This window comes from Plecotus auritus, assembly GCF_963455305.1.
Source record: "Plecotus auritus genome assembly, chromosome: 4".
NCBI lineage: Eukaryota > Metazoa > Chordata > Mammalia > Chiroptera > Vespertilionidae > Plecotus > Plecotus auritus.
The window spans coordinates 105,282,343-105,354,431 of NC_137775.1; the positions used below are offsets into that span (position 1 = coordinate 105,282,343).

The window sequence follows — 72,089 nt, forward strand, 5'->3', positions numbered from 1 at the left end:
ATGTTCTCCATTCATAGTATGCATTACATAATTCTCAGCAATGTTTAGAGGAATTCCTCCCCACATACTGCAAAGGAGCCATGTGCTATGAAGTAGAAATTTCATAGTCTTGTGACATTTTTTGTAAGACTCTGAGGTTAACCTACTATTGAGACAGAAACACTGTATTCATAGTGATAGGAGAGACTGCAGTAAATTAAATGGAAAGTGCCTCTTCTGAACGTAAATGCAGAAATGTTCCTGGGTCTGTGGCTTGTGTAACCTTTGTGTACAGACATTCTCAGTCCTCCAAAACTTTTTCCTGTAGCTGAAGTCATTGGCAGAGAAAATAATTTAATGGTTGTGTGGATTCCCGTGGTCTCTATACAGTGTTCACCACAAGGTCATTTCTCAATATGTAGGAACTGAAGCCTATGGGAAAAATAATACTGTAATCAGTCCCAGGATGTGTCTTTTGTTTTTTTTTTTTTTTTTTTTTTTTTTTAATATATTTTATTGGTTTTTTACAGAGAGGAAGGGAGAGGGATAGAGAGCTAGAAACATCGATGAGAGAGAAACATCGATCAGCTGCCTCCTGCACACCTCCCACTGGGGATGTGCCCACAACCAAGGTACATGCCCTTGACCGGAATCGAACCCGGGACCCTTCAGTCCGCAGGCCAACGCTCTATCCACTGAGCCAAACCGGTTTCGGCAGGATGTGTCTTTTGTAACCAGTCAGAATTCCTGTTGTTTCTGATGGCATTAATCTTCACTGCTTGTCAATATTTGCTGCCACTGAGGCAATGCTTTCCTCCCAGGAAATGAGAACTGACATGCAAGAATGTGCACTTTTCTAATGTGTACTATTGTTGAGCCTTGACACAGAGATAAAGCTGTGAAACCGTCACATATCTAATAATCTTATCTGACACTCATAAACAAGGTGTGGCAAAAGTAGACTTATAGTTGTGAGTACATAAATCACAGAATTTGTTCTTTTTAAATATATTTTTAAAATACTTTTATTTATTTTTTTAGGAAGAGAGGAAGGCGGGAGGAGGGAGAGAGATAAACATCCATCAACTCCCTCCTGCACACACTCTACTAAGGAACCAGGCAGGACTGTGCACTGACCTGGAATTGAACCAGGACATTTCAATGCACTAGATGACACCCACCAAAGTAAGGCACACTTGTGGGAGCAGATTGCCGCAACCTTCGAGGCAGGGTTCAAGATCTGATGGAGGGCCAATGCACAAATGAGGATACTAAACAAGAACTATGAATTTAGAAGGCATTGAGGGACAGATGTAGCCTCTTCCTTGAAGAGACACATCGACTTCTGGCCTGGTCTGTTATTTATTTACTTGAATACACATTTGCCCTTTAGCAATGCATACAGGCATATCGAAGGTAAAGTTTGGAAAACAGTAAGAGGATTATCAGGTTATGGAATTGCCTTGAGCCACCACTATCTCAACATGAACAATCAGTGCTTAGCGTCAGCCCTGTTAACACTCTAGATGCTTCAGCCATCTGTGTTCCTTGGTGCACTCTCGTGACAGCATGGCAAGTAGTGTCTTCCCGCATATCTCCCTTTTGGTTTTCTTTAAAAAATTATTTTTTATTTTATTTTATTGTTTAAAGTATTACAAATAGTAGTACATATGTCTCCTTTTTTTCCCCATTGACCTTCCCCCGCCTCCCCTGCCCCCCGGCACATGCCCTCACCCCACCCCCCAGGGTCTTGAGTCCATTGGTTATGCTTATATGCATGCATACAAGTCCTTTGGTTGATCTCACCTCTCCCCTCCCACCCATCCACAGCCTTCCTGCTGTAAGCTGACAGTCTGTTCGATGCTTCTGTGCCTCTGTACCTATCTTTTTGTTCATTCTATCTAATAAAAGAATAATATGCAAATTGACCATCACTCCAACACACAAGATGGCTACCCCCATGTGCTCAAAGATGGCTGCCCCCATGTGGACACATGATGGCCGCCACAAGATGGCCAGGAGGGAAGGGCAGTTGGGAGGGACCAGGCCTGCAAGGGAGGGCAGTTGGGGGCGATCAAGCCTGCAGGGGAGGGCAGTTAGGGGCAAAGAGGCTGGCAGGGGAGCAGTTAGGCATCAATCAGGCTGGCAGGGGAGTGGTTAGGGGGTGATAAGGCTGGCAGGCAGAAGCGGTTAGGGGCAATCAGGAAGGCAGGCAGGCGAGCAGTTGGGAGCCAGCCGTCCTGGATTGTGAGAGGGATGTCTGACTGCCCATTTAAGCCCAATCCTACCGGGATTGGGCCTAAACGGGCAGTCGGACATCCCTTGAGGGGTCCCAGATTGGAGAGGGTGCAGGCTGGGCTGAGGGACACACCCCCAGTGCACGAATTTCATGCACCGGGCCTCTAGTTAGGTTATAATGTTCTTTACTATCCATAAATGAGTGAGATCATGTGGTATTTTTCTTTCACTGACTGGCTTATTTCACTTAGCATAATGCTCTCCAGTTTCATCTATGCTGCTGCAAATGGTAAGAATTCCTTCTTTTTTTATAGCAGCATAGTATTCCATTGTGTAGATGTACCATAGTTTTCTAATCCACTCATCTGCTGATGGGCATTTAGGCTGTTTCCAAATCTTAGCTATTGTAAATTGTGCTGCTATGAATATAGAGGGGCATATATCCTTTCCGATTGGTGTTTCTAGCTTCTTGCGATATATTCCTAGAAGTGGTATTACTGGGTCAAATGGCAGTTCCATTTTAAAATTTTTGTGGAAATGCCATACTGTTTTCCACAATGGCTGCACCAGTCTGCATTCCTACCAGCAGGGAAGGAGGGTTCCTTTTTCTCCGCATCCTCTCCAGCACTTTTCATTTGTTGATTTGTTGATGATAGCCAATCTGACAGGAGTGAGGAGGTACCTCATTGTCATTTTGATTTGCATCTCTCCGATGATTAGTGACTTTGAGCATGTTTTCATGTGTCTCTTGGCTTTCTGAGAGTCCTCTTTCGAAAAGTGTCTATTTAGGTCCTTTGCCCATTTTTTGATTGGATTGTTTATCTTCCTTTTGTTAAGTTGTATGAGTTCCCTGTAAATGTTGGAGATTAAACCCTTATCGGAGATAACATTGGCAAATATGTTCTCCCATGCAGTGGGCTTTCTTGTTGTTTTGTTGATGGTTTCTTTTGCTGTGCAGAAGCTTTTTATTTTGAGGTAGTCCCATCTGTTTATTTCTGTGAGAAGGTGTAGAGCTCATTCGAGTCCACGTATTTGTGCTGCTTGTAATCTGGTGTCCTGGGTTCGCAGCTGTTCCCTGGCTGTTGTGGTTGTGGAGTCCCGGGATGTATAGGCTTCCGATAACAGCCACTCTCCCCTGTGGTAAAGAACTGGATTTCTGAGGATTGGAGTCAGGACTTGGATTTTCTGCAAACTCTTCTTAATAAATCTTGAAAAGTGTATGCCATCTATAGGGCTTGAGTCCTTTTAAGACACTTTATTCCACATGTGCATACTAGAAATATATAAGCATGAGACAGACAATAGTGGTTATGCTAAGAGGCAGATGTAAGGAGATCCAGTGAAAAGGATTGAGTTCTTTCATGTCCTTTTAAAATTGTTGTCAGGCATCTAAGGAATTAGTCCATAAGTGTGCTTGGGGCTTCTGCTATTTGGGGCCAGAGTAGTCATCTGTCTGCAGCCACAGGTACAGGATGAGGCTTCAGGTGTAAGGTCCTCATTAGTTTGGTCACCTTCTTCCGCAGCTCTATATTGGAGTTTGATGTTCCTTGCAGGAATCCACCCAGGCTTGAAGGAGTTTTCTGGAAATACATAAGCATATTCTCGACCAAAGCTTAATAAAGGGTTGGGACCTTTCCATAAGCCAGACTCGGGATCCTTCCATTTGATCAAGCCTTTTTTATTTGGGGTTATTATGACACCAGTATAATTTTATTGGTGTCTTGCCATCAGCATTACAAGTGAAAAAATTTAGATAATTAAGCTTTGGTGTAGTCTACCTACAGGAGATTTTTTCCAGCATCTCTATTCCCCCTTTTTGTTTTTCAAGTTGGGATTTGAGCTGCTGATGTTGGCGTTCTATAATTGCCTGTTCTTGGAAATTGTATGGTATTCCCGTAATGTGTTGAATTTTCCATTCTGTACAAAAAATGCTGGAAATGACAGCTTGTATATGTATGCAGGTCCATTATCAGTTTTAATAATTTTTGGAATTCACATGATGGCAAAAGCAGCTAGGCAATGATTAATGACCTATTTCACCATTTCTCCTGTAGATACAGTGGGCCATAGAACCTTTGAAAAGGTATCTACAGAGACATGCAATGCCCCAAGGTGACAAAAAGGAGTATAATGTGTTACATCCACTTGCCAGATATGGTCCCTTATCAATTCTTGAGGGTTAATTCCTGTATTAGGCCCTTGAGACAGATGTAACATGCAAGTAGGACATTCCTTGATAATCTGTTTTGCCTGCTGTCGAGTGATTGAGAATTGTTTAGACAACATTTTGGCAGGCTGATGTAAAAGCTGATGAAATTCTGTGCCCTGTTTTAATAAAGCAATCAATTGATTGGCATATCTATTTCCTTTTGTTAAAGGATCAGGCAGGGTGGTATGAGCCCTAACATGAGTAATATAAAAGGAATATTGTCTTTATTGTACAATTTGCTGTACCTGTTTAAATAGTATAAATAAACTTTGGTCACTGAGCTATTTTAATCGAGCAGTCTCAATTCTGTTTACCAGGCCAGCAGCATAGGTAGAATCAGAAATAATATTAAGAAGCTCTTGGAAATTCTGCAGTGCAGCCTTAATAGCTTCTAATTCAATTCTTGGCACAGGAGTATGACTAGTCTGGATGACTTGTTCTGAATCTATTGCACAATAAGTAGTTTTATCATTAGATGAACCATCAGTAAAAACAGTTAATGCTCGAGGAATCGGTTCCTGTCTAGTATTTGATACTAGAGGCCCGGTGCACGAAATTCATGCACGGGTAGGGTCCGTAGGCCTGGCCGATGATCAGGGCTGATTGGGGCCTTGTGGCTGCCAGCCGGGGCCTTCCTTCCCCAGCTTCCAGTTGCCAGCTGCCGGCTGTTGGCCAGGGACAGGGCCTCCCTTCCTCAGCTGCCAGCTGCCAGCTGGGACCTCCCTTCCTTGGCTGCCAGCCGGGCCCTCCCTTCCTCAGCTGCTGGCTGCCAGCCAGGGCCTTTCTTCATTCCGCACCGCCCCCTGGTGGTCAGCGCATGTCATAGTGAGCAATCGAACTCCCGGTCTCCTGGTCGAACTCCCAAGAGGACACTTTGCACAGTACCTTTTATATATATAGATAGTGTCCCAATTATGCCCCAATTAATTGATTACCTGTTTAGACTTAGTGGGACAAACACAGGTGACCAGGAGTCAGCAATAACGGCCTATCCCCTGGTACTTCAACGTCTAGACAGCTGAGCCGAACCGGAACACATGACACACAAGACAGAATTAGTATGCAATCACACGGGGTTTATTTACCTATTCCTAGTGGGTCCTAGGCTCCAGCAAAGGCCACCCGGCGATGCACACTGAAGGACAGACGACGAAAACAGAGACAGGCAGGCGGCCGCAGTTGGTTCAGGCTCACACAGCAGAGCAATCAGGGGCTTGTCACTCAGAGCGACATGGAGTCCTCCTCTTATCAGGCAGGAGACCTCAACTGAAGACAGTCTCAGGGTTATATAGACCGTGGTAAACAACTTGTGTCCTTATCAGTGTGGGCCAGATGGTGTGCCTTATGCAGGGAGCAGGGCGTTTACACTTTAAGGGCTCAGAGCTTTTATATCAAGATAGTGGGGTGTTCATTAGTTTTGGAAGTTACAGAGTATTGGGGGTTTCCATACAGCAAACATTTCATACAATAATTATTTCATACATTAGAGGGGTTACATTATTATAACAGATAGTAATAGGGGTGTAATATAAAAATTGTAGTAACTGTTTTTATAGTAGGTGACAACTAAGTTTCCTTGAATATCCACTTATTTTAATTTGCCAATTTAAATGAGTCTGAAATAAGGTTTATTTTCTAACTTCATTTGTCCTTGGGTGTGGACAATAAATGACACTAATTGGATTTCTGCTATCAGTCTTTTTTTTTTAGTATATTGACAAAAGCTTTGTTTAGGGAGGCAAAATGCAAATTATTTACTCTTAAGTGTCCTTGGTTTAGGGAAGATAGCATTTACTAGATGGTCCCAAACTGCTTTTATATTTTTTAGATGGTTGCAAACTGCTGTTACATGCTGTATTTGCCATCTCACTGCTTGAGTGAGGCGAGCCTCAGAATTAGAAAATTATTTGGTAGGTCTTTACATACACTTAATAAAAGCTTTCTTAGGATTTCCTAAGTATATTGAATAAATTTTTAGATAAGGTCTTAACTAATTAATGTCCTCTAATAATTTCTAAAAGTCATTTAAGGTCTGAAGGCAACTCTTTCGTATTTCTATCTTTTGAGGCCTAATACATGGATTTTCAATTATGATTCTGATACGGAATTTTTGGACTGGAACCCAGATTCTTTGTCCTCTGGAGTCGAAGAATGAATCCATGGACAGAGGGTAGTATAGCAAAGGTGGAGATTTATTGAAGAACAAGTATAGACTCCCACGTGGGGAGAGGGAAACAGTTCCACAGAATGGGCTCCCACATGGGGAGGGGGAAAGGTTCCCACCAACTTCTTGTTTCCATGGTTTATAAAGGCTGTAGTTCCTGTGTCCTGATATCTCCTCTGATTGGTCAATATTCCCTTTAGAATTGGTAACTATAGTGACTCCCAAGGCCTTCCTGCCTCATTGTGCTCCTATTTTTTCTGGGCTTTCTTCAGTCTTTACTTTGTAAATATAGACCTTTCTTGGCTACTTCCAGTTTCCTTGTCTTATGGAAATACACCTGTTGCTGCTCCCTTGTCTTATGGAAATGTATCTGTACCTGGCTTCCTTGTGTTATGGAAATGTACCTTCTCCCTGTCTGTAGCCCTGTGTTTTTTTCATGGACCCCAATTCTAAAAATTCCCTAAACCTGCCAATGTTCCCCTAAAATTCCTGTTTCAGTCCCCCCTCTGATTAGGAAACTCCAACTGCCCTTGGGGTTAGGCAGTGCCATATCTTTCTGGCTGCTTCCTGCTGGCAAAGGGATCATAGTTTGGGGCAGCAGTCAGGGTGCCATCAGAAGTGGGTGGTCTAAGGGGCCACGGAAGATGGATGTAGCAGCCTCCATTTGCTGTTCCATGCGGAGGATCAGGAGTAGCTTTAGGGCATCTAAATGGGAGGATATGAAACATACCAAAGGTTAAACAGGCAATGGTTAAAGATGAGTAATAAAAACACAATGTAAACCAAGGTCTGGGAAAGGGAGTTAGCTAATATATCTTTAGTTGGTTCCCAGACTTCAGGGAAAGAGGCTAAAAACATTTTTTTTAATTTTTTTATTGATTAAGGTATTACATATGTGTCCTCATCCCCCCCATTAACCCCCCAGTCCCCCCCCTACTCATGCCCTCACCCCCCCCTGATGTCCGTGTCCATTGGTTAGGCTTATATGCATGCACAAAAGTACTTTGGTTGATCTCTCCCCCTTAGCCCCACCCTCCCCTACCTTCCCTCTGAGGTTTGACAGTGTTGTTACAGAAAACCGAAGAAGAACAAAGCAATACTTAGAGAGATGGAGTTACTTTTCTTACACACAGGTCCAGAGGAAAATGTCTCTCAAATTCTGGGCCCCAACATGCAGGAATTTTCCCTATTTATATGTTTTTACTTTCTTTGTCTCCCAAATATGGGGTGTTTCCAGCCCCTTTTGCAAGTTCTTAAAGAGCCCGTATGTACTGGGGCCTTGAGACCTCAACCAGAGGCCTGGCCTGGTGCCAGCACTGATAACCTTGTCTGGGGGAGGCTTAATGGCCTCTCTGAAGTGGGAGTAGTCTTAGCAAGCAAGAATTTACAGAAGCCAAATAGCAGGGTTAAACTTTCAAACAGCAGTTTTTATATAAGATGGATGCTTCATTCCCCACTGGTTTTATGTGCATGAGTCAAATCATTGACTCTTAGTCATTGCAGTTATATTTACCCCTGAGGACTATAATCTTAATTTTCTGCCTAATAAAGTTAGTGGGCCTGCTTATAAGATAAGGGACTGGAATGAGGGTCAGGAGTAATCTTTAGAGAGTCTGAAGAGTTCTGGACTCTCAATTTTCCCTGGGCTGTCTTAAGCCGGGTGTGATGAAGGCATGTTGGGATTCCGTTGACCTTGACTGCCGTGAAGGTGGTCCTTTCAGGTAGGAGTCAGTCCTTGGTTGGCAAATTTCTTTACCCAAACAGAGTCACCAGGGTGGAAGGGATGAACCAGACCAGGAGTTGGTACAGGCAGAGAGTCTCAGATGTGCTTCTGGATTGCTTCCTGGGTAGATTGTAAAGCCTGTAAGAACTTGAATAAAGACTGGTTATGGATTTTAGCTTTTCTAGATTGGGTAGGTCAGGATCTGGAAGAGTCACTAGAATCTGTAGAGGCCCCACTGGTTTTAGAGCAGCCTCCCGGGCAGCTTCATCTATGGCCTGGTTCCTTATTGCTTCTGTGGAGAACTCTTACCTTGTTGTAAATGCGTACCTGCTATCAGTATAAATTGTTACTGATTTTTCTTTTGTCTACCAGAGAGCCTGAAACTGGGTGACTCAAGTGTTTGACATCCAGTGCTCTAGTGTGTTCTGGAGTAAAACCTCGACCTCATGTGGGGCAGTTAGGATTAGTTACTGCCCTAGGGTTAACTTATTTGCTTTTTCAATAAGCATAGCTGTGGCTGCTACCGCCCAGAGGCAAGCAGGTCACTCAAATGCAAAGGGGTCAAGTGTTTTGGACAAATAGGCTACCAGCCTTTTCTAGGGGCTGAGACTTTGGTGAGTACCTCTTTGCCTATGCCCCTTGTCTCACATACATAGAGGTGGAAAGACTTAGTTACATCCTGTAGCGCTAGTTGGCCCATCGTCCCTGCTCTGCTCATGTCTGTCTAACTGCCTAATATATTACTTCAAGGATCCTGGCTCTGAATTCTTTTAGGGAAAATGGACGTTGAATTTCTTCTGTAGCTGCTTTGTGCTGAGGAGGGACGGAGTTTTCTTTTCAGAGCCAAGAGATCCTTGCTGTCTGTCACAGGGACAATGAGGCCTGGGCCCAGAAGGAGGTGGGCTTGTGACCTGGCAGAGACAAACTGTAACAAATGGTCCAGTGGAAGGGAAAGAAAACATGTCAGTTTTAATGACCTCTATTGAAATAGAATTTTTCTCCTCAAAATTACCTCTATGTTTATCTAAGAGCCAGATAAAGACTAATTTACCTATTGTATTTAATTTGGCCTAATTGTTTGCATAAACACAAGAATGGTAACTGACTACCTTTGCCAGAATTTCATGATTGAATCTTAGTGGGGCCAGGAAGTCAAGCCATTCAGCTGCTGTCAGGCCTTCCTGTAGTATCTGCTGAGTTAGGTGAATCCTTCACCTGCAGCGACTCCACCTGGGCCCACGCCCTAGGTTTTAAGGCCCATCTCAGTAGCCCTCCTACTTGTCACAGCCTAGAGTGTGTGGGGTTCCGCAGGGACACAGAGTCGTCCTTATTGCTCCCCTCTACTCTGACCAACCACCAGTGATGGTAGGGCATGGGCCTGACGCTCCAGCGCCAGCCATTTTCAGGGCTCCCAAGCAGGATACCAGGCTTTTCCTTGGCACTCTTATTGGCTTTAAGTCTTCAGAGTTCAGACGGGGCTCTTTAAAACATGACACTCCAGTCAAAGTTTCCGGTCAATAAAACCACTATTAGAAACCGGTCTTATTGAATTTATGCAGAGAAATGTATTGCCATGATTTATTAAGCATTGCCAAATTTTAGAGGCATTACATAAGGAGAAAAATATACTGACCTGCTTTAAGATCTTCTGATTTTCCTTGTTAGTCCTTTCTATGGATTCTTCAGAGTAATATAACTGTCTTCAAATGACAAGGATAAATTCAAAATGTGTCTATATTCAAGTAGACAATTATAGCTGTCCTTGTAGTAGGGTTCCCCCTACTTAACTTGTCCTTAAAATTTCATATGGTCTCTGGGAGGGGTGACATGCCCTCTGAGAAAGGACTAAGGGAGCTTTATTGCTTTACAGGGTCTCATATGTCACAGGACCTCACGGGGTCTGTAATTCCTATAACAAAGGGCTGGTACTCACTACCTCCCTCTGTTCCAAACAGGCCTTCCCCAGTTTCCTAAAGTTGAGGTTTGTGCCACCCCTGACATGGGCATGGTCACACAGGCCTGAAAGACAGTAACATTGGCACTGTGGCCACCTTAGGTAGCCAAATCTTCTGCTATCATATATGACATATGGTAGGGCTATACAAATATCTTAGGGTGGTGACTAAAGTCTATTCTTGACCTTCCTACACAAAGCAAAATTGTCCTTGTCTTTCTGGAGTCATGTCCATGAAGTCGCAGGTATCATATAAATCTATTATACAGCTTTCTGCAGGTCACTGTCAGGGCTGTGCATGGTGGCCAGTTCTTCTTTCTAGCCACAAACACAGCCTGTCTAATTTCCCTAAATTTTATTCTGGCACGGGAGAAAGTTGTTTTGCTGTAAATAGGCAGCTTCACCCCTACATATCTGGGCTTGGACATCTGCCTAGAAAGCCGTAATTTATAAGTTTAACATGTGGCCTTAGGTCCTTCTAACCCAACAGGGTCTCTGCCATCCCTCAGTCAGACTCCTCCTCTCTTGGAGAATCTCAAAGTCCTGAAGGCTCCCCGGTCCAGGGAGAGTGCCTTTCCTTTGCTCTTTGACTTTAAGCTGCCAGTCCAAAACAGCCAGAGTTGCAGTTAGAAACAGCTTTGCATACTGCAAAGCGCTTCTGTGGCAGTGGCTTGGGTTTTAGGCCCCTTGTCTTCCCACCAGTCCCCTTTGTGGCAGAGCAGGGACCAGGCCTCTCCCAAGGGAGTGCACTGGAAGGGGATCTCAGCCCCTCCTCTTCCAGCAGCAACAGGTACTGAACCCTTTCAGTACATTTGCAAACAGGGAGCTTTCACTAGCTCTATTTGCTGCTTTTACAGATCCCGGGCCTGCTGCTCTATTTCTGGGGCTGCAGGAAGGCTAGTAGCAGTCACTGGCTTCTGGTTTAACTGCTGCAGCAAATGAGCCAAAGGCCTAAGCCTTGTATTGCTTGTTGTAAAATGCTCATTACTCACTGGGCAGCAGCGGGGCAGCTCTAGTGTCAGGTAAATGTCTGCTGTCCCCCGCTTTTCTCGCTGCTGAGGCTTCTTCCAGGGCCACTGTAAGCAGCTCGGGCATCCAGCCCCCCTCACCCCCTTCTTTCACCTGGCTCTCGGGGGTTGAGTCTGCCTAGCAACCAGTTTTAAATCACCAGGGCAGCTAGATTAATTATGCTTGCAGAAAACTTGCGACCTTGAATCTAGTGAAGTTCTGATAAGACACCTGGACCATACCCCTACGCCAGCAGAAAGGGTCTGCAGCCAGTAAAATCAACAAAAACCTCTATCTCCCTGCTTCATAATTAACTGCCGACAACCCTCCCCCCGCCCCCCCCCCTCCCCGCTCCTCTGTCCCATCCCCCAGTCCAGTTGCTTGTCTCTTTTCCCGATTGTGAGTCAGAGGAAGACAATTCCTACAGAGGGGAGAAATAGAAACAGTGGGAGCTTCAGAGAAAACTACAGACTACCGCTCTAGTTGTCCTCCCTTTCGAAGGCTGAGGTCCGACCTGTGGAGAAAAATGACTCTTAGCCTGGAAAGATAGGGAGGAGGAAGATAAGGGTGTGTAGGGAGATTTCTTGGGAACTGAAAGCCTGGAAGGCCTCCTGAAAGAAAAGATCTTTAATCCAGTTACAGATGCTATTAGAATGGGGGTCCATAGATAGTTAATAATAACTTCAGCCTTTGTCCTCACATTGGATTATGATGTCACAGGCAGGGACAGGGCCTGTAAATCTCTCCGCCCTGCGGAGCTGTAAGCCCTGCCCCTGGAAGTCTCCGATCACCAAAAGAGATAAGAAAGCCATAAATAAAAGTTCTTTGTTCTTTGAAATGTCATAAATTTATACCTTTAAATTGACCCTAGGACTTTAAAATTTCAATTTAATACAGCAAATTCACAAATCAGAGCAAACTGAAACCCTTACTTATACAAAATTAGAGAGAAATTTTTATTAGCTAAGGGGGCTGATTCCCTCCCACTGTGATAGAGAGCAAACATCTCTGAGAAAAATAACTCAGCAGCGCTGCTTAAGACCTTTGTAGACCATTACAGGTTCAGCCTTTAATAAAACATTTTAGCCAGATGAATCAATAGAAATGCAGAATAAATCAAAGTAGCTTTCGCTTCACACAGACCAGTTAATGAGCAGATAATTATGCCAAGACAGACAAACATCTATACTCACACTCTCTCAGTAGACTAGCCCAAACTGGAGCTGAGCAGATAAATGAAACAATGCCCAACTCCCCAGATGGGCATGGGGGCACTCCCGGCACCCATGCCCCAGAACAGAATTGTCAACCAACGTCTTGGTGAGAACCTACCGGAGGAGTTAAGACTGCGTTCAGTTCCCCTTCTCGGTAGCAAATTGGCTAGTCCCACACAAACAAACAGCAGAGTGAACTCATAATTCCTTAATCGAATCTGAATTCATTCACCTCCAGAGTCCCACATTTATATACTAGCTAGTCTGAGTTTTTGACTTCTACCAGATATTTACCCAAAGTTTAAACAGTCACCTGATTCCTGACTCCTGATTAATTTGCCTGAGGAAGCTGTATGGCTTCCGGAGAGGTGATCAAGCTCCCCCTTCCACTCACTTGGAGTGGGCTGAACTGACGGGGCCCCTACCTTACAGATTCTGTCGACAGGTCCAGAAGTGTCCGTCCACTCTCTCCAGATGCTGGCCGGGTCCTGGGCTGAGGTCTGGGAGCACCCGGAGTCCCCTGGTTCAATTCTTCTAAATCAGCAGAGTGGCACCTCCCGGAGGCCTATCTGGCTCCCCGGGTCCCAAACCCGGCCCATTCACCGGAGGCCAAAAAGGCCAAGCACAGTTGTTCCCGGACAGGGAACCAATAATGTTACAGAAAACCGGAGAAGAACAAAGCAGTACTTAGAGAGATGGAGTTACTTTTCTTACACACAGGTCCAGAGGAAAATGTCTCTCAAATTCTGGGCCCCAACATGCAGGAATTTTCCCTATTTATATGTTTTTACTTTCTTTGTCTCCCAAATATGGGGTGTTTCCAGCCCCTTTTGCAAGTTCTTAAAGAGCCCGTATGTACTGGGGCCTTGAGACCTCAACCAGAGGCCTGGCCTGGTGCCAGCACTGATAACCTTGTCTGGGGAAGGTTTAATGGCCTCTCTGAAGTGGGAGTAGTCTTAGCAAGCAAGAATTTACAGAAGCCAAATAGCAGGGTTAAACTTTCAAACAGCAGTTTTTATATAAGATGGATGCTTCAGTCTGATCGATGCTTTTCTGTCTCTGCATCTGTCCCTGTTCATCAGTTTATGTTGTTCATTATATTCCATAAATGAGTGAGATCATGTGATATTTATCTTTCTCTGACTGGTTTATTTCACTTAGCATAATGCTCTCCAATTCCAACCATGCTGTTGCAAATGGTAAGAATTCCTACTTTTTTAACACAGCATAGTATTCCATTGTGTAGATGTACCATACTTTTCTAATCCACTCATCTGCTGATGGCACTTAGGCTGTTTCCAAAACTTAGCTATTGTAAATTGTGCTGCTATGAACATAGGGGTGCATATATCCTTTCTGACTGGTGTTTCTAGCTTCTTGGGATATATTCCTAGTGAAGCAGGAATTTTAGGGGAACATAGGTAGGCTTAGGGATTTTTTTTAGAATTGGGGTCCATGGGAAAAAGCACAGGGCTGCAGACTGGGAGAAGGTACATTTCCATAACACAAGGAAGCCAGGTGCAGTTACATTTCCATAAGACAAAGAAATCGGAAGTAGCCAAGAAAGGTCATATTTACAAAATAAAGAGAAGGAAGCCCTTCATTCAGAAGGAGGAGAAGAAAGCCCAAAGGGAATAAGAGAACAATAAGGAAGGAGGCGGGGAGAACTTCACACGTCCCATGTGAGGTTCAACCTTTGAGCCCAGGAGTTGCTATAGTAACCAGTCTAAGGGAATAGTGACCAATCAGAGGGGATATCAAGGTACCAAGTTCTGCAGCCTATATAAGCCTTTTGGAAAAAAAACCCAGTGGGACTCTTCCCCATCTCCTTGTGGGAGTCAGTTCAGGGAATTTTCCCCTTCCCTACTTGGGAGTCCATTCTGTGGGACTCTTCCCTCTCCCCACGTGGGAGCCTATACTAATTCTTCAATAAATCTCCATCTTTGCTATACCACTTTTCTGTCCGTGAATTCATTTTTCGATTCAGGCGGACAAAGAATCCAGGTTCCAGTCCAAAAATCGATATAACTAGAAGTGGGATCGCAGGGTCAAATGGGAGTTCCATTTTTAGTTTTTTGAGGAAATTCCATACTATTCTCCAGAGTGGCTGCACCAGTCTGCATTCCCACCAGCAGTTACTTTTTCTGCGCATCCTCGCCAACACTTGTCGTTTGTTGATTTGTTGATGATAGCCATTCTGACAGGTGTGCGATGATACTGTATTGTCATTTTGATTTGCATCTCTTGGATAATTAGTGATTTTGAGCATGTTTTCATATGTCTCTTGGCCTTCCTTCTGTCTTCTTTCGAAAAGTATCTATTTAGGTCCACTGCCCATTTTTTTTGATTGGATTGTTTATCTTCCTTTTGTTAAGTTGCATGAGATCCCTGTAAATGTTGGAGATTAAACCCTTATCAGTGATAATATTGGCAAATATGTTCTCCCATGCAGTGTGCTTTCTTCTTGTTTTGTTGATGGTTTCCTTTGCTGTGCAAAAGCTTTTTATTTTGATGTAGTCCTGTTTGTTTATTTTCTCTTTAGTTTCCATTGCCCTAGAAGCAGTATCAGTGAAGAAATTGCTTCCCGGCATATGTCTGAGATTTCGCTGCCTGTGGATTCCTATGAGGCGTTTTTTAGCTAAGCTGATTGCAGCAAGAAGTGCTATTCATGGCAAAGAACTTTGCCCTGCTGATTCAAGGGCTTCTCTGTGAATAAAAATCTGTAGTGGCTTGAGAAGTGTTTCTGGCCTGTTTGGTGGTAGTGGCAGTATAAGTTGTCCTATAGACTAAGATTTAATACATTTTACTCTGAAAGACTGGGAGATATACATCTAATTGAGATTATTCAATCCTGAATTGGGCTGCTTATAATATACTTAGTACTTAGGGATTTGGGGAGCGAGTATGGTTGAAAAATTTGCTACATTAGGTGTTGTATGACGAATCAGTGAGCTGGACAACATGTCTTAATGAGCCAGTTAGTTAGGAGTCATCCTTATTGCCCGCAGGTTCAGAGCAGATTACCTCTGTCAAATTCTGAACAAACATAGGAGGGAGTATTTCCTTTTTATATCCTTCTAGTTCTTTGTATAAGTTATTTTTGTAGACAGCTTGTAACCTTGAGTACATATCATATCTAGCAAACACCTGTCATATCTATACAGACAACTTGTAACCTTGAGTATCTTATCATATCTATACAGACACCTGTAACCTTGAGTATCATATCATATCTTTACAGGCACCTGGCATCAATATCAGCAAATCAGTTAGATGTCTAGCTTGCAAGGTCAGACAATGAAGTTTATCTTTTCTATTCAAGCTAAACAAAAAGTTATTTTACAGTCTAAAAATAACAGAGTTGACCTACAGAATATGAGATTAAGAATAACAGAGTAGTTCAAAGAGCAGCTTTAAACAGCAGTTTTTCCAAAAGAGGGATCACTATGCTTCATAGAGATACAAAAAAGGGAACCATAAGTGGGAGAATCTCATGGGGTCCCAGGAAGGGCAGAGAAGATCTACTCCAGGTACCAGTCTAGGATTTCCATGACACTTATAAAAAGACAGAATAAGAATTATTTAAAAAAAGGAAAACATTGTTTATCTAGAAATACCAGAGTATGCTACTAATCTGCCACTCATTGATATCCCAGGATCCCTTTGAAGGAGAAGTTTCAGGTCCTTCAGAGGCTCACATGAGTAGCAATTTGGTGATCTAGTTGATGGCAATGCAGCTTTGTCTGATGGGGAAAATAAGACATTTTTGGGGGGCTAGCAATCTGAATCTGTGCCAGTAACCTAATGTACATTCTTGATAGCCTATAATTAAGTCACTGCCCCTTTCTCCACAATCTGGTCTCCCAAGACCTGTTTTCTTAATTATTCCCAATTTACAAAGGGACCATAAACAAAGAATGTAGAAGCTTAGCTACAGGGGAGGTCACTGACACCACCCAGACCAAGCATTTAGATACAACCTAACTTCCCCTTCTAACTGCCTCAGGAGGGTCTATGGAAACCCACCACAAAAGCCTGGTAGTTAGGAAACAGATAGAAAATAAAGAAACCGAAGGGTATAAAGAGAAAGCTTCCTCCATATTGGCTTACTCAGGATTTGGAGAACTGACCCCCTGAATCACTGTACTAGTACATGTGAAACATCTGAAAATAAATGGGGTTATCCTGGACCTCCAAGTGCTCCTGTGTATTTTTTGGTCACCTGGTAAATTCTGTAACATGTCCTCCTCCTTTGCTGGCGTTCAAGGCTCACTGGAGACAGATGGATCTAGGAATCGATGCTGCCGACCTGTTGGGAGACTTAAAGACTTAAAGCCCTGTAAAAGGGCTTTTTGCATTGTTTAAAGGCCTGCCCAAATAAATGAGGGTTATTTCCGAAAGCTCTGGGGCAATACTGTCCATGTTAGCTGATGGCTTTGATTATTGGGATCTTTGAAAGGCAAACAGGGACTGAGAGTTAAGAGACAGGAGTATATATTGAAAAAGGCATCCTTGAGATTTAGTACTATAAACCACTTTGTGTTTTCCAGAATTTGGGCAAGTAAATCATAAGGGTTAGGGACAATTGGCTGGATAGGAATCACTGCCTTATTTACTAATTGTAAGTCCTGAACTAGTCCTCCGCCTCTATTAGGCTCTTGTACCCCTAAGATGGGGGTATTGTAAGGACTATGACAAGGTTTCAGTAAACCTTGGGCTTCTAAAACAGATGACTTATTAGAATATTGAGTCGTTCTAGAGCCTCAGGGTTGAGAGGACATTGTTTCTGATGTGAATATGAGGCTTTTTACAGGATCAGGAAGGCTTGGGAATGGAACAGCTTACCCCAGCTATGAGCTAAAGGCTGAGAAAAAGATCTCTTTCTTGGCTTCCCAGATATGCCTATAACAGCTACAGCCTCTGAGGATGATTTACCAGGGCTTGGGAGGAGTACAGAGAAGGTGGCTTCAGCATCGGGGAGGAAATTAATTTCCTTGCCCTCCACTGTCAGGTTTACCTGGGGCTACTGGAGGGAGATGGCAGTCCTCTGAGGAGCCGGGTTGGGATACCCCGGGCCCTGTCAGTCCTATTGGGCAAGTTAGGTTGCCATAGGCACCTTGCTCTTCCATTTCCTAGGAGGTTTACTATGTCCTCATCTATGCCTTCCACTTCTTCCCCCTTCCTCTACCTAAAGTTTTCTTGTGACTGCCTGTGCCAGCTAATGGTCTTTACTTATATGGACCATAGGCTGTTCTTATAAGACCCTCCTTCAATTATTATTTGTAATATTCTTTCATTGAATACTATTGCATGCCATGTTCATCTGAGCCAGTGCTTGTTGCTCACCTCTGTGGTCCTTCATTAATACTCTGGAGATTCAGGTTTTATATACTTGTACAATAGATGGTACATAGAGAACCCTGTGTTGTTTTTTTTCACATGATGAATATGCAAGATGACCTCAGAGAAGGCTTGGCACTTCTTAGTGGCAACTGGGGGAAGTTATGACATAAGTGCTGTGTTGAGTCAGCCTATGATGAGAAGGTGATCTGGGGCTGTGGATTTTAGGACTTTAACCGAACTTCCAGCAATTTGGGAAGTCCACCCTCTGCCTGAGGAGCCTAGAAGCCCGGGCAGTGTAGGTCAGTGCTCAGGCGAACAAGGAGCGGTATCTCAAAAACAAGTCGGAGCACCAGGTGGCCAGCTGGATGTTGGTCAGTGTTCCTGGGCCTGGGAAATACCTGGAAGTGTCCTGTGATCACTGGGCAGTGGGGGAGGGGGTTGTGGGCCAGCTGGACCTGGTTACCTCATTAGGGAGAGGGTCAAGGTGCCAACTGGTACTTGTTCGCATGAACCAAAGGCGCTGGGGTCCGAATGCCGGCTGGACCTGGTTACTTTATCAGTGGGGCGGGTCAATTGGACAGCCAGAAGCAGTGATGTAGCAGCCGGGGCGGACTTGCCCAGGTGAACACACGGAATTGTTTAGGTGAGCCATCGCTTGAGGCCTGGTCAACAGCTGGAAGTGGTCTAGTGCAGTGGTCGGCAAACTGCGGCTCGTGAGCCACATGCGGCTCTTTGGCCCTGTGAGTGTGGCTCTTCCACAAAATACCACGTGTGGGCGCGCACGTACAGTGTAATTGAAACTTTGTGGCCATGCACCAAAGTCAGTTTTCGGCTCTCAAGAGAAATTTCAATCATTGTACTGTTGATATTTGGCACTGTTGACTAATGAGTTTGCCGACCACTGGTGTAGTGGATAGGCTGGTGGGGCCACCTAATGCGGAGGAGGGTCAAAAGGGGTCGCCAAAGCCCCACCTCCTTGTGGTCCGGACCATGGATGGCACCAAGTTCCATGTCCTCAAGGAAGGACGTTTACCGTGAGTGCGGCTGAAAGCTGGCCCTCAGGGCCCGCCACCCGTTAGTGACACTGGAGGGGCCTGGAGTTGGCTGCCAGAAGGGAAACGGTTTTCTGGGGCTTAACACAACTCTGGCCCAGATTGCCAAGCCCGCAGTCAGTTTTGTCTGGGTCGAAGGACATTCAAGTGTGAGATGCCCCCATGTTGAGGATGATGCGGAGTCCCGTGGCAGATGGACCCTCATGGCTTTCTTGACGGCGGGCTGGCAGTCCCCTGCTTGCCACCCGCTCAATGGAATCGGAGGCAGCCTATGAGGAGAAGGTGATCTGGGGCTGTGGGTTTTAGGCCTTTAACTAAACTTCCAGCGATTTGGGAAGTCCACCCTCCGCCTGAGGAGACAAGAAGCCCGGGCAGTGTGTGGCTCAGTGCTCAGGTGAACAAGGAGCAGGGTCTCAAAAACAAGGGGGAGGACCCAGGTGGCCAGCTAGATGTTGGTCCAGGGTGCCAGGACCTGGGAAATAACCGGAAGTGTCCTGTGGTTCCTTAATGGTGGGGAGGGTCCGGTGGGCAGCCAGACCTATTTACGTCATCAGGGGGATGGTCCAGGTGCCAGCCTGAAGTTGGTCACGTGAGCCAAGGGTGCTGGGTCCGAACTCCGGCTGAACCTGGTTATCTCATCAGGGGACGGGCCAGGTGGACAGCCAGAAGCGGTGACGTAATGGCCGGGGCGGACTTGCCCAGGTGAACATATGGAAGTGGTCAGTTGAGCAGGCACTTGAGGCCCGGTCAACAGCTGGCAGTGTTCTACTGTATAGGGTGGGGCCACCTAATACGGAGGAGGGTAACAAGGGGTCTCCAAAGCCCCACTTCCCTGTGGTCCGGACCCTGGATGGCACCCAGAAGGTCCATGTCCTCAAGGAAGGGCGTTTACCGTGAGTGAGGCCGAAAGCTGTCCCTCAGGGCCTGCCACCCGCTGGTGACACTGGAGGGGCCTGGAGTTGGCTGCTAGAAGGGAAAGGGTTTTCTGGGGCTTAACAAAATTCTAGCCCAGATTTCAAAGTCCACAGTCAGTTTTGTCTGGGTCGAAGGCCATTCAAAGGTAAGATGCCCCCATGTTGGGGACGATCCGGAGTCCCGAGGCAGATGGACCTCGTGGCTTTTTTGAAGTAGGGCTGCGGCCCATTACTTGCCACACTCCCCACGTTATGGGAGGCAGGCTATGAGGAGAAGGTGATCTTGGCCTGTGGGGTTTAGGACTTTAACCCAACTTCCAGCGATTTGTGAAGTCCACCCTTTGCCTCTGGAGTCAAGAAGGGCGGCCAGCATGGCTCAGTGCTCAGGCGAACAAGAGGCGGTGTCTCAAAAACAAGGGAGAGGGTCCAGGTGCCAGCTGGATGTTGGTCACATGAGTCAGGGGTGCTGGCGTACGGTGGCCAGCTGGAATTGGTTACCTCTTCATGGGTGGGATCAGGTGGAGAGCCGGAAACGGTGACATAACCGCCGGGATTAGCTCGCCCAGGGGAACACCCAGAAGTGGTCAGGTGAGCTAGCGCTTGCGGCCCGGTCAACAGCTCTAGGTGGTCTAGTGCAGTGGTCGGCAAATTCATTAGTCAACAGAGCCAAATATCAACAGTACAACGATTGAAATTTCTTTTGAGAGCCAAATTTTTTAAATTTAAACTTCTTCTAACGCCACTTCTTCAAAATAGACTCACCGAGGCCGTGGTATTTTGTGGAAGAGCCACACTCAAGGGGCCAAAGAGCCGCATGTGGCTCGTGAGCTGCAGTTTGCCGACCATGGGTCTAGTGCAGCCGTGGGCAAACTATGGCCCGCGGGCCGGATCTGGCTGTTCTATCCGGTTCTCTTGCTCTCCCCTCCGCTCCTTTACTTTGAATTTATATTAGTTCACACAAACACTCCATCCATGCTTTTGTTCTGGCCCTCTGGTCCAGTTTAAGAACCCATTGCGGCCCTCGAGTCAAAAAGTTTGCCCACCCCTGGTAGTGGATAGGCTGGTGGGGCCACCTAATGTGGAGGAGGGTCACAAGGGGTCGCCAAAGCCCCACTTCCCTGTGGTCCGGACACTGGATGGCACCAAGAAGGTCCATGTCCTCAAGGAAGGGCATTTGCTGTGAGTGTGGCTGAAAGCTAGCCCTCAGGCCCCACCGCTGTTAGTGACACTGGAGGGGCCTGGAGTTGGCTGCCAGAAGGGAAACTGTTTTCTGGGGCTTAACACAATTCTGGCCTAGAATTCAAAGCTTGTGGGCAGTTTTGTCTGGGTAGAAGGAGACTCCAGTTTGCGATGCCCCCATGGTGAGGACAATTTGGAATCCCGAGGCAGATGGACCTTCATGGCTTTTTTGAAGGAAGGCTGGCGGCCCTTTGCTTGCCACCCTCCCCACGTGATCGGAGGCAGGCTATGAGGAAATATTGATCTGGGTCTGTGGGTTTTATGCCTTTAACCAAACTTCCAGTGATTTGGGAAGTTCAACCTCAGCCTAAGGAGCCAAGAAGCCCAGCCACTGTGGATCATTGCTCGGGCAAACAAGGGGCGATGTCTCAAAAACAAGGAGGAGGGCCCAGGAGGCCTGCTGGATGCTGGTCAGGGGTGCCAGGGCCTGAGAAAAACCCAAAAGTGTACTGTGATCAGTGGCTGGGGTGGGGAGGAGTCGGGGGTGAGGGGGGAGATCGGTGGCCAGCTGGACCTTGTGATATCATCAGGGGGAGGGGCCAGGTGTAGCCGGAAGTTTGTCATGTGATTCAGGGCCTCGGGCATACCTGGATGTGGTCACGTAAGCCAGGGGCCGTGGAGTCCGGTGGCCAGCTGTACCTGGTTACGTCATCAGGGGGAGGGGCCTGGTACAAGCTGGATGTTGGTCACATGAGTCAGGGGCGCTGGGGTACGGTGGCCCGCTGGACCTGGTTACCTCTTCAGTGGGAGAGGCCAGTTGGACAGCCGGAAACGGTGACATAACCGCCAGGGTGGGCTCGCCCAGGTGAACTCCTGGAAGTGGTCAGGTGAGCTAACGCTTGGGGCCTGGTCAACATCTCTAGGTGGAGGAGGGTCACAAGGGGTCGCCAAAGCCCCACTTCCCTGTGCTCTGGACACTGGATGGCACCAACAAGGTCCTTGTCCTGAAGGAAGGGCATTTGCTGTGAGTGTGGCCAAAAGCTAGCTCTCAGTGGCCGCCACCCGTTAGTGACACTGGAGGGGCCTGGAGTTGGCTGCCAGAAGGGAAACAGTTTTCTGGGTTTTAACACAATTCTAGCCTAGAATTCAAAGCCTCAGGCAGTTTTGTCTGAGTCGAAGGCCACTCCAGGGTGAGATGCCCCCATGGTGGGGCGATGCAGAGTCCCCAGGCAGATGGACCCTCATGGCTATTTTGAAGGAGGGCTGGTGGCCCCTTGCTTGCCTCCCTCCCCATGGGATCGGAGGCAGGCTATGAGGAGAAGGGGATCTGGGGCTGTGGGTTTTAAACCGTTAACCCAACTTCCAGCGATTTGGGAAGTCCCCCCTCCGGAAGTGGTCCGGTGTCCCAGGGCGGTGGGACAGGGGTCAGGTGGCCAGCTGGACAGGGGTCAGGTGGCCAGCTGGACCCGGGCAGTATGGCTCAATGCTAAGGCAAACAAGGGGTGGTGTCTCGAAAACAAGGGAGAGGGACCAGGTGGCCAGCTGGATGTTGGTCAGGGGTGCCAGGGCCTGGGAAATACCCGGAAGTGTCCTGTGATCCCTGGGTGGTGGTGGTGGGTGTCCGGTGGGCAGCCAGACCTGTTTATGTCATCATTGGGAGGGGCCCTGTGCCATCCTGAAATTGGTCACGTGAGCCATGGCCTCTGGCATACCCAGATGTGGTCATGTGAGTCAGGGGTTGTGGGGTCCGGTGTGCCGCCAGACCTGTTTACATCATCAGGGGGAGGGGCCAGGTGCCAGGCGGTAGTTGGTCACGTGAGCCAAGCACGCTTGGGTCCAAATGCTGTCTGGAGCTGGTTACATCATCAGCGGGACTGGCCAGTTGGACAGCCAGAAGTGGTCCTCCCACTAGGCTCCTGGGATGGCAGGGTCTGAGAAAGGGACTTAGTCTATAGTCACCCTCATGGACCCCCACCTGATTCCGTAGACCCTTTCCCCTATCCTGGCATCTGCTGGTCCCTCTTATGCCCCCAGTACCTCCAAACCTTCCTATGCTGACCCCAACTCTCCTTCTGCACCAGCCTTCCTCCTCCCTCCACACACAGGTTTCATCCTCTCTCTCCCCCACCCCCCAGTCTTCTATCCCATACTTCTTCTTGCCCTGCCCACCTCCATTCTGCCCTCCTGCCCCACACCATGCAGCAGCCCTGTTTCCAGAATAAATGATTAGAACAAAGCTTCCCTTGGCTGAAAGAGACTCTCCAGGGAGCTGCATGCAGAAAGGTGCTCCCGTCCTGAACCTGCAACTGCTCTGTCCTGCCAGATGCCAATCAGAAATGTGTCTCTGGAGACAGAGGGTAGCAGAAGTAGGCTGCTGTTCTTTGAAGCCCCTCATTAGGAGGAAACTCTCCAGTGCCCCCCCCCCAAAAAGAAAGTTCACCCTGCTGCCTCCCTTATCACTTTCAGCAACCCTCCTTTGCCCCTTTCCCTGGAAGTGGAAGGATTGGAGCACATCTATATATATAAAAGTAATATGCAAATCTACCGAATGGCAGAACAACCAGAATGACCGCTTGACCAGTTGCTATGAGGCTCACTGACCACCTCTTGGTCCCTCCCCCTGGCTGGCAGGCTCCGATCCCTCGATGGCGAATGGGGAATCGGGGGTGGGTGGCAGTGGCTGCTGGCAGCCGGGGGAGATGGCCCTGATCACAGGCCAGGCCTAGGGACCATACCCACACACGAATTTCGTGTGCTGGGCCTCTAGTGCTGTTATAAAAAAGAAAGAGCTCTTACCATTCACAACAGCATGGATGGACATGGAGAGCATAATGCTAAGTGAAATAAACCAGTTGGAGAAAGATAAATATCACATGATCTCACTCATTTGTGGAATATAATCAACAACATAAACTGATGAACAAAAATAGATCCATAGACTTAGAAGCATTGAAGAGACTGTCAAACCTCAGGGGAAAGGCAAGAGAGGGTGGGATGGGGTGGGGGGGTAAGAGATCAACCAAAGGAAAAAAGTTAATTATGAACAAAACAACAGAGATAGAATAATAACAAATCAATAAAACAGATAGATAAATAAGGAAGTTCAATTTTTAAAGGGGGAAAAGTAAAGGAAATAGAAAAACCAAAAAGGTGAAAGGAGAAGAAAAATGGGAGGAAAAAAAGAGAAGAGAGGAAGAAAAAGTTGCAAAATATAATGGGGATAAAATAAAATAAATGAAGTTAAGTGTTTGCTTCAGCCATGTTTTACTGCCCCTTGGAGCTGGTTCAGGACCTCACTCTTCTGTTCTGTCTGCAGATGCTGGGCTTCCTGTGAGGACCTAGGTGCTGGCCACTGCCAGGCACTGTCTTTGGCTTCTAGCACCTGCTTGGAGCTCCCAGGATCCACAGGTCCACTGCTTGTGTCCGTCTCCCATCTGCCCTCATTGCCTGTCTGCCAGCTGTCAATCTTAATCACTCAAGGGCCTGTTTCTGACTCGGCTTTAGGAGGGGTTGGTGCTGTTTCAATTTCAGGGAATATGATGGGTGTGTTTCCTGTGTCAGAGCTACTCCTCCGCCAGTGGCCCAAAATATGACTCTGGCCTTGGTTGGTCAGAGATCCTTGTATGGAGACCGATGGGGTCATCTGGGACCCTGGAGTTTTTATCAGTCTGGTTCCTAGAATCGTGGGCAGATGGCCCTGAAGCATAGGCCATCTTGTTCCAGTAACCTCTATGTTGTAAAAACTGCTGTTTGAAATTTTCTACTAAAATGGTCCTTTGTTCTGTGAGTTAACTTTGCTATTCTTGGCTTCTGTAAACACGCTTGCTCGCATAATAGGGGAAATGAGTTCACTTACCTGGTCCTGCAAGGCCTATTTACTTAAGCACTGTTCCCATTTTGGAAAGGCCATAAACCATACAGCCCCCAGATGAAGTTATCAATACTGGCGCCAGGCCAGGCCTTGAGATACAGTCTCACTGCCCCATCCCAGCACATAGGGTTTTTGTTTGTTTGTTTGTTTTTTGCAAAGCCTGTGTGAAGTCCGGAAGCCCCATTCCATATTTGAAAGACAGAGTCTGGGAGTGTATAAAGGGAGGGCTTCCTCTATGTTGTTTTGCTCAGACTCTGGAAACAATTCCTCTGAGACCGCTAGTGTTATAAAGACTCCAAAGTAATTTGGCTTCCTAAGGCGTCCTCTGTTTAGCTCGCTGATTTACAATATAATAGCCCCTCTTCCAATCTGGTCACTGAGGCTCCTTGAGACTGTTCAGACCTGCAAGCTTGGCCTCTGCCTTTGTTTCTCAGTGAACCTCAAAGTGCAGGTGTGGCAGGCTGTATGGGGGGGTGTCCCCTTTACCTGCTCTCTGGGTATTGGGAGCAGGTAGCTCCTCCCAGGGAAAATGGCCGTTTGGTTTGGGAGCCTATGAACGACCCATTGCAGGACTTCTGGCTCCTGCTTTCCAGGTCCCCTTGCCCTGCTTCCCTCCCCGCCTCTTCTCAGGCTCCTCAGTCAGTGCCTCCCACGCTGAGCCACTGCCTGGGTGTGTACCTGCAATTGAAGACTCCTGTGCTCTGAGTTTAGACATAAAGAAAAGGGGGAATCAAAACTGTGGCTCTCTCCCCACTAAATTGTGAATCTTTAGAATAGTAAAATGTGGAAACTAAAAATTATTACTTTTAAATGCAAATCAGCTGAGTAAATTTAAAATAAAAGGATCATGCAAGAGAAAACAAAGTCAGTACTCTAAGTTTTTAATAGTGTGTGGAAGTGGTATACAATTATATGAAGCTAGACTTCGATAAGTTAAATAATCTTAGACCAATGACTGAAACAATTAACAGTCGTAAAAACAATAATACTACCAAAAAAGCCATTGCTAATAGGTCAGCAGAGGACATAAAATGGAGCTCAAAGATAATCCATAAGCCTAAAGGAAAAAGTTTGAGAGAGAAAAAAATTAAATGAGTGAGCCAATAAAAACAAATTCTAAAATGATGGTAGAATTAAACCTAAGATGGGCAAATATTTCATCAAAAATAAATGGGCTAACCCTGGCCAGTTGGCTCAGTTGGATGGAGCATCATCTGATACACCAAAAGGTTGAGTGTGTGATTCCAGGTCAGGGCACATACCTAGGCTGTTAGTGTGGTATTTTCATGTTTCTCTCTCACATCAGTGTTTCTGTGTCTTTCTCCCTCTCTTGCAAAAAAATAAAAAAAATTAAAAAATCAGTAAACATATCCTCGGGTGAGGATATTAAATAAACAAAAGAAATGAAATAAGAAGTGGACTAAATCATCAAATAAAAAGGGCAGACAATGTATGACTGGATTAAAAGACTCATTGAGATGCTTACTACACACAAAAAAACCTAATTTTATTTTAGTTTTTTAAAGGATACTTCTGAATTTATTTACATAAGTGGATTAATTCTTCATAAATAGTCCCCCCTTTTTCTTTCTTTAATATTTATTGTTGAGATTCTACAGATGTCTGTCCCCCTTCTCCCCACCTCATTTTTTAAAATATATTTTTATTGATTTCAGAGAGGAAGGGAGAGGGAGAGAGAGATAGAAACATCAATGATGAGAGAGAATCATCAATTGGCTACCTCCTGCACACCCCACACTGGGTATCGAGCCCGAAACCCAGGCTTGTGCCCCGACTGGGAATCAAACCTGGGACCTCCTGGGTCATAGGTCAACGCTCAATCACCAAGCCACACCAGCTGCCCCCTGCTCCCCACATTTTAATTGTAAAGTTATAAAGGGACCAAAAGGTTTGCAAGTAAAATGATTTCTTTAAAATTACCTAAAATTTTTATAAGAAAGCTGCGGTGGCTACATTAATATTATAAGAAAAGTAAAGTGGTTATATTAATTAACATTAAAGAAATTTTAGAACAATGAAAATCATCAGTGTTAAAAAGGGCTATTTCATAATAATGAAAAGATCATTTCAACAAGAAGATACTCCTAAATATGTATGATTAAATAATATAACTTCAAAATACACAAAACTGACAAAATTGAAAGAAGCAATAGACAATTCCAGAAAACCTTGAGATTTTAACACTCTTCTCTCAGTAATTGATAGAACAAATTAGGGGGGGAAACCAACAAGAATATCTGCACCTGAGAGTTATGGTTTATTACTTGATTTAAGTTCATTGTCATTTATAGAAACCTCTATCCAACAACAGTAGAGAGCATTTTCCACCCAAATGTATTGGGAATATTCACCAAGATAGACTGCATTCTAGGCCACAAAAATGTCTCAATGGAAAAGAATTAAAATATATAGTGTACGTTCTTTCATACAAAATAATTAGTTTAGAATTCAGTCACAAAAATTGCTGGGAATAAAACTACAATCTTCTACATCAGGGTTGGGGAAGGTCTGGCCTTTGGGCCTTTATAAGGCCCGAGAAATCATTGGGTCTGGCCCTGCCATGGCATTAGGGGAGGGTTAATTAAATGTGTGACAAATATAGCAGTTCATAACTTTGTATGTTAAAAATATCCAAATGGCCCTTGGTAGAAAAGGGTCAAAGAAGAAAATCACAAAGAAAATTAGACTATATTTGGAACTGAACATAAACACAACCCATTAAAATTTGTGGAATAAAATTAAATAACTAATTAAGAAAAACTTCAAGTCATAAGTGCTTATATTAGACACAAAGAAAAGCATAGTCAGTAGCCCTAACTGCCACCTTAAGCTAGAAAAACGAGCAAACTAGGTCCAAGGTATATAGCTGAAAGTGTTGAACAAAGATATGAGTACTTGTGAAAGAGTAAATAAACACTATACAAATGTACTGAAACCAAATATTATTTATTGGGGGAAGATCAACAAATGTTATCCAACCCTAACTAGACTAATCAGGAAGAAAAAGAGAAAACACAAATTACCAATTTAGGTTTGAAGTAAGTGACATAAACAGTTTCCTAACAACAGACTTGACAACTTAGAAGAACTGTACAATTCCCTCACATTCCCAAAGTGCAGACTGCCTGAAGAAGGAAGAGAAGGAAGCAGCATGGCTGGGACCTGAGGGGAGAGGGGAGCAGTGGAGGAGCTGAGGGGAGAGGGGAGCAGGGGAGGAGCTGAGAGAGGGGAGCAGGGGGAGGAGCTGAGGGGAGAGGGGAGAGGGAGGAGCTGAAGGGAGAGGGGAGCAAGGGGAGGAGCTGAGGGAAAAGGGGAGCAGGGGGAAGAGCTGAGGGGAGAGGGGAGCAGGGGGATGAACTGAGGAGAGAGGGAGCAGTGGGAGGAGCTGAGGGGATAGGGGAGCAGGTGATGAACTGAGGGCAGTGGGGGGCTGGCTATGGGGCTGTGGTCAGGATGAGAGCTAGGCCACAAGTGAGGCCAGCTTTCTCTGCTCACTTTTGTCACTTGGAGTTTTATTTCTCCAGGAGCCACAGCGCCCCGAAGCTCCTGTCTAGAAAGCCAATGTGCCCCTCCTGGCTCTCTCCTGTTCCTTCTTCTGTGCTAAGCTGCTTTTTGTTTCCCTCTCCCCAGCTTTACAAGAACAATGATGCTGTGTGTTAGCCACGTAGAAACCTGTGTAGAGCTGCTGGCAGCTGGACTGTCCTCCTGTGCACAACAAAGGGTGAGGCTGGGATCCCAGCAACCAATCCATGTTTCTCTGTCACATGGATGTTTCTCTGTTTGTCTCCACCCTGTCCCTCTCTCTCTCTAATTAGTGATGATTAAATGCAAAAAAACTGCCACACATATGTAGGCAGTTTAAGCTTGGAAAAAACATGAAGAAATATAATGTGAGGAGGTAGAAAAATTCTTTTTCTTAGTTTTAAGTTTTTTAATGATTCAATCAAGTAGGAACAACTTTCTTTGCATTTAAAATGAGGTCAGGGTCTGGACGCATGGTGTTCTAGAAATCAGAGGTTTATGTAAATGAAATTGTGTCCCCTCTAGGTAATGTGAGAAAGTCACAATATGACAAATGTTACAGTTTCAAAGAGGGAAACTTGATGGTGAATTCTGGAAACTAAAAGGTCAAGATCATTGATTCTTATTTACCGTATAGAACGGTCCTTGGAGAGTGACGTATGAGCATTGAGAAGCAACCATATCCAGATGCCTGCAGTGGTTCCTCGTGGAATTCTGTCTCCCAGGGGGTCATGTTCTTTGCAGGGAGCACCTGAGTTTCCTCTCTGACCTACATGGCGCTTGTGCCATCAGCCTGTGGTGCTGGTGTCCAGTGAATGCGCAGGCAGCTCAGCCCTGCCAGGAAGCGAGCCCGAGACACTTCTCTCTGCCTCAGGTGGCACCATGTCGCTGAGGCCGGTCCATGTACCTCAGCAGACATTTAGGGGCATTTCCATAGGACTGGAGGCATCTCCACAAAACCTGAGGAAAGATGAGGCAGAAAGAGTGTCCGCCTACAGAGGACCAGCAGGGGATAGCTGGTGTGGGAAACGGTGTGTGTTTTAGTTTATTGTGTGTTGTAATATAGTGAGAGTTTTGATGAGGAGTGGGGTTACTGAACATAGATTTATTCATGCTTTGCTTCATCTTATAGGGGAACTGAAGACATTGGGACTGTTAGCAAACATGTCCTGTGGAACATTAAAAAATTGTACCATGAGGAAGTATATTTCTAGAAAGGAATTTGTTCATACATTTACCAATCTAAAGAATACTGGTGTCACAGACAATTTACATTCCTTATGAAGGGATCACCATTCTGCCACCTTGATGCCGCTTTTTGGAATCTTTATCTTAAGCTGTTTATCAAGGAGCAGGACTCAGACAGAACCTGTGGCCCCGCCCCTTTTCCTGCCCAAGGAAATGCTCATCTCTGCTGCCCCCTAGTGTACATATTAGGAATAGCATCTCTCTACTAAAGCATCTGCTCATGTCATTTTGCAAGGACTTGAAGGCCCCAAGCTCCGAATGCCTTGTGCATGTACCCACGTTTTCTTTCTGTTTCAGCCTCTCCTGCAGGCAGGGTCTCTGACTTGCTCGTGTATGTGAGGGGGGCCCATCCATACGTATGTCTTACAGATGGTTATTTCTGTTGCTAATCTGTGTCATATCTATTTGATTATTAGACCAGAAGAAAACCTTGAGTTTAGAGGGAAGTTTGTTTCTCTCCCACATAAGCAAGTAACCAGATATTTTATAGAATGTAAACTTTGGAAGTACATCTACTTCACCCTGTCCTGAACTAAGATTTATCAAGTTATCTAAAGTAACATTTTTGGGACTGGATGATTTTATCAATGAAATTTGGAACAATCTACTAGTTTAGCTTCTGGATGTAAAGCTTTTATTTACCGTTCCAAAGGTGGGAATAATAAATATGACCACAGCTTTGCATTGTGCATGTTGATTTTAAACTGTTAGGTAAGTTAAGAAAGAACCTATAGTTCCCCCCATTTCTTCCTAAGAGATTTCCATGGAAATACCTGGTTTCAGGAGGGAACGTTAGACTAATTGCCTCAGCTTTAGACCTTAAGGCTCCAAGCAGGAGCCTGTTGACCACCCCCACCCGTGCATGTCCTGTTGCTTTGGGGTAGTCTTATAAACATAACCTGCCAAGTGTGCTGCGCTTTTCATAATATCACCTGCTCTTGTATTGTAAATCAGCGAGCTACACAAGAGGCCTTAATGGGTCAGTTAGTTAAGAGTCATCTTTATTTTGCGCAGGTTCAGAGCAGAATACCTCTGTCAAATTCTGAACAAACACAGGAAGGAGTATTCTCTTTTTACATCATTCTAGGTCTTTGTGTACGTTATTTTTGCAGACAGCTTGTAACCTTGAGTATATATCATATCTAACAAACACCTGTCATATCTATACAGACAACTTGTAACCTTGAGTACATATCATATCTATATAGACACCTGGTATGGGAGTACATATCAGTATCAGTGTATCAGCCCCTTACGTTGGATGGCTAGCTTGCAAGGTCAGGCAGTTAAGTTTATCTTTCCGATTATTTAAGCTAAAAAGCCAAGTTATTTTATGGAATAAGAGACTGTCTAAAAATGACAGAGTTCACTTGCAGACCAAGGGACTATCGAAAAATAGCAGAGCCGAAACCGGTTTGGCTCAGTGGATGGAGCATCGGCCTGCGGACTGAAGGGTCCCGGGTTCGATTCCGGTCAAGGGCATGTACCTTGGTTGCGGGCACATCCCCAGTAGGGGGTGTGCAGGAGGCAGCTGATCGATGTTTCTCTCTCATCGATGTTTCTAACTCTCTATCCCTCTCTCTTCCTCTCTGTAAAAAATCAATACAAAAAAATATATTTAAAAATAGCAGAGAATTTCAAATAGCAGGTTTTCCAAAAGAGGGATTACTAGTATGCTTCATTCCCCACTGGTTTTATGTACTGAGTCAAATCATTGACTCTTGTGGGTCATTGTTGGGGAGAGGATCATATCTACCCCTGAGGATCATGAACTTGAATAGAATTAATTTTCTGTTGAATAAAGTTAATAAATCAGTTTATAAGAAAACGGCCCAGAATGAGGAGAGTCTCAGCTTTAGTGGGTCTGATGAAGAGTCTTGGATTCTTTATTCTGCCTGGGCTGCCTTAAGCCCGGTGTGATGAAGCCACATCGGGATCCCATTGACCTTGACTGCTGTGGGGGTGGTCAAGATGATGGTGTGTGGTCCTTTCCAGGTAGGAGTCAGTCCTGGGGTGGCAAATTTCTTTACCTAAATAGAGTTACCAGGTTGGAAAGGATGGACAGGATCAGAAGTTGGTACAGGCAGAGCATCTTGAATGTGCTTCTCGACTGCTTTCTGGGTGGACTGTAAAGCCTGTAAGGACTTGAGTAAAGACTGGTTATGGCCTTAACCAGTTTTGCTCAGTGGATAGAGCATCAGCCCATGGACTGAAGGGTCCCAGGCTCAATTCCGGTCAAGGGCATGTACCTTGGTTGCGGGCACATCCCCAGTAAGGGGTGTGCAGGAGGCAGCTGATTGATGATTCTCTTTCATCGATGTTTCTCTCGATCCCTCTTCCTTCCTTTCTATAAAAAAATCAATAAAATGTATTTTTTTAAAAAAGATTGTTTATGGATTTCAGCTTTTCTAGATTGGGTTTCCATGTAAGCTGGTAAGGTGGGTAGGTCAGGGTCTGAAGAGTCACTAGAATCTGTAGAGGCCCCACTGGTTTTAGGGCAGCCTTCAGGCTGCTTCATCTGCTTCCTTGACAAGTATAGTAGCAGCTGCTACTGTCTGGAGGCAGGTGGGCCACCCAGACACAACGGACTTGAGTCTTTTGGACAAGTAGGCTACTGGCCTATTCTAGGGGCCGAGACTTTGGGTGAGAACCCCGTTGGCTATGCCCCTTGTCTCACATACATAGGGGTGGAAAGACTTAGTTACATCTGGTAGTGCCAGTTGGCCCATCGTCCTTGCTCTGCTCATGTCTGCCTTACTGCCTAATATATTACCTCAAGGATCCTGGCTCTGAATTCTTTCAGGGAAAATGGACGTCAGTGGGGTTCCTCTGGTTACTTCCATGCTGAAGAGGGATGGAGTTTTCTTTTCAGAGCCAAGAGATCCTTGCTGTCTGTCAGAGGGACAATGAGGCCTGGGCACAGAAGGAGGTGGGCTTGTGACCTGGCAGAGACAAACTGTAACAAATGGTCCGATGGAAGGGAAAGAAAACATTTCAGTTTTAATAACCTCTATTGAAATAGAATTTTTCTCCTTAAAATTACCCCGTATGTTTATTCAATTTGGCCTGATTGTTTGCATAAACACAATAAGAATGGTAACTGACTACATTTGCTGGAATTTCATGATTGAATCTTAATGTGCCCCATAGGGCCGGGAAGCCAAGCCATTCAGCTGCTGTCAGGCCTGCCTGCAGTATCTGCTGAGTTAGGTGAATTCTTCACCTGTAGCAACTCCACCCGGGCCCACACTCTAGGTTTTAAGGCCCATCTCAGCAGCCCTCCTACTCCTCATGGCCTAGGGTGTGTGGGGGTCCCACAGCAACACAGAGGCACCCTTACTGCTCCCCTTCTACTCTGACCAACCACCAGTGATGGTAGGGTATGGGCCTGATGCTCTAGCACCAGCTATTTCCAGGGCTACCAAGCAGGATACCAGGCTTTCTCCATGGCACTCTTATTGGCTTCAAGTCTTTAGAGATCAGACAGGGCTCTTTAAAACATGATACTCCTTGCCTTAACTGGTTTGGCTCAGTGGATAGAGCATTGGCCTGCGGACTCAAGGGTCCCAGGTTCGATTCCGGTCAAGGGCATGTACCCTGGTTGCGGGCACATCCCCAGTAGGGGGTGTGCAGGAGGCAGCTGATCGATGTTTCTCTCTCATTGATGTTTCTAACTCTCTATCCCTCTCCCTTCCTCTCTGTAAAAAAATCAATAAAATATATTTAAAAAAACAAACAAACAAACAAACAAAAAACCATGATACTCCAGTTAATAAAACCATGATTGGAAACCGGTCTTACTGAATTTATGCAAAGAAATGTATTGCCATGATTTATTTATTAAGAATTGTCATATTTCAGAGGAATTATATAAGGAGAAAAATATAATGACCTGCTTGAAGATTTTCTGGTTTTCCTTGCCCATTTGGGCACCTGCCCTTTGGGCAGCAAGGTACCCTTTATTTTGTTTGGGATTTAACCCTATGTAACCCTTTTCTAGGATAGCTAACATATGGCTATAACAATGACAGTGTGAAAAACTGGACATTTGCCAGTTACTCCCAAAGACTACTAAAGCCTGTAAATCTACATAGGTCTATAGTAATTGGTGGCAGCTGCATTTAAATATGCAAGAGAATTAAAGGTTAATACAACATCCTGTATAATAAAGAGGTAATATGCAAATTGACCGTCACACCCTTGCACAAGATGGCCACCCCCATGTGGTCACAAGATGGCCACTCCCATGTGGTCACAAGATGGTCACCACAAGATGGCCAGCAGGGGAGGGCAGTTGGGGGTGGAGCAGGCCTGCAGGGGAAGGCAGTTGGGGGTGACCAGGTCAGCAGGGGAGGGCAGTTGGGGGCAATTGGGCCAGCAGGGAAGCAGTTAGGTGTCGATCGGGCTGGCAGGGGAGTGGTTAGGGGCAATCAGGCAGGCAGGCAGGTGAGCGGTTAGGAGCCAGCAGTCCCGGATTGTGAGAGGGATGTCCGACTGCCGGTTTAGGCCCGATTCCCCAAGTATTGGGCCTAAACCGGCAGTTGGACATTTCTCGAGGGGTCCCAGATTGGAAAGGGTGCAGGTTGGGCTGAGGGACAACCCCTGCCCCCCAGTGCACAAATTTCATGCACCGGGACTCTAGTATTAACATAATGAAGTATAACATTGGCACTGCGGGCGCTTCTGTCAGCCAAATCTTCTGCTACCAAACATGACACATGGTAGGGCTATACAAACATCTCAGGGAGGTTATTAAAGTTTATTTTTCACCTTTCTAAACAAAGTAAAATTGTCCTTGACTCTCTGGAGCCATGTTCATGAGAAGAAGGCATCAGCTAAGTCTATCATGTAGGGCATTGCTCTAATGCCATGTAGGGTGATCCATGCTCTTGGCTATAATCAGCACCTGGAAGTGTAGCAGGAAAGTCACCTTGCTCAGTTCTCTGCAAGCCACTGTCAGGGCTGTGCATGGCAGCTAGTTCTTCTCTCTAGTCACAAACACAGTCTAATTTCCCTAAAATGCATTCTGGCACGGGAGAAAGTTATTTTGCTGTACACAGGCAGCTAAATAACACAACTGGGCTTGGACATCTGCCCCGCAAACTTTGGTCTACATGCAGCCTCAGGTCCTCCCAGCCCAGTGGGGTTTTGGCCAGTCCCTCAGTCAGACTCCTCTTTTCTAGGAGGGTCTGAAAGTCCTGAAGGCTCTCTGGTCCATGGAGAGTGCCTTCCCTTTACCCTTTCCTGTTAACCCTGTTTACCAGTTACAGGGCTTTGCCATCCCTGTATCTCACCACTGCTTGGTTTCTAGTGGTGAGCCAAACACAGCCAGGCCTGCAGGGAAAGACAAATTTGCAAATAGAAAAGCGCTCCGATGGTGGCTTGGGCATTAGGCCCTTGCCTTCCCACCTGTCCTCTTTCCTGGCAGAGACCTTGACCTTTCTCACAGGCTTCTTTGTAATTAAGAACAAAGACACCCTAACCGGGTGTCTTGGGCCACCCCTTAATCTAAGGGGTTAAATCTTTCAGCTTCTCTGGGAGAGTTCAAGGCACTGGAAGCCCTCTAACTCAAAGGGAATGTTTTCTTTTTTTATACTTTCATTAATTTTTTGTAATTTTAACTTTTTAATTAGTAAGCCAAATGCTTAAATCCTTTAATTTATTGGGCAGCAGCTCGGGTGTCAGGTTATTATTGTCTGGCATTCCCCACTTTCTCGCTACTGCTGCTTCTTCCAGCTGCTGCAGGCAGCTAGGGCATCTACCACTCCCCCCGCCCACCCTGCATACTGCCTTCTTTCATCTGGCTTACTGGCCTGTATTATTTAATTAATTTCATTTTAATATTTCTTTTCTCCTTCTTCTTATACTGTATATACAATCTTTATAAATTTTGCATTTTTAAATTAGCCTTTAAACCTTCTTTCTATGTCCTTAAGAAATGCATAACCATGCCTTAGACCTTCTATTTAGTATTTTTATTCTAATATTTTTCTTTTTTTTCTTATTCTTAGAAACCTCAACCCTTTAATGATTACTAAAAAGTAAACACCTAGCATTTATAATTTAGTTCAAAATATTTCTTTTTGAGAGAGAGAAGAGAGAGAGAGAGAGAGAGAGAGAGAGAGAGAGAGAGAGAGAGAGAGACTTTTGTGTTACCTCAGGGCCCTTGAGATGCTATAAAATTTCAGTTAAATTAAGGGTTAAAGGGAATAAAATGAGCAGAAAGATTTATTGTGCTTTATAGAAAGCTTACAGCCTTGAGCCCAGTACAGCTTAGATAAGACACCTGGTAGGCTACCAAGGACTGACCAACCCCCATGCCAGCAGAGCGGTCTGCAGCCAGCAAAATCAACAAAAACCTATATCTCCCCGCTCTCCCTGCCGATGCCCCTGCTTTCTGCATTAACCATTTACTCTGTCCTTAGCAGGGGAAACAAGGCAAGTGGTCTGAAGTCCTGTATATCCAGGTTTTTTATACTCAGGACACATCCTTCTTTCTGTGACAGCTGCTCTTCCTTCCAGACTTTTTTCTTCTTTACTTTAAGCCCCCAGAGGATCTTATATCCTCCTCCTCCTTTACTACTTTCGATCTCTCCTACCATCCCCCTGTCCCCTAGCCTAGGGCTCCTCCATCTCAGTAGGCTGAGAGCCTACTACCCTACCCAGCGAATACCACCACCACCACCCCATCTCACACCCACTCCAGAGCAGTTCTCGGCTCTCTTCCTCCCCCAGTCAGAGCGGAAGCTCTCCCTAATAGAGACCCACTGTAAATATATCAGGAAAGGCAGGCAGGTCGCAGGTCTCGGGGACCACATGATTCTCTGCTTGCTAGAAGGACTGAAAATGCAGCCCACAAAGCATTTAATTATGCCTTCTTTGCAAATGGTTAACTTGAAAGACTTTTTTCTTGCTTTTCCTTGGAACTTAGCCGGCCTTTGTTTTAACTTTCTCTGGGCTACAACCTTTACAAATTTTTAACCTTTAAATCAATCCTAGAATTCTAAAATTTTAACCCAACATAACAAAATCATAAATCAGAACAGAGCAAATTAAAGTCCCTACTACAAAACATAGACAGAAATTTTTTAAATATATTTTATTGATATTTTACAGAGAGGAAGGGAGAGGGATAGAGAGCTAGAAACATCGATGAGAGAGAAACATCGATCAGCTGCCTCCTGCACACCTCCCACTGGGGATGTGCCCACAACCAAGGTACATGCCCTTGACCAGAATTGAACCCGGGACCCTTGAGTCCGCAGACCGACGCTCTATCCACTGAGCCAAACCGGTTTCGGCGACAGAAATTTTATTAGCTAAGCAGGCCGATTCCCTCTCTGACAGAGAGCAAAAAACCCCTGAGAAAAAAAAGAAATCCCAGAAGCTGCTTGAGGATTTTTGCAATCTGTCAGAGCACTCAGCCTTAAATAAATCAAATGTTTTAGCCAGAAGAGTCGACAGAAGTACAGAATAAATCAAAGTAGCTTTCGATTTTACACAGGCTTTCACACTTATATTTATAGACCAGTTAACGAACAGATAATTATGCTGAGACAGACAGACAAATGAAAGTGGGAATGGGTAATCTATATCCATAGATTCATTCATATGCCTGTCTGGCCATGTCCCGTGGGAGCTTAGATTTGTCTTATAAACCCCGGGCCTGGTCACCTCTGAACAGGGGTGAGTCACCATTATGCCATATGACAAATCATGGAAACGCAGGTTAGGGCCCACTCAGACTCCATAACTGAGGTTGTGGAGCCACACGATGGATAGGAGAGTGCATGAACTCTCCCTCTGCATTCACACTCTTTCAGCAGACAATCACTCTTGGAGGTTAAACAGTTAGGAGTCATCTTTATTTAGTGCAGGTTCAGAGCAGAATACCTCTGTCAAATTCTGAACAAACACAGGAAGGAGTATTCTCTTTTTATATCATTCTAGGTCTTTGTGTAAGTTATTTTTGCAGACAGCTTGTAACCTTGAGTATATATCATATCTAACAAACACCTGTCATATCTATACAGACAACTTGTAACCTTGAGTACATATCATATCTATACAGACACCTGGTATGGGAGTACATATCAGTATCAGTGTATCAGCCCCTTACGTTGGATGGCTAGCTTGCAAGGTCAGGCAGTTAAGTTTATCTTTCCGATTATTTAAGCTAAAAAGCAAAGTTATTTTACAGAATAAGAGACCATCTAAAAATGACAGAGGTCACTTGCAGAGCAAGGGACTATCTAAAAATAGCAGAGAATTTCAAATAGCAGGTTTTCCAAAGGAGGAATTACTATTATGCTTCACTCTACCATTTCCCAAAGCGTTTTACATACCAAATGTTTCCTCATGGTTTTTCTTTTTTTTTAAAATATATTTTATTGATATTTTACAGAGAGGAAGGGAGAGGGATAGAGAGCCAGAAACATCGATGAGAGAGAAACATCGATCAGCTGCCTCCTGCACACCTCCCACTGGGGATGTGCCCGCAACCAAGGTACATGCCCTTGACCGGAATCAAACCCGGGACCCTTCAGTCCGCAGTCCGACGCTCTATCCACTGAGCCAAACCGGTTTCGGCTCCTCATGGTTTTTCACATTCATTTGCATGTGAATTAATTGAACAGAATACAAGGTTTAGTAAGTTACCGAAATCTGTCAGTAAATTTTGTAAGATAAAGATGTCTCCTTAGATCAGTTGTGAAAATGTGCCTTATAAAATAAATGGTGTTGGGACACGGGGCAAACAGCAGGTCACAGATACAGAACAACCAGCAGGATATTTTCTGATTTGAGAGACGGGGTGGACATTAGTGAGCATTTCCTGTGGGACCACTTTTCAAGAGCATGTCCTGCAGGCTGAACACCAGAATTCTGGAGTGCACTGCTTACCTGAGCTGTGTGGTCCCATCTTACAGTCTCTCTGGAGGCAGAGCCAAGGTGCTGAGGCTTGGACTGTCAGCAATGAATGAACTACACTATAAAACAGGAGAATTTGGCCTGGCCGGTGTTGCTCAGTGGTTAGAGAGTCATCCCAAACTGGGAAGAGTTGCAGGTTTGATTCCCAGTCAAGGGCATGTACCTGGGTTGCAGGTTTGATACCCCAAGAGTATAGGAGGCAACCAATTGATGTGTCTCCCTCACATTGATTTTTCTCTCTTTTTCCTGCTCCCTCCCTCCCTTCCACTCTCTAAAAGATCAATGGATAAAATATCCTCAGGTTGAGAATTAACCAAAAAAAAAGTTTTTTTTTCAAAATTACAAAATGAAAACCCTGAGAAATCTGTTCTGTGTTAAAAAGAACATCGCTTGTAAATTGTAGAACCAGGCTCAGGTAGATTCCAGGGACCCCAAGATTTAGGGTTTTTCTTTCTCAGAAGTGCTGGGATTGCACAGAAAGAGGAGCAGATTATGAAAGGAGCCACTTTGGGCTAAAAAATTAGGAAGGATTTTTATTCTCTTTAGTATAAGAGACCAGGCTTGGTGAGCAAAGGAAAAACTTGTATTGCCACCACAACAGTCTAGCTTATTATTTATAAACTAGAGGCCCAGTGCATGAAATTCATGCAGTGGGGGGGGGTTCCCCTCAGCCCAGTGTGCTCCCTCTCGCAGTCCAGAGCCCTTGGGGGATGTCCGACTGAGGGAACTAAGCTGTCAGTTGGACATCCTTAGCACTGCTATGGAGGCAGGAGAGGCTCCTGCCAGCACTGCTGCACTGGCCAGCGGTGAGCCCAGCTACTGGCTGAGCAGCTCTCCCACTGTGGGAGCACACTGACCACCAGGGGGCAGCTCTTGCATTGAGCATCTGCCCCCTGGTGGTCAGTGCGCATCATAGCGACCAGTCGTTTTGCCATTCAGTTGATTTTCATATTAGCCTTTTATAATATAGGACTAGGGGGCCAGTACATGAAATTCGTGCACTGGGGGGGGGGTGTCCCTCAGCCCAGCCTGCACCCTCTCCAATCTGGGACATCCCTCTCACAATCCAGGACTGCTGGCTCCCAACTGCTCGCCTGCCTGCCTACCTGATTGCCCCTAACTGCTTCTGCCTGCCAGCCTGATCACCCCCTAACCACTCCCCTGCCAGCCTGATTGATGCCTAACTGCTCCCTTGCCAGCCCAATCACCCCCAATTGCCCTCCCCTGCTGGCCAGGTCGCCCCCAACTGCTCTCCCCTGCCAGCCTGATCGCCCCCAACTGCCCTCCCCTGCAGGCCTGGTCCCCCACAACTGCCCTCCCTTGCTGGCCATCTTATGGTGGCCATCTTGTGATGACATGGGCGTGGCCATCTTGTTACCACATGGGGGCGGCCATCTTGTGACCACATGGGTGAGGCCATCTTGTGACCACATGGAGATGGCCATCTTGTGATGACATGGGCGTGGCCAACTTGTGACCACATGGGGCAGCCATCTTATGACCACATGAGGATGGCCATCTTGTGTGAGGGTGTGATGGTCAATTTGCATATTACCTCTTTATTATCTAGGATTATCCCATGTTTTCCTCTAGAACATTTTTCCTAAAATGAAAATGGCTTTCTGTGTGCAGTTTACTTAAGCAATAAAATATAGAGTTAATTCAAAATTCTACCCCAAGAGTTAAGAAAACTGCTATCATTTTAAGTATATCTCCCTTCAGACATCTCTACATGCACACATTTCCTTTCTTCTGTTTTATGTCTGTATAATTTACTATTTTAGGTTCTTAATATGGATGCAAAACATGTAAATTTTCAACTTTAATTCCTAATATGTGCATTTATGAGTGCACATTTTTTCATAAGTTTTGGTATGTGGTATTATCATTTAGTTCAACTTATTTTCTAACTTGAATTGTGATGTATTTTGGGGGTTAGAAGTGGATTTCACAACTTTTAAATATAAGGAGTTTCTAGGTACTTCAGTTCCTGATTTCTGGATTAACTACAATGACAACAAGAAACATATTGTATATAATTTCAGTTCTTTGAAGTTAGTTGAAACCTGCTTCATAGTCCAGCAGGTTCACTTGAAAAATAATTGAAATGCTCCTCCACTGCCATCTCGTGTGCATCTTGGGAGTAGCACCTCAGTGCAGGTCAGCAGGACAAGGGGGTGGCTATAGTGGAGCATCTCTAAGTGCTGAATGAAATGCTATTTAGGAGTGTATTTCAGAACTTTTAAAACTAAGAACTTTCCTATCATCAACAAGTGACAAATGCTGGCAAGGATGTGGAGAAAAAGGAACCCTCGTGCACTGCTGGTGGGAATGCAGACTGTGCAGCCACTGTGAAAAACAGTATGGAATTTCCTAAAAAATTTAAATATGAAACTCCCATTTGACCCAGTAATCCCACTTCTAGGACTATATCCCAAAAAATCAGAAACAGCAATCAGAAAAATTATATGTACCCCTATGTTCACAACAGCACAATTTACAATAGCTAGGATTTGGAAACAGCCTAAGAGCCCATCAACAGATGAGTGGATTAGAAAACTATGGTACATTTACAAAATGGAATACTATGTAGCTGTAAAAAAGAAAGAACTCTTACCATTCACAATAGCATGGATGGGCCTGGAGAGCATTATGCTGAGCGAAATAAGCCAGTCAGAGAAAGATAAATATCACATGTCACTTATTTGTGGAATATAATGAACAAAATAAACTGATGAACAAAAATAAATCCAGAGACTTAGAAGCATCAAACAGACCGTCCAACCTCAGAGGGAAGGCAGGGGAAGGTGGGAGGAAGGGGAGAGATCAACCAAAGACTTGTATGCATGTGCAACTTGGGAATAATACCTTTATTATTTTTCAGCAGGAAAGGTTGTTGGGTACAGTGGGTTACCTGATTGTTGAATGCAGTTTGCTGCTCAGGTTGTTGAAGTGTTTTACATGCTTACTGAAGTCTTGGTGTGAGGCTATTCGTTCTGAAAGAGGTATGCTCTGTCTCTGAATGAGAGAGGTGTGTTAAATTTATTACGATTATAGATGTACCTAGTTTCCCTTGTAGCTCTCTTCTATGTACTTTGATTTCATGTTATGAAGTGCTTGTGAATTTGGATATTCCTGGTAAAATGAAATTATTGATATGAAGTGCTCTTTATTTATAGTAATGCTTTTTGCCTTCAAGTCTCCTGTGTTATCATATACTTTTTATTTTGTTTATGTTTGCTTAATATATTTTTTTCCATTCTTTCACTTTTGATATCTTTGTACCCTTAGGTTTTTCGGTAGCTTTCAGTTTTTATATTAGTTATGAGTAAAGTGAGTTAATTTTTGGTTCAATATTTTCCCCATTCAGTTTTTCCAACACTCTTCATTATATAATGCATATTTTCCCACTGACCTAAGGAGATATTTTTATTTTACCAAATTTCCATATTTATTTGAGTCTATTACTGGACTTTGTTTTCTGTTCCATCAGTTTATCTATTCACAGGACATTATCCAAGTTTTTTAATTACTGTAGCTTTATAACACAACTAGAGGCCTGATGCATGAATATTCATGCAAGAATGGGCCTTCCTTACCCTGGCTGCCAGCACTGCCTTTGCTCTGGAGCCACCTTTTTGCTCTGGCCTGGAGCCGCCTTTCCACCTTCCCATACTGCCCAGAGGCCCGGAGTGGCTGGAGCAGTGCAGAATGCCTGCATCATTGCCATGGCAATGATGCAAGTGTCCCACCCCGCCCCCGGCTGCTCGGTGCCTGCGTATGCAAATTAACCCATCTTTCTTAATTTGCATACTCACTCCTAATTGGCTGGTGGGCATCACAAAGGTATGGTCAATTTGCATCTTACTCTTTTATTAGTGTAGATACATTATTCTATTTGTTTGGGTAGCTTTTATTCATTCATTTTTTTTCAGAATTTTATTTAAAAAATATTTTTATTAATTTCAGAGAGGAAAGGAGAGGGAGACAGAGAAACATCAGTGATGAGAGAGAATCCTCGATCAGCTGTCTCCTGCATGCTCCCCACTAGGGAGATCAAGCCTGCAATCAGGACATGTGACCTAACCAGGAATCAAACTGTAACCTCCTTATTCATGGGTCAACCACTGAGCCATGCTGTCCAGGCCAGAATTTTCTTTTACATTTTTCATTTTAACATGTGAACTTAAATGAGCTTGTTTTGGTCTTAAAAATCTTGCTGATATTTTAATCAAATCATAATAAATTTATAATCAACATTGGGAGATTGACATCATTATGGCTTTATTTTATTTTTTTACCCAAGAATACGATGTTACTGTCCAGTTGTTCAAGTGTCAGTTATTGGGTAGCATTTAAAAATTTTATTTATATACATTGTGCGCATTTTTGTTAAGATCATTCCTAGGCATCTTATGTTTTGTTGCCATTGTACATTTTCTTCGATTATATATTTCATGTACTGTTTTAAAGGATATGTATTTATATGCATGTTATCTCTCTCTTCCTCTCTGAAATAAATAAAAAAGATATTGAGTAAGATTAATGATAGTTAGTAAAAAAATCAATATGAACTTTTGTTTCTTCACCATATAAGCAAGTATTCAGACATTTTGGGAGTACATGTCTATCACCATTTCTGATTTTAAAAAATATATGGTAATACTGATTTTCAGAGAGAGAGGAAGGGAAAGGGAGAGAGAGACTGAAACATTGATGAGATAGAGATATCACTTCAATCGGCAGCCTCCTGCATGCCCCCTTCTGGGGATTGAACCCACAACCCTGGCATGTGCCCTGACCAGGAATCAAACCAGCAACCTCTTGGTGCCTGAGAGAATACTCAATCCACTGAGCCACATCAGCCAGGCTGAAATGAGATTTAACAATTAAACTAAAGTAACTTATTCTCAACTGAATGATTATGTCAATGAATGTGGAACAATCTACTAATTCATCTTGTGGATGTAAAACTTTTATTTAAAGTTTCAAAGGTGGGAGCGCAGCATTGGACTTGTAAGGATATAGGCTGCTTGAGGAAGGGGGCAGGCAGACCGCCATGGACAGCGCCGGAATTGGTCATGCTGAGTAGAGGTAGGAAAGAGGCGGCCAGCCAGTTCATTTGGCTGCAGCTGGCCACTGGGTAAGATGCGCTTTCATTCCTCTCCGAGAGCTGGCCCAGTTTATCCAGTTCGGTCAACATGGATTTCAGGGAAATTCTCATGATAGCTTTTAAAGGACAAGGAACCAACAGCATACCGAAAAGGTATAGTGTGGCAGTGGGTCCTCCCAAAAAAGACCCCAAAGTTAAGGTGTCCAATCAGCAGCATACAAGCTTTTCTCAGAAGAAAAGTGGAGGAGCTCGGACAAAAAGCCTTAGAGAAAAAAAGGAGGAAAGAAGAAGTGAATTGAGCTAAAACATGAGAAGAAAGCAAGAGCTATGGCCAAGAGGACAAAGGACAATTTCCATGGTTAAATGGGATTCCTGTTGAGGAAAAGTCAAAGAAAAGACAGGCAATGGAAAGCCACTAGTCAGGGAACAGACCAAGAGTATGAAATAGAAGAAGAGGAAGCATTCTTAGAATAAAATCAAGCGGCATCAGAGCAAGAACCTCCTCCCAAAGTTGAAAGTAAACTAAAGGTCCCCCTTAAAGTGCCCCACCATCATGAAATTCACTGACCTACTCAGGCTGGCTGAGAAAAAGCAGTATGATGTGAGAGTCCATGTCCTGTATGGTTCTGGGTTTGGGATCTGGAGAAGGGCTGTGGGCAAATGATGAGACAAGACAAGAAATAATAATGTGGAAATAATGGGGGCCAGGCGGAGAGTCCAATGCAAGGGCAAGGACTTCACTGGTACCCAGGCCCTGCTAGCCTTTTATTCAATTTTAGATATACATATTGCCCTTAGGCAGGCAATTCTGGTAACAGACAGACTATCTTAAAGGTCAGTAAATATTAGTAAAGATTTACTTTGAGACTATTTGGTCAGGAAATTGCTTGGGCCACCATTGTCTCGACTAAACAATCAGTGCATAGCTTTGGCCCTTGCCAGAGCTCAAGGTTCACGAGCCTTCTGCGTTCCTTGTTTACACTTTTCTGATAGGGAAGGCAATGGGTAGCTTTCAACATCTCCCCCTTCTCTTTTTCTTAATAAATGTTGAAAAGTGAATGCCACCTGAAGGGTTCAAGTCCTTTTAAGACTCTTCATTCCACATCTGCAGACTAGAAATAAACATAAGAATAAAAATGAGACAAGCAATAGTGGTTATGCTGAGAGGCAAATGTAAGGAGATCCAGTGGAAGAGATTAAATTCTTTCATGTCTTTTTTCAATTGCTGCCAGGCATCTAAGGTATTCATTTGTAAGTTTGCCTGGGATAGTTGTACAATATTCTGTTGTAATTCTAAAATATCAAGGGTTGTGTTACCTTTACCCCAAGCACCAAGAAAGTGATTTTTTATTGATTCTCAATAGGGAACAGGGGTGGGGGGGTATAACACAAATCTGGGGAAATATTATAATGACACTACAAAGATATTCTTTGCTCTAAGCTGTGGATTTTATAACCCATCCACAAGACTGTAGACTTTAATGCTGATATTCTATCTGAACTGGCTATCAATTCTTTTTTGTATAGATAGGTCTTAGTTACATTTTTCTTAAATGGTTGTGCAAACTGAGAAGTTTGAACAGTTTGTACCATGGATGAAGCAGCAATGCCCACAGAAGTAAGTAACGTTATGAGGGCAAAGAGTTCTGCAATTAACATTCCAGGAAATCTTTTTTGTCTTTTTAATATTTTTACCAGATCATGTAACAGTTAGTAGGTTTGATGAGATTCCCAAGGCTCGGTTAGGTTAGTAGGAAACTAAGCGAAAGCTGGTTGTTTTAAAATCATGAGGGAATCCTTTTGGAATGTAAAATTAATACAATGGGATAGTGTGCAGTCTGGCTTGTAATATTAAGGTGCATCTGGATGGGGCCTGAGAGGAGTACAAACGGATCAAATACACAGGCGGTGGCAAATACTGTCTTATTGGGAGTTCCCCATAGGTACAAATGGAATTATCTGAGCTATAGTTAAAACTATACTATTTAATAGGTGCAAGTGCAGCAGCTAATTTCCATTGTGTATTTTGTAGGGGCCAGTTGTCATGTTGAAATTGAGATCCAACAAATCCTCCTCCATGCCATGAAATGGAGTGATTAGCTTCAACATATAGATAGGATGTGTTCCCCTTCCATTTTAGGGTGCGATTGTTACTATATGCAAACCCGTAGGGGCTCCAGTCCACAAAGGAAAGACTGTTATTAAGTTTGCTACTGGTGGGGTGGTCACTATAACAGTCTTGCCAATTAATTTCTTCCTCGGTGGGGTGCCATTCATAAGACTTTTTACATAACGGCTTAGTGGGGGGTGGGGGGGCGTGTCTTAGTAAAGTTACATTTTCTGCACCTCTCCCCAGAGCAAGTAGTGATAGTAGATGTATTTGGGCTTTTGCTTCCCCCTCCTTTGGTGTCCATGTTAGCCAGAAGCCTCTTTTTAATTTTACACACAAAGGAGCTGTGGTTTGGTTCTGTGTCATACAAAAGGGAAGCTAGGTGGCGACAGCCATGTAATTATACTTTGCCCATATACTTCCTTGCCCCACCCGTGGTCCTCCTGGGTGACCAAAGTGTTTGGTGTTATTGGTGACTACATTAGGCAGGGGATCAGCCCACATAAGGGGTCTTACCCATGGAGGGTCAGGAACATAAGTCCAAAATACTTCCCCATTTGCCCCGATAGCATTACCGCACAGCTGATGACTGCTAGCAGGGCAAGAAAGACATTCTCAGGCGTTCTTGGGGTTCTGGTCTCCTCACAAATTCACTCACCTTTCTGGACCATCTTCTTCACCATCCCCCAGGTGACCTCTGGGCTATTTGTCTCATCCTCTTCCCACTCCTTATCTTCAGTGGGTTGCTTGGGGCTGCTGCTATCTGGGCTGGGGCAGTCAGTTGTCTGCAGCTGTAAGGCGTGGCTCCAGGTGCAAGGTCCTCATTAACCTGGCCAGTTCCTCCCTCGGATCCATGTAATATTTCTTGTGGGAATCCACATGGGCTTCGAGAAATTTTCTGGAAATATACAAGCGTACCCTTGACCAAATGTTAACAGGGGGTTGGGGCCCTTCCATAAACCAGACTCGGGATCTTTCCCTTTAACCAGACCATTTTCCTTTGGCTTATTCTGACACCAGTTTATTTCCATGGGTGTCGTGCCATCGGCATCACAAGTGAAAAAATTTAAAGTATTTAAGACTTAGTGTAGTCTACCTACAGGCGATTTCTCCATATTCCCCCTTTTCTGTTTTTCAAGTTGGAATTTTAGCCTATGATGCTGGTGTTCTATAATTGCCTGTCCCTGCGAATTATATGGTATTCCTGTAATGTGCTGAATTTTTCACTTTTTACAAAATTGCTGGAAGTGACAGCTTGTGTAAGCAGGTCCATTGTCAGTTTTAATAATTTTTGGAATTGCCATAATGGCAAAAGCAGCTAGGCAATGATTAATAACCTGTTTTGCCATTTCCCCTGTAGATGCAGTAGCCCATAGGCCCTTTGAAAAGGTATATACAGAGACATGCAATGCCCCAAGGTGTCCAAAAGGAGTATAATGTGTTACATCCATTTGTCAGATATGTTCCCTTATCAATCCTCGAGGGTTAATTCCTGTATTAGGCCCTTGAGGCAGATGTAACATGCAAGTGGGACATTCTCTGATAATCTGTTTTGCCTGCTGTTGAGTGATCGAGAATTGTTTGGACAACATTTTGGCAGGCTGATGTAAAAGCTGATGAGATTCTGAGGCCTGTTTTAATAAAGCAACCAATTGATCGGCATGTGCATTTCCTTTTGTTAGCCGGCCAGGTAATACACTGTGAGCTCTGATGTGAGTGATATAAAAAGGATATTGTCTCTGTTGTACAATCTGCTGAACTTGTTTAAATAGTAAAAAATAAACTTTGGTCACTGAGCCATTTTAACAGAGCAGTTTCAATTCTATTCACTAGGCCCACAGCATAAGAAGAGTCAGAGATAATATTAAGAAGCTCTTGGAAATCCTGTAATGTAGCCTTAATAGCCTTAATTCAATTCTTTGTGCAGAAGTATGACTGATCAGTCTGAGTTGGTCTGAGTTCATTGTATGATAGGCAGCTCTACCATTCGATGATCCATCAGTAAAAACAGTTAATGCTCCAGGAATAGGTTCCTGCCTAGTATTTTTTTGGTATAATAAGGGGGTATAATATAAAAACTGTAGTAATTTGTCTTTTAATAGGTGACAACTAAGTTCCCCTGAATATCCACTTAGTCCAATTTGCCAATTCAAATCAGTTTGAAATAATATTTCTAATTGCTTCCCAGTGAGGGGAAGGTAAATGCATTGGGGTTCTTCTCTAAGCTGCCTGCAGCGCTTTCTAAGTTGAGATATCAACTGAGCCATAAGTTCTATATATGTAACCACAGTTTTAGAGGATTGATGCCGTAGTCAGTAGTTCTCAACCTTCCTAATGCCGTGACCCTTTAATATAGTTCCTCATGTTGTGGTGACCCCCAACCATAAAATTATTTTCGTTGCTACTTCTTAACTGTAATTTTGCTACTGTTAATGAATCATAATGTAAATATCTGTGTTTTCCGATGGTCATAGGCTCTATAGCAGCAGTTCTCAACCTGTGGGTCACGACCCACAGGTTGAGAACCGTTAGCAGGGTCACCTGAGACCATCAGAAAACACAGATATTTACATTACGATTAATGTACCCTAATAATTTTTGGAAGTCATTTAAAGTTTTAAGGCAATCTTATTTCCACCTTTTGAGGCCTAATACATTGGTTTTCAATTATGGTTCCCAAATATTTGAAAGGCATTTCTTTCTGTACCTTTTCTGGAGCAATTTTTACATTGCCAAAGTCTGCTCTTCCCATGGACTTGCTAAGAGCAAGTCATCCACGTAATGAATAATGTAACATCGGGAATATTTGTGCCTTAAAGGCTGAACAGCTTGAGCTACATATTTTTGACACTAGGTGGGGCCATTGGCCATTCCTTGAGGCAAAACTTTCCATTGATATCTTTTCATGGGTTCTATATTATTAATAGCTGGCACTGAAAATGCAAATCTCTGTTTATCTTGAGGTGCCAAGGGAATGGTGAAGAAACAATCCTTAAGATCTACTACTATAAGAGACCAATCTAGAGGGATTTGCAAAGGCGCTGGGAGTCCAGGCTGTAAAGCTTCCATGGTATGCATAGTAGTGTTAACCGCTCTAAGATCATGTAACAATTGCCATTTTCCTGCCGCCTCCTTAGGTATAGTAAATATAGGGTGTATTCCAAGGACTATTAGAAGGCTCTATGTGGCCAGCTTCTATTTGTTCCTGTATTAATTCATGAATATGACCTAATTTCTCCTTGGTTAATGGCCACTGATCCACCCATATAGGTCTATCATCTTTCCATTGTATAGGATCTGCATGAGGGTGAGGAGATTGAGCAATGACCACTCCTCAAAAGGTTGATATCCTGCCGAAACCAGTTTGGCTCAGTGGATAGAGCGTCAGCCTGCGGACTGAAGGGTCCCAGGTTCGATTCTGGTCAGGGGCACGTGCCTTGGTTGTGGGCACATCCCCGGTGGGAGGTGTGCAGGAGGCAGCTGATCGATGTTTCTCTCTCGTCGGTGTTTCTGGCTCTCTATCCCTCTCCCTTCCTCTCTGTAAAATATCAATAAAAAATATTTTTTTTAAAAAAAAAGGTTGATATCCTAATCCTCGTCTTCCTGGGTTTCCTTTGGCTTGGATGGGCTCTTTAATTCCCTGATTATTTTTTCCTAAGCTTTGACCAGTCTGATATCCCATCTGATTTATTAACTGCTTTCATTTGCCAGTAATAATAAAAGCTTGTAAACCTTCTAAAACATCCCGGCCCCATAAGTTGACTGCAATCCCAGAGACTATGTAAGGTTGAAACCATCCTGCCTGTCCTTCATCTTGCCACCTTAACACTGCAGCACTGTGTTGTGTATTATCAGGAACTCTGACCCCCATGATAGAGCTTATAGCTTCTACCATGGACCAATTTAGAGGCCAGAATTCTTTGCTGATAATGCTGACATCGCTCCAGTGTCTACTAAACCTTTAAATCGTTTTCTCTCTATTCTTAAATTAATCATAGGATGGGTTTTGCTAATTTCATGTATCCAATAGATATCTGAGCTTCCAAATCCTTGTGTTTCTCTTTTCCTATTTATAGCTTCGCCTTGCTGAATAAAAGGTAGAAGTAGTATCTGAGCAATTCTTTGTCCTGAAGTAATTTGCATAATATGATTACATTCTAATATTACCTTAATTTCTCCCTCACAGTCTGAATCTATGACTCCAGGCAGAACAGTTAGTCCTTTCAGAGTTTTTCCACTTCTTCCTAAGATTAATCCTAAAGTTCTTGGTGGCACAGGTCCCCAGATTCCTGTAGGAATAGCTTGCTGAGCCATACTGGGGGTCAAAGTGACCGCTATAGTACTGTTAAGAACTAGGCCTGGGCTCCCTGGAATGGCTCATAGGGAGTCCACTGTGGGCCTTGCAGGGCAAATTTCCCCTATTGATGACGGGGCTGGGGGGCCGTTTCCCTGTGGTTGGCCATTCCCTATGTCTTGATCTAATGGCTGCCCATTTTTATGAAATTTCTATCTACATTAACCAACCCAATGGTTTCCCTTCTGACTTCTAGGACACAGAGAGGTTTAATCTGTGTTGATTGAAATGAGAGGCAGAATGCTCACGCCTTTCCCTAGATCGCCACCTTGTGTCCTTCTTGGTTGCTTACTTTCTTTTTAAAATGTCCTGTTCTTCCACAATTATAACACCTTTTATTCCCCACTGTTACAGCGGCAGCGAGTAAGTTTGCTTGAAAAGTGCCTGACCCCACATTCTGACATGCTCGAATCATTTCTGTAATGGTACTATTTTTTTCTCAGAGGCGTCAGGCATTTTTTACAATCAGCATTGGCATTTTCATAAGCTAATTGCTGAATTAACATGTCTCCTGCTGTTTCATGTTGAATCTGGCATCTCACTGCTTGAGTGAGGCAAGCCACAAAGTCAGAAAATGACTCTGTAGGCCCCTGCATACATTTACTAAAAGCTCCCTTAGGGTCCCACCCCCCCCCTTTTTTTTTAATGTTGTGATTTTTTAAAATATATATATTTTTAAATATATTTTATTGATTTTTTACAGAGAGGAAGGGAGAGGGACAGAGAGTCAGAAACTTCGATGAGAGAGAAACATCGATCAGCTGCCTCCTGCACACCCCCTACTGGGGATGTGCCCGCAACCAAGGTACATGCCCTTGACCGGAATCGAACCTGGGACTGCTTTCAGTCCGCAGGCTGACGCTCTATCCACTGAGCCAAACCGGTTTCAGCCAGGATCCCCTTTTGATGGTAAAGCCCACCAAGCTCCTCTTCCACAAAGTCTAATTTGCTCATATGCCTGTTGCACATAATTTAGCTGATTTTGTATGCCATTATATTGTCCCAGTCCTGTCAGCATTTCATAAGTTATTTGAGCATTCAGCCCACAGTTTGCAGGGGCTTGCTCCTGACATTTCTCCAAAATTTCTCCCTTCCATAGTAAATAATCTCCTCCATCCAGAGCTGCGTGAGCCAGGGAATACCAATCATAAGGAGCTAAGAATGCTTCAGAAATATTAGTCATAATTTCTCTGGTAAAAGAGCTATAGGACCATTCTGGACTATGCTTACATGCAAGGACTTTATCATTTTAAAGTCAAATTTTTCATGATGTCTTATTATATGATTCAGGAGCTGTAGGTCAGCTACTTGTATAATAGGAAAAGCAAGTTGATCCTCCACCCTCATGTGCTTTAATCCTTCTCGGATTGCTCTTTGCATAGGTGATTCTATTAATGGTGAATTAAATGTTTCAGGATTAGGACATGGAGGTGGAGGGGGCCATGAAGGCCATTCCTCCAATTTTTCTTTTTGCTCCTCTTTAGGAGCAGAAGGTGCAAGGGGAGGGGGTTTATCCTCTTTTGTTTCTCTAAAAGGCTCTAGCAAATGCAATACCATGTTCCACAAGGAGAAACAATTTGGAGGCAAATTTTTCCCCTGCTGCTGAGGTTTTTTCAAGTTATGACTAACTCTTTCCCAACATTCAACATCTAATGTACCTTCTTCAGGAAACCAGAGATTATGTTCTATAATAACATGCAAAAACTGTAAGAGAATACCTTCTGACACTTTAATTCCTTTATCCTTAAGCATGCAAACCAAAAGTCTACAATAAAGCTTCTCCCCTTTTGACAAATTCTGCCCCATTAGCCTGGCTAAAAAAAAAAAGACGTTCCCACCCTACTTACAGATCTCAACTTCTGCAGCTGGCTGTGGGCTTTGCACGCTGAGAATTTCCCCACCTATCCGGTGAATTCTTTTTATCCACCTTGCTGGTGAAACTTTGTTTTTCTGCTCCAGGCAAATCTTCTTCTCCAGACATCCATCATTCGAGGTGCCAGATGTGAGAGTCCACGTCCCACGTCGCTCGGGGTTCGGGATCTGGAGAAGGGCCGTGGTCAAATGATGAGACAAGTCAAGAAATAATAATGGGGGGCCAGGTGGAGAGTCCAATGCAAGGGCAATGACTGCACTGGTGCCCAGGCCCTGCCAGGCTTTCATTCAATTTTAGATACACATATTGCCCTTAGTCAGGCAGGCAATTCTGGTAACAGAAAGACTATCTTAAAGGTCAGTAAATATTAGTAAAAATTTACTTTGAGACTATTTGGCCAGGAAATTGCTTGAGCCACCATTGTCTTGACTAAACAATCAGTGCATAGCTTTAGCCCTTGCCAGAGCTCAAGGTTCATGATCCTTCTGCATTCCTTGTTTACACTTTTCTGATAGGGAAGACAATAGCTAGCTTCCAACAGTATGAACCAGTGGAAATCAAGGTAGTAAAAAAACACACACACACACACAGAAAAGTGACCTATGATTGCACAAGAACTTAGGGAGTGAAAACTTCTTGAATGAAGACATATGAAAAAGAAGCCTGAAGCAGATGCAGGACTACCTCTGACCAAAATGGTGCCTTCTCATACAGAAAGTATGGGCACAAAAACTTGCAGAGTTTCCAGGGACAAGCATCCTTCTCCCAAAGGTACTCCCCTTCCTCATGCTGAGAAGAAATCCAGACCCAGCACAGATAAGAAACATTTAGGTTTGTTTTCATCCAAATCCATGCCAGGAGAGAGGACCAAAGTAGGATCTAGCAACTGCTCCCAAGCCTCAATTCAGAAGGGCCATGACAGGCCTGTTTACAATGGGGCTGGAAAGACCCACTTGAGCACCTTTTCACCAAGTGTTCCAAAGACTTCTGCTAAAGGGACTCAGAAATCTGTTACTGAGCACACAGCCAAAAAATCTCCTCTCCATCCTAGCCATTCCAGACCTGGACCTGTGGTCTCCCCACATAAGGCTAAGAGTCCAGGTGTCAGGCAGTCAGGCAGCAGCTCCAGCCCAGTTCCTGGGCAACCCATCACAGGGAGTCTTCGGCCTAAGGTTAGTTCTGGCTCCATGCCCAGGCACCAGAATGGCAGCTCCAGCTCAGGACCTGAGCACTCGATCAATCAGTGGGACCAAGAGGCCAGCCAGTGACTTAAATCCTCCTGGAAGGACAGTCAGCAGTATAGGTGGCTCTGGATGACCTATCAGTGGCCCACGATTTCTAGGAAGTCAGTGGTCAGTTCTGGTGACTCTGGGTGGCCTGTGCACAATCCACATAACTGACGACCAATGAGTGGCTCAGTGCCCCCCAGGCAGTTAGTCAGTGGCTCTGGGCGATCAGTAAGTGGCAGTTTCAGCTAGACAGACTGTCAGCAGTTCAGGCCCTAGAAGACCAGTGAGCAGCTTGGGACCTGGGTGAATAGTTAGTAGCTTAGATCCCCCCATAAGCCCAAATGCACTTTTGTCTCAGAAACAATATCTTCTAAGAATATCATTACCCAGCCCACCAATGGACAGATGAATGGAATGAAGCCTTCTTTAGCTGGCTATAGATCTGCCCAACGTTCTCAAGGGTTTCCCTTCCCTGGTGGTTACAAAAGACAGTGAGAATATGTAGAGGAGGAAGATGAGAACTATGACTCCAAAATGGAAGATTTTATCAAAGATGAAGGAGAATCTCAGGAAGAAATATCTAAGCACATTCTTTGGCTATGACCAAAAAAAATACAAAGATAAAGAAGCAAAGAGTTTAAGACCAGGTATGCAAGAGGACTTAGAGGAAATGAGATCGGAGGAAGAAGCAACAAAATGCGGAGAGGTCAAGAAGCTGAAAAGATGTTAGCTGCTGCTTTTATTTATTTTTGTGAAACACTGGAGACACTCTACTGCAAAGAAGTCCTGCCTTTGGACTGAAGAAGCCCATTATAATTTTAGATTTACTAGTGGCCCAGTGCACAAAATTCGTTCACAGGGGTGGGGGGAGGGTGTCCCTCAGCCCGGCCTGCACTCTCTGCAATCTGGGACCCCTTGGGGGATGTGCAGGATTGGGCCTATGCTGGCAGTTGGACATCCCTCTCACAATCCAGGACTGCTGGCTCATAACCGCTTGCCTGCCTGCCTGCCTGCCTGATTGCCCCTAATTGTTTCTGCCTGCCAGCCTGATCACCCCCTAACCACTCCCCTGCTGGCCTGATTGACACCTAACTGCTCCCATGCTGGCCTGATCGCCCCCAACTCCCCTCCCCTGCCGCAACTTGCCTTCTCCGCCGGGACCCACCTCCTCTGTGTGAGGCGGAGGAGATGCTCGACCCCCAGGCCTCACCACATGAAGTGGCTGCTGCGCCCCACCTCCTCTGTGCACTTGGCCATCTTGTGGTGGCCATCTTGTGGCAGCCATCTTGTGGCAACGTCACGTGTGAGGGCCACTTAGGCTTTTATTAGTATAGATACTTGGATCCTCAAGGTCAAGGAATGGATACTATACACTGAGTGGCCAGATTATTATGATCTCTGAATGCATAATACTCTCCAGCCAGTCTGGCCAGGGGGAGGGGACATGGGCGGTTGGCCGGCGTGCCTGCTGGTCGAGGGGACAATTTGCATATTAGCTTTTTATTATATAGTATATACACTGAGTGGCCCGATTATGATGCATCCAGAGATCATAATAATCTGGCCACTCAGTGTATATTTTGAGCATAAAGTATTTTCAAATAATTTCCAGGGTGAGAGCTGTAGTGCAGATGACATAATGCCCAGTGAGTGCTCTTAGGAAGTTAACTTCTCACAGATGCCAGACTCGATCCTGATGAGCTATGCACTCTAATGTGGGGCCCACTCAACAGCCAGCCAATCTTCTTTTGTTCCTTTGCTATTTTAAAAAGGAAAAAATATTGCCTCTTGACTTCCATAATTCTGTTGATGGGTGAGTAGGGCAATGGCCGGCTCCCAATCAAACTTATTTTGTCTTTTTATGAGGAATCTGACCCTTCCATGAATATTGTCAGCAATAAAGTGACCTGTTCTAATCTATATATTTGGATTGAGAACTTGAAAATGTAGAGTAGGCTTTGTAATTATATGGATGTCATCTCTGTGACTTTGAAGTAAAAAGTAGAATAAATTATATTGTATTCTATATTCATGGATTGGATGCTGAGCATTCTTATTCACTGATTTAGGTGATTAGGCAATTAACAAAAAAATTCAAGTTAAAAAACAAGTTATGCTATATGGTGTAAGAATATTCTTTTCCAAATTTTCCTTTCAGATTTATTGTAAAATAGACAATGTTACTATGCTGGTTTTGATCTAAAAAGTCATTTTATATTGTAGAAAAAATATTTTATACAAAGATTAGAATTGAAAGAGTAATAGTTTAAAAAATAAGCAAGTGACACGTGAGGCTCCCCTTGCTCCCCCATTATAAAGATATTTTGGAATCCAAAGTGTCTTTGTGTCTCTTGATGTTAATGACTTTGTATTTTTATCTTAACATTCCTTAGCAATTAATGGCAAAAAAAAAACAAAACAAAAGCTAAATTCATGTGTATCAAGAGAAAATAAATAAATAAATAAATAAATAAATAAATAAAGTTTCAAACAGTAATAAAATTTTGCATTGGACGTACTGATTTTAAGCTCATTGTTAAGAAATAACATTCCTTTCTAAAAGATTTAGTTGGAAAAAAACTGGTGTAAGAAGAGAACTTTACCAGGAGTTTCTTTTAATTTTATAAAATTTTTTATTGTTTAAAGTATTACATATGTCTCCATTTCCCCAATTGGCCTCTCCCTGGCTGCTCCCACCCCCCAGCACATGCCCTCGCTCCCTATTGTCTATGTTCATTGGTTATGCTTATATGCATACATACAAGTCCTTTGGTTGGTCTCTTACCTCACCCTCCCACCCTCCCTGCCTTCCCACTGAGGTTGGATGGTCTGTTTGATGCTTCTCAGTCTCTGGATCTATTTTTTGTTCATCAGTTTATGTTGTTTATTATATTTCACAAATGAGTGAGATCATGAGATATTTATCTTTCTCTCCAGGACCATCCATGCTGTTGTGACTGGTAGGAGATCCTTCCTTTTCACAGCAGTGTAGTATTCCATTGTGTAGATGTACCACAGTTTTTTATTTATTTATTTATTTATTTATTTTAACTTTTTTTTTTTTCTTCTTTAATCTTTTTTTTTTCCGGCATTTTTTTTATTATGGTATTATATGTGTACATATCTTACCATTGCCCCCCCCACCCCACTCCCATACATGCCTCACCCCCCAATGTTTTGCATCCGTTGGTTACTCTTATATACATGCATATAAGTCCTTCAGTTGATCTCTTATTTCCCCCACCTCTCCCTAACCTTACTGCTGTAATTTGACAGTCTGTTTGATGCTTTACTGCCTCTGTATCTATCTTTTTGTTCATCAGTTTATAATGTTTTTCATTATCCCCAAATGAGTGAGACCATGTGGTATTTTTCTTTCATTGACTGGCTTATTTCACTTAGCATAATGTTCTCTAATTCCATCCAGGTGCCTACAAATGGTAGTAATTCCTTCTTTTTTATGGCAGCATAGTATTCCATTGTGTAGATGTACCATAGTTTTCTGATCCAGTCATCTGCTGACAGGCACTTAGGCTGTTTCCAAATCTTAGCTATTGTAAATTGTGCTACTATGAACATTGGGGTGCATATATCCTTTCTGATTGGTGTTCCTAGTTTCTTAGGATATATTCCCAGGAGTGGGATTACTCGGTCAAATGGGAGTTCCATTTTCAGTTTTTTGAGGAAACTCAATACTGTTCTCCACAGTGGCTACACCAGTCTGCATTCCCACCAGCAGTGCACGAGGGTTCCTTTTTCTGCGCATCCTCGCCAACACTTGTCGTTTGTTGATTTGTTGATGATAGCCATTCTGACAGGTGTGAGATGGTATCGCATTGTCGTTTTGATTTGCATGTCTCGGATAATTAGTGACTTTGAGCATGTTTTCATGTGCCTCTTGGCCCTCCTTCTGTCTTCTTTCGAAAAGATTCTATTTAGGTCCATTGCCCATTTTTTTATTGGATCATTTATCTTCCTTTTATTAAGTTGTATAAGCTGCCTGTAGATGTTGGAGATTAAACCTTTATCAGTGATAACATTTGCAAATATGTTCTCCCATACAATGGGGTTTCTTGTTGTTTTGTTGATGGTTTCTTTTGCTGTGAAAAAGCTTTTTATTTTGATGTAGTCCCATTTGTTAATTTTCTCTTTGGCTTCCATTGCCCTAGGGGCAGTATCAGTGAAAAAGTTCTTTTGGCATATGTCTGAGATTTTGCTGCCTGTGGATTCCTCCAGTATTTTTATGGTTTCCCGTCTTATATTTAAGTTCTGTACCCATTTTGAGTTTATTTTTGTGTATGGTGTAAGTTGGTGGTCTAGTTTCATTTTTTTGCATGTATCTGTCCAATTTTCCCAACACCATTTATTGAAGAGACTGTCTTGACTCCATTGTATGCTCATGCCTCCTTTGTCAAATATTAAATGCGCATATTGGTTTGGGTCGATATCTGGATTCTCTATTCTAATCCATTGATCTATATGTCTGTTCTTGTGCCAGTACCAGGCTGTTTTGAGGACAGTGGCTTTGTAATACAGCTTGAAATCTGGTATTGAGATCCCTCCTACTTTATTCTTCTTTCTCAGGATTGCTGTGGCTATTTGGGGTCTTTTTTTTTTTTTTTTTTTTTTTAAATATATTTTATTGATTTTTCACAGAGAGGAAGGAAGAGGGATAGATAGTCAGAAACATCGATGAGAGAGAAACATCGATCAGCTGCCTCTTGCACACCTCCTACTGTGGTGTGCCCGCAACCAAGTTACATGCCCTTGACCGGAATCGAACCTGGGACCCTTCAGTCCGCAAGCTGACGCTCTATCCACTGAGCCAAACCGGTTTTGGCTGGGGTCTTTTTTTATTCCAGATGAATTTTTGGAGAGTTCTTTCTAGGTCTGTGAAATATGCCGTTGGTATTTTAATGAGGAGTGCATTGAATCTATAGATTGCTTTGGGTAGTATGGACATTTTAATGATGTTGATTCTACAAATCCATGAACATGGTATGTTCTTCCATCTGTTTACATCTTCCTCTATCTCTTTTTTCAGTGTCCTGTAGTTTTCCGCATATAGGTCTTTTACCTCCTTGGTTAGGTTTATTCCTAACTAACTTAATTTTTTTGGTGCGATGGTAAATGGGATTGCTTTTTTAGTCTCTCTTTATGTAAGTTCACTGTTGGTGTATAGAAATGCCATAGATTTCTTGGAGTTAATTTTGTATCCTGCTACATTGCCGAAATCATTTATTAAGTCTGTTAGTTTTTTGATGGAGACTTTCGGGTTTTTTATGTACAATATCATGTCATCTGCAAATAAGGACAGCTTTACGTCTTCTTTTCCAATTTGGATGCCTTTTATTTCTTCTTCTTGTCTAATTGCAGTGGCTAATACTTCCAGTACTATGTCAAACAGGAGTGGTGAGAGTGGGCATCCCTGTCTTGTTCCTGTTCTTAGGGGAAATGGTTTTAATTTTTGCCCATTGAGTATGATGTTAGCTGTGGGTTTATCATATATAGCTTTTATTATGTTGAGGTATGATCCTTCTATTCCCACCTTGTTGAGAGTTTTTATCAAGAAAGGGTGTTGGATTTTGTCAAATGCTTTTTCTGCATCAATTGATATGACTATGTGATTTTTATCTCTCAATTTGTTTATGTGATGTATCACATTTATTGATTTGCGGATATTGAACCATCCTTGCATTCCTGGGATATACCCTACTTGGTCATGGTGTATGATCTTTCTGATGTACTGCTGGATCCTATTTGCTAGAATTTTGTTGAGGATTTTGGCATCTACATTCATGAGGGATATTGGCCTGTAATCCTCCTTCATTGTGTTGTCTTTATCTGGTTTTGGTATTAGGGTGATGCTGGCTTCATAGAAGGAGCTTGGAAGTGTTCCTTCCTCTTGAATTTTTTGGAATAGTCTGAGGAGGATAGGTTTTAGTTCTTCCTTGAATGTTTGGTCGAACTCTCCTGTGAAGCCGTCTGGCCCCGGGCTTCTGTTTGCCGGTAGCTCTTTGATGACTGCTTCAATTTCTTCCATAGTTACTGGCATGTTGAGCTGTTTAGATTCTTCCTGATTGAGTTTTGGAAGGTTATATTTTTCTAGGAATATGTCCATTTCCTCCAGGTTGTCCAGTTTGTTGGAATACAGTTGTTCATAGTATTTTTTAACAATCCTTTGTATTTCGGCGGGATCTGTTGTTATTTCACCTCTTTCATTTCTGATCTTGTTTATTTGGGTCCTCTCTCTTTGCTTCTTGGTGAGCCTGGCTAGAGGTTCATCAATCTTGTTTATCCTTTCAAAGAACCAGCTCTTGGTTTTGTTGATCTTTTGTATTGTTTCTTTGGTCTCTATGTCGTTTATCTCTGGTCTGCTCTTTATTATTTCCTTCCTTCTGCTTACACTGGGCTTTTCTTGTTGCTCTTTTTCTAACTCTTTGAGTTGTTGGGTTAGGTAATTTATTACCCCTGTTTCTTGTTTTTTGCAGTAGGCTTGTAGAGCTATGAACTTCCCTCTCAAGACTGCTTTCGCTGTGTCCCATAGATTTTGGATTGTAGTGTTTTCATTGTCATTTGTTGTCATGATGTTTTTAATTTCTTCTTTGATCTCTCTGGTAACCCAGTCATGGTTTAATAGCATGCTGTTTAGTCTCCATTTGTTTGATTTCTTTGGGTTTTTTTTATTGTAGTTGATTTCCAGTTTTATGCCACTGTGGTCTGAGAAGATGCTTGATATGATTTCTATCTTCTTGAATTTGAAGAGACTTTGCCTATGTCCCAACATATGGTCTATCTTTGAAAATGACCCATGTGCACTTGAAAAGAATGTATATTCTGTGGCTTTGGGGTGAAATGTTCTGAAGATGTCAATTAATTCCATCTGGTCTAGTGAGTCATTTAGGATTGATGTTTTTTGCTGATGTTTTTTTTTTAGAGGATTTGTCCAATGGTGATAGTAGGGTATTAAAGTCTCCTATTATGATTGTATTGCTGTCAATCTCTCCCTGGATATCCTCCAGGAGTTTTTTTATGTATTTGGGTGCTCCTGTATTGTGTGCATATATGTTTACCAGAGTTATTTCTTCTTGTTGGATTGCTCCCTTTAGTATTATGAAATGGCCTTCCTTATCTCCTGTTTGTCCTTCAGTTTGAGATCTAATTTGTCAGAAATAAGTATTGCTACCCCAGCTTTTTTTTCAGTTCCATTTGCCTGGAAAACCTTTTTCCATCCCTTCACCCTCAGTCTGTGTGCGTCTTTTTTTCTGAGGTGGGTTTCTTGTACACAGCAGATATATGAGTCGTGTTTTCTTATCCAATCCGTTACCCTATGTCTTTTGATTGGGGCATTTAATCCATTTACATTTAAAGTTATTATTGATAGGTACTTATTTGTCGCCATTCCTATTCTTTACCCCTGTGTTACTTCTTCGCTTCCTGTTTCTTTCTTTCTTTCTTTCTTTCTTTCTTTTTTTTACAGCAGACCCTTTAGCATTTCTTGCATTGCTGGTTTGGTGGTAATAAATTCCCTTAGTCCTTTTTTGTCTGTGAAGCTCCTGATTTCACCTTCAATTTTGATTGACAGCCTTGCTGGGTACAGTATTCTTGGATTCAGACCCTTCCTTTGCATGACTTTGTATATTTCATTCCATTCCCTTCTGGCCTGATGAGTTTTTGTTCAGAAATCAGTTGCTAGTCTGATGGGGGTTCCTTTGTATGTAACTTTCTGTCTCTCTCTTGCTGCTTTTAAGATTCTTACTTTGTCGTTGGTGTTTGCCAATTTAATTATAATGTGCCTTGGCGTCGGTCTTTTGGGGTTCATTTTGCTTGGGACTCTGTGAGCTTCTTGGATTTGTGTGGGTTTTTAATTCCCTATATCAGGGAAATTTTCTGTCATTATTTCTTCAAAGAGGTTTTCTATTCCTTGCTCAGCTTCCTTTCCTTCTGGAACCCCTATTATGCGGATGTTGTTTTGTTTAGTGTTGTCCCAAAGTTCCCTTAGACTCTCCTCTTGCCTTTTAATTTTTTTTTCTAGAAGTTGGTCTTCTTGGGTATTTTTTCCCATATTGTCTTCTAGCTCACTGATGCGGTCCTCTGCTTCTTCTAGTCTAGTCTTGAGGCTTTCTATTGTGTTCTTTACAGCAGCGATGTCATTTTTCATTTCTTCTTGGTTCTTCTTCATTTCCTCTTGGTTCTTGCTCATATTGTCGAATTTGTCTTCCATTCTTTTCAGCCACCTTATGACCATTTCTCTGAATTCTTTTTCTGGAAGGTTGCTTGCCTCCATTTCGTTTACTTCCTTTTCTGGTGATGCCTGCTTTTCTTTCATATGTGGGCTGCTTCTTTGTCTCCCCATGGTCTCTCTTCTCTGGGTGTCTGGTTATGTAGTTCTCTCTCTCCTGGGTTGATTTAAAGGCACAAACTACAGCACTACCAGGTACAACTCACAAGGCACTGAACAGGAATGTATTCACGATATTAATAACCTCCAATATAGGTGACCACCAGAGAAAGGCAAATTAGGTGATAGGACAGAAAGAAGAAGATGAAAAAAGAAAGAAAGAAAGAAAAAAAGAAAAAAGGAGTGTGAAAATGAAATTGGGAAAAGGGAAAGTAAAGAAAAAAAAAGTAAGAGAGACAAGAAAGTGACTAAGAGAGAAAGGGGAACAGACTATATATATTGGGGATAAAACTCCAATAGAACAATCACTAATCCCAGCAAATGCCAGCAACAAGTGCCTGGGGATTAGTACAAACTACAACACCAACTAATATGGAGTGAGGCAAGGGAAAGCTGAAGCACAAAACAAACAAAAAAATAAACAAAAGAAGAATAAGCAGAACAATCTCACAAAAAAAGCATAAAAATTCGATATAATCTACATTCAAGCAAACAACAACAAAAGGACAGAGAGAAGGACAAGTTTATGGATAGCTCAGACAGCGAAGGGAGAGGTGTATGTGGACTTGGAGCAGGGGATTGGAGATTAGATATGTAAGTAGGGTGAAATTTTAACAAGGGGTAAACAGAAAGAATAGGGAAAATCTAAAGCAGTAAAATGGTAAGATAAACAGGACACTGAAAAGGGGGAGGTTAGGAAGAGAGTGATGTCCTAAAGGTAGAGTTGAGATAGAGTGAAACTATGCTAAAGCAAAGATAAAAATAGAATGTAGATCCCTAATCCCAAAATAAAATGAAGAGAAAATACAATGACACTTTAAAAAAAAAAGATAAAATAGCAGTAGTAATAATACGGATTGAAAATAAAAATGTAATAATTAAAAAGGTAAAATCAAGTGATGAAAAAAGAAAAAAAAGTTTCTTGATTAAAAGATGCAAAAAATGAAAATAAAATAAATAAATTAAATAAAAAAAGGTAAAAATAAGATGTGAAGTAGTGAAGGTCATTCACTTCCTCTGTTTTTCTGTTTGGCACGCCTGTTTCTCAGTCCAGACAGTATTGCAGTTCCCTGCAATCCACTGCTCTTCAGTGTTGTAAGCCAGTCCTGATTTTAAGCAGGCGGTGTGTCTTAATTTCTCGTATTCCTTTATTTTTGATTACACAAGAGTCAATTTGTGATTCAGCCCCTGGGTGGCAGTGTTTCTGGATTGACTTCTGGGTCTATCTATGGCCTCTCTAGGCAGTGTTAGAGCCTTCTTTCCCTGTGGCACTCACTACCGGTTTGTGGGAGTGGGCTGCCTCAGAGCTGACTCTCTGATGGTCACTCCCTGCTCCGATCCCCAGGTTCCAGAAAAACAACTTTCCCCTGCAGTCTCAAAGGGTGTCCCCAACTGGGTGATCTTATGTATTGGGCTTAGTAATCAGAAGCAAGAATTTCAAGAGGAAAAAGCCCAGTTGTGCGAACTCCGGGACTGCGCGTAAGCCCAGGCACCCAGGGAACACAGGGGCTGCGCGTAAGTCTGGACTGCCTGAAATTCTTAGGGTGTCCCTGCACGTCAGATCAAAATGGGTTGCTTTTTAGAGTGCCCTTCTCTTAGCAGCTCTGAGGACCCCTTTCCACAATCACAGATCACGCAGCCCCAACAGCCACGGATTTTTCTAGGCGCAGACTTCCTGGTCCTCCAGCTCCCGCAAAACGCACGTTCCTCTCTCCCACCGGGACCAGAGACCTCACCTAATCCCAGGCGAAATCTGACCTTTCCGTGGTGGAGTGTAGAGCTCCTCTGAACCCGTGTGTTTGCGCCAATTGGGGAGCGTTATTCTGGGGCTCGCAGCTGTTCCTTGGGTGCCGCAGTTGTGGATTCTCAGGCTTCCGATAAGCTCCACTTTCCGGATCAAGATGGCGCAGACTCCGCGTCCAAGCCCGCAGCTCCAGGAGGGGACCCAGCCGCAGTTGGTGCTGCCAGGTCAGGGGAACCCCGTTTAGCAGTCCCCCACCTCCTTCTGGAATTCAGCTGTCTCCCAACCAGCCAACAAACACTCCTTGTGCGACCCTCAGCTGTTCTTTCTTTCTGCTCCGGGACAAGGCTCGGAACACGTCTGTCTATTCCACCGCCATTATTCCCTCCTAACTTTTTTCTAATTAATGTATTATATGTGTACATATCTTAACATTGCCCCCCCACCCCACTCCCATACATGCCCGCACCTCCCAATGTTTTGCATCGGTTGGTTACACTTATATGCATGCATATAAGTCCTTCAGTTGATCTCTTATTTCCCCCACCTCTCCCTAACCTTACCGCTGTAATTTGACAGTCTGTTTGATGCTTTACTGCCTCTGTATCAATCTTGTTGTTCATCAGTTTATAATGTTTTTCATTATCCCCAAATGAGTGAGATCATGTGGTATTTTTCTTTCATTGACTGGCTTATTTCACTTAGCATAATGTTCTCCAATTCCATCCAGGTGCCTACAAATGGTAGTAATTCCTTCTTTTTTATGGCAGCATAGTATTCTATTGTGTAGATGTACCATAGTTTTCTGATCCAGTCATCTGCTGACGGGCACCTAGGCTGTATCCAAATCTTAGCTATTGTAAATTGTGCTGCTATGAACATAGGGGTGCATATATCCTTTCTCATTGGTGTTTCTAGTTTCTTAGGATATATTCCCAGGAGTAGGATCACTGGGTCAAATGGGAGTTCCATTTTCAGTTTTTTGAGGAAACTCCATACTGTTCTCCACAGTGGCTGCACCAGTCTGCATTCCCACCAGCAGTGCACGAGGGTTCCTTTTTCTGCGCATCCTCGCCAACACTTGTCGTTTGTTGATTTGTTGATGATAGCCATTCTGACAGGTGTGAGATGGTATCGCATTGTCGTTTTGATTTGCATGTCTCGGATAATTAGTGACTTTGAGCATGTTTTCATGTGCCTCTTGGCCCTCCTTCTGTCTTCTTTCGAAAAGATTGTATTTAGGTCCATTGCCCATTTTTTTATTGGATCATTTATCTTCCTTTTATTAAGGTGTATAAGCTGCCTGTAGATGTTGGAGATTAAACCTTTATCAGTGATAACATTTGCAAATATGTTCTCCCATATATTGGGCTTTCTTGTTGTTTTGTTGATGGTTTCTTTTGCTGTGCAAAAGCTTTTTATTTTGATGTAGTCCCATTTGTTAATTTTCTCTTTGGCTTCCGTTGCCCTAGGGGCAGTATCAGTGAAAAAGTTCTTTCGGCATATGTCTGAGATTTTGCTGCCTGTGGATTCCTCTAGTATTTTTATGGTTTCCCATCTTATATTTAAGTCCTGTATCCATTTTGAGTTTATTTTTGTGTATGGTGTAAGTTGGTGATCTAGTTTCATTTTTTTGCATGTATCTGTCCAATTTTCCCAACACCATTTATTGAAGAGACTCTCTTGACTCCATTGTATGCTCATGCCTCCTTTGTCAAATATTAATTGTGCATAGTGGTTTGGGTCAATATCTGGATTCTCTATTCTAATCCATTGATCAATAAGTCTGTTCTTGTGCCAGTACCAGGCTGTTTTGAGGACAGTGGCTTTGTAATACAGCTTGAAATCTGGTATTGACATCCCTCCTAGTTTATTCTTCTTTCTCAGGATTGCTGTGGCTATTTGGGGTCTTTTTTTATTCCAGATGAATTTTTGGAGAGTTCTTTCTAGGTCTGTGAAATATGCCGTTGGTATTTTAATGGGGAGTGCATTGAATTTATAGATTGCTTTGGGTAGTGTGGACATTTTAATGATATTGATTCTACCAATCCATGAACATGGTATGTTCTTCCATCTGTTTAAGTCTTCCTCTATCTCTTTTGTCAGTGTCCTGTAGTTTTCCGAACATAGGTCTTTTGCCTCCTTCGTTAGGTTTATTCCTAAGTATCTTAATTTTTTTGGTGCGATGGTAACTGGGATTGATTTTTCAGTCTCTCTTTCTGTAAGTTCACTATTGGTGTATAGAAATGCCATAGAATTCTTGGTGTTAATTTTGTATCCTGCTACATTGCCAAATTCATTTATTAAGTCTGTTAGTTTTTTGATGGAGTCTTTCGGGTTTTGTATGTACAATATCATGTCATCTGCAAATAAGGACAGCTTTACTTCCTCTTTTCCAATTTGGATGCCTTTTATTTCTTCTTCTTGTCTAATTGCAATGGCTAATACTTCCAGTACTAAGTCAAACAGGAGTGGTGAGAGTGGGCATCCCTGCCTTGTTGCTGTTCTTAGGGAAATGGTTTTAGTTTTTGCCCATTGAGTATGATGTTAGCTGTGGGTTTATCATATATAGCTTTTATTATGTTGAGGTATGATCCTTCTATTCCCACCTTGCTGAGAGTTTTTATCAAGAAAGGAGGTTGGATTTTGTCATATGCTTTTTCTGTATCCATTGATATGGCTATGTGATTTTTTCTCTCAATTTGTTTATGTGATGTATCACGTTTATTGATTTGTGGATATTGTACCATCCTTGCATTCCTGGGAGAAACCCTACTTGGTCATGGTGTATGATCATTCTGATGTACTGCTGGATACAATTTGCTAGAATATTGTTGAGGATTTTGGCATCTACATTCATGAGGGATATTGGCCTGTAATCCTCCTTCATTGTGTTGTCTTTATCTGGTTTTAGTATTAGAGTGATGCTGGCTTCATAGAAGGAGCTTGGAAGTGTTCCTTCCTCTTGAATTTTTTGGAATAGTCTGAGGAGGATAGGTGTCAGTTCTTCCTTGAATGTTTGGTCGAACTCTCCTGTGAAGCCATCTGGCCCCGGGCTTTTGTTTGCTGGAAGCTCTTTGATGACTGCTTATATTTCTTCCATAGTTACTGGCATATTCAGCTGTTTTGATTCTTCCTGATTGAGTTTTTGGAGGTTATATTTTTCTAGGTATATGTCCATTTCCTCCAGGTTGTCCAGTTTGTTGGAATAAAGTTGTTCGTAGTATTTTTTAACAATCCTTTGTATTTCGGCGGGTCTGTTGTTATTTCACCGCTTTCATTTCTGATTTTGTTTATTTGGGTCCTCTCTCTTTGCTTCTTGGTGAGCCTGGCTAGAGGTTCATCAATCTTGTTTATCCTTTCAAAGAACCAGCTCTTGGTTTTGTTGATCTTTTGTATTGTTTCTTTGGTCTCTATGTCATTTATCTCTGCTCTGCTCTTTATTATTTCCTTCCTTCTGCTTACACTGGGCTTTTCTTGTTGCTCTTTTTCTAACTCTTTGAGTTGTGGGGTTAGGTAATTTATTACCATTGTTTCTTGTTTTTTGCAGTAGGCTTGTAGAGCTATGAACTTCCCTCTCAAGACTGCTTTCGCTGTGTCCCATAGATTTTGGATTGTTGTGTTTTCATTGTCATTTGTTGCCATGATGTTTTTTATTTCTTCTTTGATCTCTCTTGTAACCCAGTCATTGTTTAATAGCATGCTGTTTAGGCTCCATGTTTTTGTTTTCTTTGGGTTGTTTTTATTGTAGTTGATTTCCAGTTTTATGCCACTGTGGTCTGAGAAGATGCTTGATATGATTTCTATCTTCTTGAATTTGAAGAGACTTTGCCTATGTTCCAACATATGGTCTATCTTTGAAAATGACCCATGTGCACTTGAAAAGAATGTATATTCTGTGGCTTTGGGGTGAAATGTTCTGAAGATGTCAATTAATTCCATCTGGTCTACTGAGTCATTTAGGATTGATGTTTCTTTACTTTTTTTTGTTTAGAGGATTTGTCCAATGGTGATAGTGGGGTATTAAAGTCTCCTACTATGATTGTATTGCTGTCAGTCTCTCCCTTGATATCCTCCAGGAGGTTTTTTTTTTCTGTATTTGGGTGCTCCTGTATTGTGTGCATATATGTTTACCAGAGTTATTTCTACTTGTTGGATTGCTCCCTTTGGTATTATGAAGTGGCCTTCCCTATCTCTTGTTATGTCCTTCACTTTGCGATCTAATTTGTCAGATATAAGTATTTCTACCCCAGCTTTTTTTTCAGTTCCATTTGCCTGGAAAACTTTTTCCATCCCTTCACCCTCAGCCTGTGTGCGTCTTTTTTTCTGAGGTGGGTTTGTTGTAGACAGCAGATATATGGGTCGTGTTTTCTTATCCAATCTGTTACCCTATATCTTTTTATTGGTGCATTTAATCCATTTACCTTTAAAGTTATTATTGATAGGTACTTATTTGTCGCCATTTTTATTCTTTACCCCTGTGTTCCTTCTTCACTTCCTATTTCTTTTTTTTTACAGCAGACCCTTTAGCATTTTTTTTTAAAATATATTTTATTGATTTTTTACAGAGAGGAAGGGAGAGGGATAGAGAGTCAGAAACATCAATGAGAGAGAAACACCAATCAGCCGCCTCCTGCACACCCCCCACTGGGGATGTGTCCACAACCAAGGTACATGCCCTTGACCGGAACTGAACCCGGGACCCCTCAGTCCGCAGCCTGACGCTCCACCCACCGAGCCAAACCAGCTAGGGCCCCTTTAGCATTTCTTGCATTGCTGGTTTGATGGTAATAAATTCCATTAGTCCTTTTTTGTCTGTGAAGCTGCTTATTTCACCTTCAATTTTGATTGATAGCCTTGTTGGGTACAGTATTCTTGGATTCAGAACCTTCCTTTGCATGACTTTGTATATTTCATTCCATTCCCTTCTGGCCTGAGGAGTTTTTGTTCAGAAATCAGTCGCTACTCTGATTGGGGTTCCTTTGTATGTAACTTTCTGTCTCTCTCTTGCCACTTTTAAGATTCTTACTTTGTCGTTGGTGTTTGCCAATTTAATTATAATGTGCCTTGGCGTCGGTCTTTTGGGGTTCATTTTGCTTGGGACTCTGTGAGCTTCTTGGATTTGTGTGGGTTTTTTCTTACCTATATGAGGAAAATTTTCATCATTATTTCTTCAAACAGGTTTTCTATTCCTTGCTCAGCTTCCTCTCCTTCTGGACCTCTATTATGCAGATGTTGTTTTGTTTTGTGTTGTCCCAAAGTTCCCTTAGGCTCTCCTCCTGCCTTTTAATTTTTTTTTCTAGAAGTTGGTCTACTTGGGTATTTTTTCCCATATTGTCTTCTAGCTCACTGATGCGGTCCTCTGCTTCTTCTAGTCTAGTCTTGAGGCTTTCTATTGTGTTCTTTACAGCAGCAATGTCATTTTTCATTTCTTCTTGGTTCTTCTTCATTTCCTCTTGGTTCTTGCTCATATTGTCGAATTTGTCTTCCATTCTTTTCAGCCACCTTATGACCATTTCTCTGAATTCTTTTTCTGGAAGGTTGCTTGCCTCCATTTCGTTTACTTCCTTTTCTGGTGATGCCTGCTTTTCTTTCATATGCGGGCTGTTTCTTTGTCTCCCCATGGTCTCTCTTCTCTGGGTGTCTGGTTATGTAGTTCTCTCTCTCCTGCGTTGATTTAAAAGCACAAAATACAGCACTACCAGGTACAACACACAAGGCACTGAACAGAAATGTATTCACGATATTAATAACCTCCAATAAAGGTGACCACCAGAGAAAGGCAAATTACGGGATAGGAGAGAAAGAATAAGAAAAAAAGAAAGAAAGGAAAAGAAAAAAAGGAGTGTCAAAATGAAATTGGGAAAAGGAAAAAAAAAGTAAGAGAGACAAAAAAGAGACTAAGAGAGAAAGGGGAACAAACTATATATATTGGGGATAAAACTCCAATAGAACAATTACTAATCCCAGGAAATGCCAGCAACAAGTACCTGGGGATTAATACAAACTACAACACCAACTAATATTGAGTGATGCAAGGGAAAACAGAAGCACAAAACAAACAAAAAAATAAACAAACAAAAGAAGAATAAGCAAAACAATCTCACAAAAAAGCATAAAAATTCAATATAATCAACATTCAAGCAAACAACAACCAAAGGCCAGAGAGAAAAACAATTTTTTTGGATAGGTAAGACAGCGAAGAGAGAGGTGTGTATGGACTTGGAGCAGGGGATTGGAGATTAGATATGTAAGTAGGGTGAAATTTTAACAAGGGGTAAACAGAAAGAATAGGGAAAATCTAAAGCAGGAAAGGGGTAAGATAAACAGGACTCTGAAAAGGGGAAGGTTAGGAAGAGAGTGATGGCATAAAGGTAGATTTGAGATGAGTAAAACGATGCTAAAGGAAAGATGAAAATAGAATGTAGATCCCTAATCCCAAAATAAAATTAAGAGAAAATAAAATGACACTTAAAAAAAAAGATAAAATAGCAGTAGTAATAATACAGATTGAAAATAAAAATGTAATAATTAAAAAGATAAAATCAAGTGAGGAAAAAGGAAAAAAAAGTTAGTTTCTTGAGTAAAAGATGCAAAAAATGAAAATAAAAAAATAAAAAATAAAAATTAAATGTGGAGTAGTGAAGGTCATTCACTTCCTTTGTTGTTCTGTTTGGCACGCCTGTTTCTCAGTCCAGACAGTATTGCAGTTCCCTGCGTTCCACTGCTCTTCAGTGTTGTAAGCCAGTCCTGATTTTAAGCAGGCGGTGTGTCTTAATTTCTCGTATTCCTTTATTTTTGATTACACAAGAGTCAATTTGTGATTCAGCCCCTGGGTGGCAGTGTTTCTGGATTGACATCTGGGTCTATCTATTGCCTCTCTAGGCAGTGTTAGAGCCTTCTTTCCCTGTGGCACTCACTACCGGTTTGTGGGAGTGGGCTGCCTCAGAGCTGGCTCTCCGATGGTCACTCCCTGCTCTGATCCACAGGTTCCAGAAAAACACCTTCCCCTGCAGTCTCCCAGGGTGTCCCCAACTGGGCGATCCCATGTACTGGGCTTAGCAATCAGAAGCAAGGATTTGAAGAGGAAAAAGCCCAAGTGCGCAAACTCCGGTGCTGTGCTTAAGTCTGGGCAGCCGGCACACCCCTGAAATTCCCAGGGTGTCCCTGCACGCCAGATTAAAATGGGTTGCTTTTTAGAGAGCCCTTCTGTTAGCAGCTCTGAGGACCCCCTTCCACATTCACAGTTCACGCTAGCCCCAACAGCCACGGATTTTTCTAGGCACAGACATCCCTGGTCCTCCAGCTCCTGCAAAACGGGTGTTCCTCTCTCCCGCAGGGACCAGAGACCTCACCTTATCCCAGGCGAAATCTGACCTTTCCATGGTGAGTGTAGAGCTCCTCTGAATCCGTGTGTTTGCGCCAATTGGGGAGCGTTGTTCTGGGGCTCGCAGCTGTTCCGTGGGTGCCGCAGTTGTGGATTCTCAGGCTTCTGATAAGCTCCACTTTCCCGTTCAAGATGGCGCAAACTCTGTACCACGGTTTTTTAATCCACTTATCTGCTGATGGGCACTTAGGCTGTTTCTAAATCTTAGCTATTGTAAATTGTTCTGCTATGAACATAGGGGTGCATATATTCTTTCTGATTGGTGTTTCTAGTTTCTTGGAATATAGTCCTAGAAGTGGGATCACTGGGTCAAATGGCAGTTCCGTTTTTCGTTTTTTGAGGAAACTCCATACTGTTCTCCACAGTGGCTGCCCCAGTCTGCATAATCACCAGCAGTGCATGAGGGTTCCTTTTTCTCTGCATCCTTGCCAACACTTGTCATTTGTTGATTTGTTGATGATAGCCATTCTGACAGGTGTGAGATGGTACCTCATTGTCGTTTTGATTTGCATCTCTCGGATGATTAGTGACTTTGAGCATGTTTTCATATGTCTCCTGGCCTTCCTTCTGTTCTCTTATGAAAATTATCTATTTAGATCTGTTACCCATTTTTTGATTGGGTTGTTTGTCTTCCTTTTGTTAATTTGTATGAGTTCCCTGTAAATGTTGGAGATTAAACTCTTATCGGTGATAACATTGGCAAATATGTTCTTCCATGCAGTGGGCTTTCTTGTTGTTTTGTTGATGGTTTCTTTTGCTGTGCAAAAGCTTTTTATTTTGATGTAGTCCCATTTTTTTTTTCTCTTTAGTTTCCATTGCCCTAGGAGCTATATCGGTGAAGATATTGCTTTGGCATATGTCTGAGATTTTGCTGCCTGTGGATTCCTCTATGTTTTTTATGGTTTCCTATCTTACATTTAAGTCCTTTATCCATTTTGAGTTTATTTTTGTGTATGATGTAAGTTGGTGGTCTAGTTTCATTTTATTGCATTTATCTGTCCAATTTCCCCAACACCATTTATTGAAGAGACTGTTTTGACTCCATTGTATGCTCTTGCCTCCTTTGTCAAATATTAATTGAACATAATGGCTTGGGTCGATTTCTGGGTTCTCTGTTCTGTTCCATTGATCTATATGACTCTTCTTGTGCCAGTCCCAGGGAGTTTTGAGAGCAGTGAGTTTGTAATACAGCTTGATATCTGGTATTGAGATCCCTCCTACTATGTTCTTCTTTCTCAGGACTGCTGCAGCTATTTGGAGTCTTTTTTTTTTTTAATCCCAGATGAATTTTTGGAGAGTTCGTTTTAGGACTGT

General features: G+C 43.2%; 2 pseudogenes across 2 annotated transcripts; both read left to right on the forward strand.

Annotated features, from left to right (window-relative positions):
* The first annotated feature begins 43,768 nt into the window (after window positions 1-43,768).
* Window positions 43,769-53,285, forward strand: LOC308246764 (protein SPT2 homolog; annotated as a pseudogene). The gene is made up of 2 exons: window positions 43,769-44,275; window positions 52,559-53,285. The product of its transcript is annotated as a protein SPT2 homolog (transcript).
* A 138-nt stretch (window positions 53,286-53,423) lies between these two features.
* On the forward strand, window positions 53,424-53,976 carry LOC308246766 (protein SPT2 homolog; annotated as a pseudogene). The gene has a single exon. The product of its transcript is annotated as a protein SPT2 homolog (transcript).
* Window positions 53,977-72,089: the final 18,113 nt, after the last annotated feature.